This window comes from Zingiber officinale, chromosome 1B (assembly GCF_018446385.1).
Source record: "Zingiber officinale cultivar Zhangliang chromosome 1B, Zo_v1.1, whole genome shotgun sequence".
NCBI classification, from domain to species: domain Eukaryota; kingdom Viridiplantae; phylum Streptophyta; class Magnoliopsida; order Zingiberales; family Zingiberaceae; genus Zingiber; species Zingiber officinale.
The window spans coordinates 164,068,819-164,128,820 of NC_055986.1; the positions used below are offsets into that span (position 1 = coordinate 164,068,819).

The window sequence follows — 60,002 nt, forward strand, 5'->3', positions numbered from 1 at the left end:
AAATCACTTACAAAATGCTAAGTGTTTTTGAAGTTCTCTTTCTATCTTTAGAAATCTATTGGCTATTTAAGTCTCTATCTTTCTAACAAACAATTATTTTTTTGAATATCATTGTCTATTCTACCAAAGCTAAGTATTCCATTACTTATTTTTGATATATGACAAAGGGGGAGAGTAGCCAATTCAAAAGTAGCCAATTAATCGCAAAATATTATTTAAAGGGGGAGTAATACTTAAGGGAGAGCTTTACAAGATCATTTTTGCTCGCCTTAAAATTTTTTTCTTTATGCTTGCTTTACTTGCATATCTGTTTACTTAACTTTGAATTTGAGTTGCCATAATCAAAAGGGGGAGATTGTTGGTGCGGGAAGCATCCAACGATCGAACTCGTATTTTGATAATGGCAAAGGATTCAAAGTTAAGATGTGTAGTGATCTAACAAATCTGTTAAGCGTTTCAGGAAAAGACCTAACTGTGGTTAGGTAAGGTAAAAACCCTAGGGGGTGGTAACCCTAGGTCATAGGGGGTGGTAACCCTATGCGAAAAGTCTTGGCAGGTCGAAGGCTTCAGACAAAAGTCCTAGGGGGTGGTAACCCTATGTGGAAAGTCCTGGTGTCACGAACCAGGTCAAAGACTGGACTAGCCGGGAAGCGGATGTCCAGCAAAAATTCTGGATGCTTCGAGTGCTGAGCAAATGCCCAGTCTATCTGGAGGATCGCACTAGCAGCTGGTAAATCTCCTGAGTGGAGTAGGTGAGGACGCGTTCCCCGCAGAGGGAACAGTAGGCGTCGAGTCGACCTAGGGTTTCCGGTTGGAAACCCGAAGTCAGACTCGGACAGTCCGGAGACTGTCAAACTTTCACTTTTATACTATCACTTATGTGTTATGAGCTAACTTTGTGCTGCTGGGTATTTTGTGTTTAACATTTCTTGCAAGGACCAAAGTGCAAAATTGACCTCGGATGAACAGTACCGAGGTGCCTCCATGGAGCTTGGAGGCGCATCGGGTGCAAAACCTGAGCTGGCTGCGAAGCAAGCTTGGAGGCGCCTTGAAGGAAGCCAAGGCGCCTTGGACAGTTTGATGAAGGCGCCTTGGAGAGGCTGAAGGCGCCTTGGACAGTTTGATGAAGGCGCCTTGGAGAGGCTGAAGGCGCCTTGGAGAGGCTGAAGGCGCCTTGAACCTGATAAGGTTCTGTTGGTTGCTACTCGGAAAACCTAGAGGTTCCACTGTACAAAAATTTTGTACAAAGGTCTGAACCTTTTCCTAGCTACCATGTGTTCTTTTAAATTAAATTTTGGATCGCCTGCGGAACTTAACACGTTTGATCCAAAACTTAATCTATTTGTTCTTTTAGGTTTATACTTGGATCTCCTGCGGAACTTAACACGTTCAACCCAAATCACCTTAAGTTATTAATTCCATTAAATATTAATTTCCATAATTGGTTCCCAGTACTGACGTGGCGAGGCACATGGCCTTCTTGGATATGGGAGCAACCACCACCGACTAGACAAAACCTTTTATGGAAAGCTAATATTTAATTTCCTAAAATAACTTTAGGTTAACCGAAAAGAACAATCAAATCACAAGGAAAAGAAAAACAAAAGAACACTATATCGAAAACAAATTCGAAACTCTAGAATCATATGCCTCTTGTATTTAGTATTATTTCCAAAAATAACTAGTATGATGTAGAAAGAAAAAATACTAGTTATACCTTTTAGAAAAACCTCTTGATCTTCTACCGTATTCCTCTTCTAACCTCGGACGTTGTGTGGGCAACGATCTTCCGAGATGAGAACCACCAAGCACCTTCTTCTTCCTTGTAAGTTTCGGCCATCAAAACTTCTTCTAGGATGAAGAGGTTCGGCCACCACCACCATGCTCCAAGGGATGCTAGAAAAGAGGCTTCTTTTCTCTCCTTCTTCTCCTTCTTAGATCCGGCCACCAAAGCTATCTCCACCATGAGAGAATTTCGGCCACACAAAGGAGAGAAGAGAAAAGAAAGGGCCGGCCATACCCAAAGAAGAAAAGAGGGAGAAAAATAATAGAGACGTTCACCCATGAAGGCACCTCTACCCCCTCTTTTATAATCCTTGGTCTTGGCAAATAAGGAAATTTAAATAAAAACTTCCTTAATTCTTTTGCCATGAAAAGGAAAATTTATTTAATTAAAATAATTTTCTCTTCTCAATTTATATGGCCATTATACAAATCTCCAAGCAAATACAATTTTAAACACAAATTAAAACTTCCTTATTTGCTTCCGGAAATTTATAAAATTTTTCCAATAATTTTTATCCCTTCATGATTGGTTTATAAAAAGGAAATTTAATAAATTAAAATCTTTCTTTTAAACATGTGGATAAAAAGAAAGTTATCTCTATAAATTAAAATCTCTTCTAATCTACAATTAAGGAAAGATATCAAATCTTTTCTTAATCTTTTGTAGAAACTTATAAAAGAGAATATTTAATTTTAAACTCTCTTTTAAATCATGAACATGATTAAAAAGGAAAGTTTTCTTAAAATTTAAAATCCTCCTTTAGTCAACAAATAAGGAAAGATTTCAAATTTTAAACTCTCTTTTAAACATGTAGATGATTTACAAATAAGGAAAGTTTTTACCAAAAATTAAAACCATCCTTTTAAACTACAAATAAGGAAAGAGATTAATCTCTTCTCTTAATCTTTTGTAGAAAGCTATAAAAGGAAATTTTTAATTTTTAAACTCTCTTTTAAAATCATGATATCCACATAAGAAATAATTTTAATAAAAATCCTTTTTAATATTCTAGTGGCCGGCCACCTAAGCTTGGGACCCAAGCTTTGGCCGGCCCCATTGGATGGGTAAGAAGGTGGGTATGTGGTGGGTATAAATCTCTATATACTAGAGGCTACGATAGGGACCGAGAGGAGGAATTAGTTTTGGTCTCCCGATGAAATTAAGCATCCCGTGTTCGCCCCGAACACACAACTTAATTTCATCAATAATAATTCATTCCACTAAAGAACTATTATTGAACTACCGCACCAATCCCAAATTACATTTTGGGCTCCTTCTTATTATGAGTGTGTTAGTCTCCCTGTGTTTAAGATAACAAATGTCCACTAATTAAATAAGTTACTGACAACTCACTTAATTAATATCTAGCTCCAAGAGTAGTACCACTCAACTTCATCGTCATGTCGGACTAAGTCCACCTGCAGGGTTTAACATGACAATCCTTATGAGCTCCTCTTGGGGACATTCTCAACCTAGATCACTAGGACACAGTTTCCTTCTATAATCAACAACACACACTATAAGTGATATCATTTCCCAACTTATCGGGCTTATTGATTCATCGAACTAAATCTCACCCATTGATAAATTAAAGAAATAAATATCAAATATATGTGCTTGTTATTATATTAGGATTAAGAGCACACACTTCCATAATAACTGAGGTCTTTGTTTCTTTATAAAGTCAGTATAAAAGAAACGACCTCTAATGGTCTTACTCAATACACTCTAAGTGTACTAGTGTAATTATATAGTTAAGATAAACTAATACCTAATTACACTACGACTTCCAATGATTTGTTCCTTTCCATTATGGTCGTGAGCTACTGTTTATAATTTATAAGGTACTGATAACATGATCCTCTGTGTGTGACACCACACACCATGTTATCTACAATATAAATTAATTGAACAACTACATTTATCATAAATGTAGACATTTGACCAATGTGATTCTTATTTCTAGATAAATGTTTATACCAAAAGCTAGGCTTTTAGTATACACTCTAACAATCTCCCACTTATACTAAAAGACTAAGCTGCCATATCTGCTGCCATACATCTGATTCTCAACCCTTCAACATGTCCATCAAAAGCTCTCGCCTTAAGGACCTTAGTGAAAAGATCTATAGGTCATCATCTGATGTATTCTAGGCAGCAACAACTTCTCCTCGTTTATACGATTTCTCGTATTGGGTGGTACTTGCACTCTATTGTGTTTACTTGCCTTTATAGACTTATGGTTTCTTCGAGTTTGCTACTGCACCAATATTATTACAATAAATTGTAATAATCTTTGGACAAACCAGAAATCATATCTAAGTCTATCTTGAGGTTATTGAGTCATTCAGCTTTTATGGCTACCTCAGAGGCTTGCCATATACTAAACTTCTATGGTGGAGTCCAGAAAAACACCTAAGCTTATCACTCTTCCATAGTTATGACTTTACCTCACAAAACCCCGAGGTTGACTTATTATTGTCCCTATCCGATTGAAAGTCAAAATCCATGCAACCCACAAGGATCAAATTAACTGCCTTGTAAGCTAGCATATATTCTCTAGTACCTCTAAGGTACTTCAATATATGCTTTACTGCAATCCACTATCCTTGTCCAGGGTTACTTTGATATCTGCTAACTATGCCCTTGGCAAAACAAATTTCTGATCTCGTGCATAGCATACATTAGGCTTCCGACAGCCGAAGCATAAAGAACTGCCTTTATTTCCTTTATCTCCTTTGATGTCTACAGAGACATATCTTTAGATAAAGTTACTCCATCCTGAAAAGTTAAGAAACCTTTCTTGGAGTTTTGCATGCTTAAAACGAGCAAGGATTTTTCTGATATATGAAGCTTAGGATAAGTAAAATATTCTTTTCTTGCGATCACTTATTACTTTGATCTCAAGAATATATACATTCTCCCAAGTCCTTTATATCGAATTATTTGGGCAACCATACCCTTACTTCTGACAACATTTTGATATTGTTTCCAACTACCAAAAATGTTATCTACGTATAGTACAAGAAATACCACCACGCTTCCATCACACCTTTTGTATACACAAGACTTATCCGGTTACTAAATCCATAGACTTTGATAAACCGGATGTTCTAAGACCTTGAAGCTTTGCCTCAGTCCATAGACTGATTGAGCTTGCACACAAGATGCTCTTAGCCCTTTGCAATGAACCCTTCTGGTTGCTTTATATGGATGCTTTCTTCAAGACTTCCATTAAGGAATGTTGTCTTGACATCCACTTGCCAAATAGATAAAAGAATTTGGATAGACTTAGGCATGACTACCAGTGAAAAAGTTTCCTTTTTCTTCAAGCCTTGCTTTGAAAGTTACTACCTTCCTGTCTATCCCTCTTTCCCTATTATAGACCTTTTTACACCCAACGACTTTTACACCATTTGGTGATTCTACAAGCTTCCAGATTTTATTAGAATACATATATTCTAATTCTGTTATTCATTACTCTTTGCCAAGATGCTGCATCTTTATCTTGGAGTGCTTCATTATATGACCGGAGATCAGGTTCATGTCCTCCAGGGATCGAATCCAAAAACTCTCCCAAAACATGAACCTATTTAGGTTGCCTAACAACCCTCCCACTACGACAAGGCACTTTCTGCAATTGTGTATCATTTGTGATACGTGTTGCAGTTTTCTTGTGGTATCTCATTTTGTACAGTTGGTACTAGGTTAGACATGTCATTTATTATTTCTTTAAGAACAAATTTACTTATGAGCACGTGGTTCATTATATAGTCCTTTTCTAAAATCAGTCATTGATGCTAACAATGACCTTCTGATTTTTAAGACTATAAACCTACTTTTGTTTATCTAGGATAACTTACAAACAAGTGAACTCCTATCCAACTTATCATTGTCTCTCTTTAACATATGTGCTGGATTACCCGAATCCGAATATGCTTCAAAATAGGTTTTCACCTATTCAGCAATTCTATATGAGTAGAAAGTTCTAACTTGGAAGGTACTATGTTCACTTTTATTTTCAGAGTTTATCCTTAAAACAAATTTGGTAATTTTCTGAATAACTCATCATCTATCTAATTATTCCATAAGAGTCCTATACCTTCCTTTTTCTACACCATTCTGTTGGGGTGTACCAGGTGCAGTTAGTTGGGATTGAATCCTACTTTTGATAAGTGACTCCTAAATTCTCCCAAGAGGTACTTGCCACTACGATCTTACCATAGTGACTTTTACTTTAACATTTCTCCGCATCAGCCTTGTACTCTTTGAACTAATCAAAGTACTTAGTCTTGCGGTACATTAAGTAAATTTATTTGTATCTTGAATAGTTGTCTATAAAATAGACAAAATATTCAATACTACCTCTTGTCTGGATAGTCATAGGATCACACAAATCAGAATGAACCGATTTCAACATATCTTTGACTCCATACCCCTTGGACTTAAAAGCTTCTTGGTTATTTTCCTTCCAAGTAAGACTCGCAGGTTGGAAAGATTTCCACTACCAATGAACCCAAAAGTTCATCAGCTACCAATGAATCCTACTCAAGTATAACCTAGCTTTAGATGTCAAAGATATATTGGTTCATTTCCAAAGGTTGCTTTCTCTTAAAATTAGAAGATGTGTTACTAATTTCCATTTGTTGCATCGTGGGAGTTATTGGATTATAAATTGTCAACCATCATACCAGAATAGATAACTTCCCTATTTTTCTTGATAACAACTTTGTTATCAAAATAGACACAATATCTATAATAGTTTAGAAACCGAAATCGGGTTCTTTCTAAACTTGGCACGTAAAGACAATTACTTAAAATCCATATTTTATTCTTATCAAAGGATAAACATCTCCCACTGCAACAGCTACCACTTTTACAGTAGTGCCCATGTGGATGGTGATTTACCTTTCATTTAGTTGTCGGGTTTCCTGAAACCCTGCAATGAATTGCAGACATGATTAATGGCATCTTGTATCTACACTCCAGGTTCTGGTAGATAACACCACTAGACATGTTTCAACTAATGAATTAAATACACCTAAATTGTTCTTAGTTCTAAGAAGACAGTCTACCTTAATGTCCAAGTCCTATTTCCAATCATTACAATTGGGACTACTAAGTCTTTTTCTATAGTATGACTACTAGGGATTGACTAACATCCTAAGAATCACAAAAAATTTTGGTCAAGATCAACTCCTTAAAATCTCCATGAATTTTGTGTATACAAAATCGAATAGGAGATTTTATTCATTAATTTTATTATCTCGTCAACTTTACTTTATGACGAATAAAATTAATAGTTGATCTATCTTTGATCAAATATTTGGTCAAAACTCTTTGAATTTAAAATAACATTGATTCCTCAAACAATATTATTTAAATTCACCAACACCTCAAACACCGTGAATTTTGCGTGCCACGTTAGTGTGGACGTATACAAATTCATCATTTGTAAGAGGAGGGTTTTACCCATTGACTATCTTGTCAATATAACTTTTTGACAAATAAAATTACCTCAAACATCATGAATCTTGTATGCCACGTTAGTGTGGACGTATACAAATTCAAACATTTGTAAGAGAGGTTTATTTTATTATGTTGCCAATCTAGTTTTATGACAAATCAATAGTTGGTTTCCCTTTGGTCACACAAGTGATAGTAGTGACTCCGTTGGGGATGATACTATTAAATGTGTATAAGTGTATACCATTACTTGACACTAAGTCCATTAATAAGATTATGCTCCTTCCGTTGGGGAAGATCACACGCTCTTAATTAACTTCCTATAGTCATCCAAAAATGGAAGTCTGTTCTAGTGATCCACAAACAAGCTCATACGTTATGGAGGAAGGCACTCAGAGCCAACGCGCAAGCTTGTTTGCATCACTTACAAACCAGTAATGGAGACTATGGGATTTACTTAAAAATCCCTCTCCCACTTAGTTATTTATAAATGAGGAATTTTAACTATGCTAGCCTACTAAATATGTAAACTGACATGCACACACAGCACAATATAAAAGCAATAAATAGAAAATCTAATTTTCAACTATTATGGCTTTTATCTATGGTTGTCCTCTGTGTGTTGTCATCCCAAGCTGCTGCCATATTTAGCCATCGCCACCGGGTCTAGCTGTCGCATCCATCTTGCTCCTTGTTCCGCTGCGCCTCTGGTCCTCAAAAGGTTCCACGCCTTGCAAGATTCGATCCGCGACATAAATAAAATTTTACATTTTTCGATCCTATATTCCTCGAAGGAATGTACATGTATCTAGATCAAAAATAAAATCCTAATAAAACTAAATACAGCTTCTGCTGTATTTTATAATACAATCATGCACACACAACAAAATGCCCTTGACATGTCCAAGGGTCCAATCACACACATAATAACTATAAGCCATAATAGTTGGATCCTGCAGCCACAAAGTTAGCACATCCTACTATTATCCTGCCTAAATTATGTATGACATGTGCATAATTAAACTAATACTAAATACAGAGAGGCAAAACCCTAGCTCTGATACCAATTGTTGGTTGCTACTCGGAAAACCTAGAGGTTCCACTGTACAAAAATTTTGTACAAAGGTCTGAACCTTTTCCTAGCTACCATGTGTTCTTTTAAATTAAATTTTGAATCGCCTGCGGAACTTAACACGTTTGATCCAAAACTTAATTTATTTGTTCTTTTAGGTTTTGACTTGGATCTCCTGCGGAACTTAACACGTTCGACCCAAATCACCTTAAGTTATTAATTCCATTAAATATTAATTTCCATAATTGGTTCCCAGTACTGACGTGGCGAGGCACATGGCCTTCTTGGATATGGGAGCAACCACCACCGACTAGACAAAACCTTTTATGGAAAGCTAATATTTAATTTCCTAAAATAACTTTAGGTTAACCGAAAAGAACAATCAAATCACAAGGAAAAGAAAAACAAAAGAACACTATATCGAAAACAAATTTGAAACACTAGAATCGTATGCCTCTTGTATTTAGTATTATTTCCAAAAATAACTAGTATGATGCAGAAAGAAAAATACTAGTTATACCTTTAGAAAACCTCTTGATCTTCTACCGTATTCCTCTTCTAACCTCGGACGTTGTGTGGGCAACGATCTTCCGAGATGAGAACCACCAAGCACCTTCTTCTTCCTTGTAAGTTTCGGCCATCAAAACTTCTTCTAGGATGAAGAGGTTCGGCCACCACCACCATGCTCCAAGGGATGCTAGAAAAGAGGCTTCTTTTCTCTCCTTCTTCTCCTTCTTAGATCCGGCCACCAAAGCTATCTCCACCATGAGAGAATTTCGGCCACACAAAGGAGAGAAGAGAAAAGAAAGGGTCGGCCATACCCAAAGAAGAAAAGAGGGAGAAAAATAATAGAGACGTTCACCCATGAAGGCACCTCTACCCCCTCTTTTATAATCCTTGGTCTTGGCAAATAAGGAAATTTAAATAAAAACTTCCTTAATTCTTTTGCCATGAAAAGGAAAATTTATTTAATTAAAAATAATTTTTCTCTTCTCAATTTACAATGGCCGGCCATTATACAAATCTCCAAGCAAATATAATTTTAAACACAAATTAAAACTTCCTTATTTGCTTCCGGAAATTTATAAAATTTTTCCAATAATTTTTATCCCTTCATGATTGGTTTATAAAAAGGAAATTTAATAAATTAAAATCTTTCTTTTAAACATGTGGATAAAAAGAAAGTTATCTCTATAAATTAAAATCTCTTCTAATCTACAATTAAGGAAAGATATCAAATCTTTTGTAGAAACTTATAAAAGAGAATATTTAATTTTAAACTCTCTTTTAAATCATGAACATGATTAAAAAGGAAAGTTTTCTTAAAATTTAAAATCCTCCTTTAGTCAACAAATAAGGAAAGATTTCAAATTTTAAACTCTCTTTTAAACATGTAGATGATTTACAAATAAGGAAAGTTTTTACCAAAAATTAAAACCATCCTTTTAAACTACAAATAAGGAAAGAGATTAATCTCTTCTCTTAATCTTTTGTAGAAAGCTATAAAAGGAAATTTTTAATTTTTAAACTCTCTTTTAAAATCATGATATCCACATAAGAAATAATTTTAATAAAAATCCTTTTTAATATTCTAGTGGTCGGCCACCTAAGCTTGGGACCCAAGCTTTGGCCGGCCACCTACATGGCTCATCCATTTGGTCTTGGCCGGCCCTAGCTTGGGTTCCAAGCTAGCTTGGCCGGCCCCATTGGATGGGTAAGAAGGTGGGTATGTGGTGGGTATAAATCTCTATATACTAGAGGCTACGATAGGGACCGAGAGGAGGAATTGGTTTTGGTCTCCCGATGAAATTAAGCATCCCGTGTTCGCCCCGAACACACAACTTAATTTCATCAATAATAATTCATTCCACTAAAGAACTATTATTGAACTACCGCACCAATCCCAAATTACATTTTGGGCTCCTTCTTATTATAAGTGTGTTAGTCTCCCTGTGTTTAAGATAACAAAATGTCCACTAATTAAGTAAGTTACTGACAACTCACTTAATTAATATCTAGCTCCAAGAGTAGTACCACTCAACTTCATCGTCATGTCGGACTAAGTTCACCTGCAGGATTTAACATGACAATCCTTATGAGCTCCTCTTGGGGGCATTCTCAACCTAAATCACTAGGACATAGTTTCCTTCTATAATCAACAACACACACTATAAGTGATATCATTTCCCAACTTATCGGGCTTATTGATTCATCGAACTAAATCTCACCCATTGATAAATTAAAGAAATAAATATCAAATATATGTGCTTGTTATTATATTAGGATTAAGAGCACACACTTCCATAATAACTGAGGTCTTTGTTTCTTTATAAAGTCAGTATAAAAGAAACGACCTCTAATGGTCCTACTCAATACACTCTAAGTGTACTAGTGTAATTATATAGTTAAGATAAACTAATACCTAATTACACTACGACCTTCCAATGATTTGTTCCTTTCCATTATGGTCGTGAGCTACTGTTTATAATTTATAAGGTACTGATAACATGATCCTCTGTGTGTGACACCACACACCATGTTATCTATAATATAAATTAATTGAACAACTACATTTATCATAAATGTAGACATTTGACCAATGTGATTCTTATTTCTAGATAAATATTTATACCAAAAGCTAGGCTTTTAGTATACACTCTAACAGGTTCGACTAGTTCAGCCCTTATCTCCGCTGCTGACTCGGCTCATTCAAGGCGCCTTGGTGAACAGTGGAAGGCGCCTTGAACACCCTTTATAAGGGATCTCGACCAGCAGCTCATTACAAGATTTCCATGCGATCCCTATACGCGATTAGCTGCTACCGAAAGGTTCCCGAAGTGCTGCGACTACTTTCCGACGATCCTGAGCTCCAGAATTCATATTCTCTAAGTGTTGTCGGTATTTTTAATTACTATTTTAATTTGTACGTAGATTGTAATAATTCTCGTGCTTATAGTTGTTGCCCACGGAAAATGATCAAGGATCGTGGGCCTTCGAGTAGGAGTCGTTACAGGCTCCGAACGAAGTAAATCCACTGTGTTCATCTGCTTGTTCTTTAATTCCGCTGCATTTATTTTTACTCATACGAATTCGAAAATTGTGAAAGTCGCGAGCGATATTCCCCCCCCCCCCCCCCTCCTCTAGTGCTTCTCGATCCAACAGGTATGATTTCAGATGATGATCTCGATGGGTAGAGCGCCGATTGACAGATATTTTGACCAACTATTTAGGATAGAGGATTCGATCTTTTATCGACATTTGTTAAGGGACATATATGGGATGATTATGAGAGTTGTGGAGATACTTTTTGATGGGTAGACTCTTGGTCAGCAGGTTGTGTGCCCCATTTGACTTTGGATTGACATTCTTTTACTGTGGATATTTGATTATCGAAAAGGATGAGATGATGAGATTTGGCATAGATTTTTGGATACATTTAGTATGTTAGTAGTGGGTGTTGAAGATTGAATGCTTTCCTTTTTCTCTATCTTTGTTTAGGAGACTATCTAGTATGATTGATTGATGTTGAGGATGATTGGAGTTTGGTGGATATTGTGAGATCAGGTGTGGTGATATGTTATCTTTTGATGATCTATTAGTGGATATTTGACTTGATGATCTATTATTTGGTGTTTGATGTTGATAGTGACATGGAGTGTAGTAAGTCTGTGATATATATGGATTTGGTGATTTGTAGTTGGTGATCCGATCACAGACTTGTTGTTGGGGATCTTACGGTTGAGTGAGCTTGTTGTACGTACATTATGAGTCCTTGGTGTTACCATTAAGGCATACCGTGCCTTAGATGTTGTTATGGACTCGATGTACTTGGTATTGCTAGGGTGTTTGGATTAGTTTTCATTGTCTTCATCGACGATGTGTTGATCTATTCCCGATCCGGGGTGGGTTACGTACGCTATCTTCGCATAGTTCTAGAGATATTTCGACGAGAACATCTATATGTGAAGTTCAATGGTGCGTATTTTGATTGTCTTGTGTGGGACTTCTAGTACACATTGTCTTTAGTAGAGGGATATTAGTGGATGTACAGAAAATAGAGGTTGTTACCAGTTGGAAGTAGTCGTAGTCTATACTGGTGACTCGCAGCTTCCTTGGTTTGGCTGCAGATTACCGGTGTTTGATTGAGGGTTTCTCTAGCATTGTTATGTCGTGGACTAGACTGTCTAGGAAAGGAATAGAACTTTCTTGGACAGATGCTTGTGAGATTAGTTTCGGGAGTTGAAACAAAAAGTTGATAACTACATTCGTATTAGTTGTACTTTCTAGTGTGGATGGATTTGTATTCTACACAGATGTATCGTACTTGAGGTGAAGAAAGACATCGTAGATTTTATAGCTTGATTTCTAGAATGTTAGCCGGTAGAGGCTGAACATTGGAGATTAGCAGGATTGTATCCGTTGATTCAGATACTAGAGTGGAGTTGGGAGCATGTTATGACGGATTTTATTGTGGGATTATCCAGGACATAGAGAGGATATGATGGTTTGGGTAATCATTGTTGGGCGACGACTTGCTCCCTAGCTATTGATTTGTAGGACAGATTCTTTTGGATTGAGTAGTAGGATTATACTCTAGAGGGATTTCCAGACTGGATGATGTATCTCTGAGTATTGTTTTGGATGGAGATCAGTGATTTCATGTCATGGTTTTGATTATGGTTACAGCAGACTTTGGATTAGGAGTTTCACTTTAGTATAGATTTTCATCTCAGACTGATGGATAGTTTGAGCGATCTATATAGGTGTTAGAGGATCTATTGATAGTGGATTTTGGATTTTAGAGGTGTTTGATTTATCCATAGTTGGGTAGATTGCAGAGTGGGAGTAGCGGGAGTAGGGTGAGTTCATAGCTCACAGAGTTGTCGCTAGTCACTTGGAGGTGGATTGTTATGTTTGGAGATATGTTTATGATACTAGGGTGGATTAGTAGATGAGGATGTTGTTTGGTTATTATACTTGGAGTGAGTGGTATATGAGTATATGATTTGGATGTTACCCTTGGATGAGGATCCCTGAGTTGACCAGTAAATTTGGGGACCAAATTTTTATTAGTGGGGGAGAATGTAACGACCCGGCCCTTTTGGCCTCATGGGCAGTCCTTGTGGTGGCCCAACTGGCGGCTCTTATGTCGTCGGCCCATTTGACGACCTCTCATGTCGTCGACCGACGACCCTTTGGCCGTGCCGTTACTCACTAGCCTTTTTTATTGTAACGACCCGGCCCTCTTGGCCCATTTGGCGGCCCATTTGGTGACCTCTCATGTCGTCGACAGTCGGCCCTTATGTCGTCGGCCCATTTGGCGACCTCTCATGTCGTCGACCGACGACCCTTGGACTTTCCACCCATGGCAGTGGATTTTTGCCTCCCCCAGGATTCAAACTCTAAACCTCCAGGCTTAAGTATTAGAGTTTATGAATCCTGGTAACCAAGTGATTTTGCCTCCCCCAGGATTCAAACTCTAAACCTCCAGGCTTAAGTATTAGAGTTTATGAATCCTGGTAACCAAGTGATCTCACTTGGTTACCAGGATTCATAAACTCTAATACTTAAGCCTGGAGGTTTAGAGTTCGAATCCTGGGGGAGGCAAAAATCCACTGCCAGGGGTGGAAAGTCCTAGTGAGTAACAGCACGTCCAAGGGTCGTCGGTCGACGACATGAGAGGTCGCCAAATGGGCCAAAAGGGTCGGGTCGTTACAATAAAAAGGCGCCTTTTTATTGTAACGACCCAACCCTCTTGGCCCATTTGACGACCTCTCATGTCGTCGACCGTCGGCCCTTATGTCGTCGGCCCATTTGGCGACCCTCGGGTCGTCGACCGTCGACGAACTCTAGACCTCCAGGTTTACGACTGGATTTTTGCCTCCTGGTATCCAACTGACCTCCAGGATTCATAAACTCTAGTACTTAAGCCTGGAGGTCTAGAGTTCGAATCCTGGGGGAGGCAAAAATCCACTGGCCAGGGGTGGAAAGTCTTAGTGAGTAACGGCACGGCTGACGATCGACGACCCGAGGGTCGCCAAATGGGCCGACGACATAAGGACCGGCAGTCGACGACATGAGAGGTCGCCAAATGGGCCGCCAAATAGACCAAGAGGGTCGGGTCGTTACAATAATCTCACTTGGTTACCAGGATTCATAAACTCTAATACTTAAGCCTGGAGGTTTAGAGTTCGAATCCTGGGGGAAGCAAAAATCCACTGACCAGGGGTGGAAAGTCCTAGTGAGTAACGACACGGCCAAGGGTCGTCGGTCGACGACATTAGAGGTCGCCAAATGGGCCGACGACATAAGGGTCGATGGTCGACGACATGAGAGGTCGCCAAATAGGCCGCCAAATGGGCCAAGAGGGCCGGGTCGTTACAATAAAAAGGCGCCTTTTATTGTAACGACCCAGCCCTCTTGGCCCATTTGGCGGCCCATTTGGCGGCCCATTTGGCGACCCTCGGGTCGTCGACCGTCGGCCCTTATGTCGTCGGCCCATTTGGCGACCTCTCATATCGTCGACCGACGATTCACCGATCGATTTGCCAGGATTCGAACTCTAAACCTCCAGGCTTAAGTATTAAAGTTTATGAATCCTGGTAACCAAGTGAGATCATCTCACTTGGTTACCAGGATTCATAAACTCTAATACTTAAACCTGGAGGTTTAGAGTTCGAATCTTGGGGGAGGCAAAAATCCACTACCCAGGGGTGGAAAGTCCTAGTGAGTAACGGCACGGCCAAGGGTCATCGGTCGACGACATTAGAGGTCGCCAAATGGGCCGACGACATAAGGGTCGCCGCAAGGCCCGCTCAAGAGGCCAAAGGGTCGGGTCGTTACAATAAAAAGGCGCCTTTTTATTGTAACGACCCGACCCTCTTGGCCAATTTGGCGACCTCTCATGTCTACTCACTAGGACTTTCCACCCCTGGTCAGTGGATTTTTGCCTCCCCCAGGATTCGAACTCTAGACCTCCAGGCTTAAGTACTAGAGTTTATGAATCATGGTAACCAAGTGAGTTTATGATCTCACTTGGTTACCAAGATTCATAAACTCTAGTACTTAAGCCTGGAGGTCTAGAGTTCGAATCCTGGGGGAGGCAAAATCCACTGGCCAGGGGTGGAAAGTCCTAGTGAGTAACGGCACGGCCGACGGTCGACGGTCGACGACCCGAGGGTCGCCAAATGGGCCGACGACATAAGGGCCGACGGTCGATGACATGAGAGGTCGCCAAATGGGCCAAGAGGGTCGGGTCGTTACAGAGAATGTAAGATATTGGAAAATTAAATTAATAAGGTTATTTGGAAAATAGCTTAATAGAATTTTTTCGGAATTTTTAGAAATTTTCTAGGAATTTTTCGGAGCTCGTACAACGAGTTTTGTGGGGACGAATTTATGGGTTCGGATAAAGCCTGTTTGGGATACCCCGTTTAAGTGAGGAAATGTTGGATTTATTTATATTTCCTTTTCTTTTTCTTTTCCCAAACGCCGATCCCTAACCCTCTTTCCTTCCTCCCCCGACATCGATTCTCTCTTCTCCTTCCCCAAAAATTCACCGACGACCGGCGATTCTCCTCTCCTCCCCTCTCGGCATCGCCGACGCAGGGCATTCGCCAGAGCAGCTTCCTGAGGAGGGAAGCTACAACCCGTTCCTCTCTCTCGATTTCTCTCTTGTGCGCGGGTGACCCGATGCCGAAGGAGAGCTCCCTCTGCTCGTGATTCTGTCCTCGTCGAATTGCCGGAGGAAGAGTCGCTGGATCTCGATGGTACTGTCATCTCCGGCTGAGCGATTGCATCTTCGGATGTTTCTTGCTCGCGATTAGTTGTTGCTCGATTTCTAGGTCACGACGGGGCTAGGGCATACTCTCCCTCTCACTGGCGGATGTGAGCAGAACTGTGACGATTCCACCAGGGAGGTTCATCGCCTCCTCTTTATCAGGATTGTAGTACCCTTTTCATCTCCGGATAGATCCGAATACCTTCGGTTGTAGCTATCTTGTCTTCTTGGAGGTAAGAAATTAGATTTGGTTGTGAATTTTGGGAGTTTGATTTATGTAGAGTTGATTAAGGCAATGGTATTTCTTGTGCACAACAGATGTTTGACGAAATGCCTTTAGTTTCTTGTCTCCTCTGTTTGTGCCGGACCAGTGGTGAATAGGTGGGGAAGCTCCATTTTTCTCCACAGCAACTTCGGATTTCTTAATCAAAGGGTGTGGATCTGTTTTGGGTTAAGGTAAGTCATATAATATTAGTTTTACAGAGGTTGGAGTTCATTTCTGGTTTTTGGAAGATTGTGAGTAGTTACTTGACAGGTTCATGTAGTTTTGATCATCCTTTCTGGTAGCAGGATACTGTTGTGGCAGTGAAGTCCTTCGACCATGTTTCACCAGCTGCCACTTTGGAGTTGGGTAAGTGGTTTGATGTTTAGATGTGATTAGGTGGATGATTTAATTAAATATGGTTGGGTTAATGCATGAGATAAATTATTAACTATGGTGGTAAATAATTGCTCATGTGTTAGGACATTTGTTTGCGGACAGCATCTCTATCTAGCGTTGACCATCATTTCTGGCAGCATGATCTTTAGCCGTGAGTTAGCACGGGAGCAACCGGATCAAGGTAAGCTAAGTATGGAGTTTTGGTTGCATTTATGTGATAGATGGGTGAATGATTTATGTAAATGGATACATGATCGTTATTGGTATGTGTTGGATTGATTGGGGTTTGTATTGGGTTGGAATTTGTGGATATGATGATTGGTTGATTTAGATTGTTATGTGATCATTCTTGAGATCATTGGATTGATTGTTGGTTGGATTATCAGATGTGGTGGTTTGGTTAGTTGTTGAGGATTGAAGTGAAGAATTGTGGATTTAGTTAAACCTAATTGGATTAAAACATTAGGTTAATTATTTCAAGATTGGGGAATTATTTAGCTATTTGCTACTTATGTAATTAGTTAAATATATTATGTGATCGCAGGACTTTCGAGGCGAGCGTATCGACGTGAGATTGGTTTATCTGACACGGTCGACAGATAAAGGCGGGTATTTCTTCCTTGGCCTCTATGTAGATTTTCTTGTACTTAGTGCATGGTTATTATTGGATAAATTAGGCTGCTTTATCTTATATCATGATTGGTTGATGTTTTTCCTGCTTGATACTGATGCTTGACCCTTGTGATGATCTATTTAATTCTTATACAGTCTGCACTTTAGTTATCTATACTCTGTGACATTTTACATGTAGAGTATGTATGATAGGGGATACCTCTTTGGTGGTGTTCATATGATGATTGTCCATTTGTATGTCGTGTATACATTTGTATGGTGAGATGATTGGGGGAGTTGTGTTGATTGTATATTTGTTGTATATACACGTGTCTGATGTGTTTACTGGAGGATACATGTTGATTGTATTTATGTACATGTGTCTTGTGGGATTATTGGAGATTTTTAGTTGATTATACATGTGTAGTTGTGTACATATGTTTGGTGGGATTTGTGGAGGTGTCATGACGATTATATTCTTGTTGTACAGTGCTTATGTGGTTTAGAGGTTGCATGGATGATGACGGTGTTTGTATCATGATTATATATATATATCATGTTCATCATTCATTGCATCTGACGACTAGTCTCCCTTGTGGTTGAGAGGGTCGTCAGTCTTTTATAGCTGTCCACTCTACCACTGATGGAGAGTGGTAGCTAGGAGTGGAGCTATGTCCTGTCGCGCTTACTCAACTGCTCAGTGTTTTTACTCTGTCGGTCTCGACCACTCTAGAGTAGTGGATCTTGAGGGTACAGTATTCAGGGGGCTTGAGTTGTGAGTGGTCAAGGACCCTTAGCTATGTAGTTAGATAACTACATAGTATACTGTCGCCTCAGTCGCTTTATAGTGGTTACGTGCGTGAGGCTTGTACGGTTTGTCACGGACCCAAGCCTCTCGGCCATACATGGGTCGTTGTGTCTGGAGAGGTGGCGGGGGTGACCAAGGAGCATGCATACACATTTGCATATGATGCGCGGTGCATCGGTGGATATATATTTGCATACATGCCTAGTAGATACTAGTTGCATGTGATGTGGTTGTTGCACTTGTTTGAGATATGCTTGTTGCATATGGTTGTCATGCTGCATACATGTCATTTATTTTATATGTATATGCAGTCGTATTTATATTGCACAGGTGTCACGGGTATATCTGTTGCAAATCCAGTGAGTTTACTGATCTTTGTACCTTGCGTCGATTTCAGATTGGGTATGTATTTACCATTATGTCAGTAGTGGTTTGTACAATTTGTATGTCAGTTATGATTTTGTCGGGTTATTACGTCAGGTATGTTCAGATGTATTGATTATGATAGTATGATCATGTTCTTTATTTCCCTACTGAGACTGTATACTTGTAATCTCCATGTTTGTTTATGGACCATGCACTATCTTGTCTATTACCCGATGAGTTACCTATACTCACCACCGCATGTATACATTTATATTTTCAGGTAGCTTGTAGATGGTTGGTGTCGCTCGGAGTATCTTGTCTACCGGGTCCTATGTCACATCCGAAGACGATTTCACCTAGTGTTTGTTTTCTTTTGTATATTCTTTTCTTATTTTTGACATTGTATTTGTGTTTAGCCATGGGGCTATCTTATTCTTTTGGTGTTGTATTTGTGTTTAAGTCGTGCCGGCATGCATTGTATTTATTTGGGTTGTGTGAGCTTTCCTTCATTTTTCCGTTGTGTTTTTAGTACAGTCGTGTGCACTGTTTTATATATAACTGCGTGGTTGTGATTGTTTCATTCCAGCCGAGTGGGCTGTCATTATAACTGTGTGGTTGTGTATATAAATATTCCAGCCGCATGTGGCTGATGTATTTTGTTTGTATTGATGCTTCAGATTGTCACCGGTACAGGGGAGATGCTGCCGGATTTTTGTCTGGCAGAGACTCCTTTGGGGGCGTGACAGAAACTCCTCTCTTATACAAAGTTGTCAACAGTCGTCACATTGTACAATTCACTACAAGAAAATTTGTAATCAACAACAGTTAAAAGACAACGGTTTTAACAAAAACCATTGTCTTTTTGTGTTTTTTTTAACAAAAACAACAGTTTTTGAAAAATCATTGTTTTTTAGCGTTGTTTGGAGGGGCTACGACAACGGATTTTTGAAACATTTGTGTTTAACTTTTGTTACAAGGGCTACGATAATGATTTTTCGGACCATTGTCTTTTTTTGCCTTTTTAGGCTTCAAGACAATAGATATTTTGATTAAAATATTAATTTTCTTAAACTTAAATATTTCACAAAGTCCCCATGCCAAAAAAAAATCCTCCCTTCCTTCATCAAAGACTCGCCTCCTTCATCAAAGACTTGTCTCCATCGCCCCCGACGCTTCTCCGGCAAATCGACGGTGATGCGTTAGACCCTTCACTACGACTCCTCTCACATTCTTCGGCCACTGCTGACGAGACTCCTCTCACGGTGAGACTAATCTGCCTTCCTTGGCTTCGCCCTGATGGCACTCCTCATCGTGGCGTGCTCCGCTCCTCTAACTCTAAGCCCCTCCGCCTCTCCTCTCCCTTGTCGTCACTGCTCGCAGTCTCCGCTGAGGAAGTGATTACTTGCATCCCACGAACTCCGCTGCCAGAAGATGTATGTTCCAGGTACCTCTGCATAAATCGATCTTTCACAAGATTAGGCTTTGAAGAGAAGTATGTTCTAGGTATCACTGCTAGAAGATGTATGCTCCAGATACCGCTGCCAGAAGATGTACTCTAAATTGCTTGCATTTTTTCAACTATGTAAACTTGATCCTCACTAAGGAATTTGTGAATAGGCTTGCAATGGATACAGTTATGTTTGTGTTCCACTCTGTTGGACCACGGCGACTGGCTAGAAGGGGGGTTGAATAGCCTGAAAAAAATAAAAACACGAAACCCTTCTCGACTTTTCAAATAAACACTTGCATAAATAAATGAAGGCAATAAACAGAAAGAAGAGGCAAAGGATGCTTTACTTGGTTACAATCGGGGAGGTTGTTAATCCAAGGAAAGTGTAGCATTAAATACTCCTTCAGGCGGAGAAGCCTCTTACAGCAATAAAGCGCAAAAACAACGAAGCTAATCTAGAAATGAAGCGTACAAGTGTTGGAAATGAATTGCTTGAGTTTATATAAAGCTTTTGGACCAAGGCTGTATTTATAGCCTTGGACGGGGCTCCTCAAAGGGTTCCAGGCGTCCTGAGGGGATAAAATTTTATTTCCTACGCACGGATCACGGTTTGACCATGATCTGGATAAAGTCCAACTCCGGGCGCCCAGAATGGATCCGGGCCCTCTGCTCACGTTCCGCCCGCCTCGGTCCGTGTCTTCTGCTCCAGTTTCGCTCGCTTGGGTGATCTTTGCAATCCGGAATAAAGCTCACCCGAATCCAACTTTCGATTTTCTCGAGCAGGCTTCCGCTCTGGCTTCTCGTCCCTCGGAATCATCGCGTGCTTCCTTCTCATCTGCCAGCATACTCATCCGCAATCTTCGTCCCTCAGTCGCACCTCGTGCCGACCTTCTCGCTAGCTGCGTCTCTTGCTCCCCGAGCAGTCTTCCGCTCTAGCTTCTCGTCCCTCGGAGCCACTGCACGCTTCCTTCTCATCCGTCGGTGTACTCTTCCGCGGCGCCTCGTCCCTCGAACGCACCGCGTGCCGTTCTTCTCACTAGCTGTGTCTTCCACTCGACTACCTATGCTCCTAAACTCCTGCACACTTAGACACGAGGTTAAAAATACACAGGACCTAACTTAACTTGTTGATCACACCAAAACAACCTTGGGGTTCCAACAATCTCCCCTTTTTGATGTGAGCAACCCAAGTTAAGCTAGGGTAAATAGACATAAAAATAAACTAACTAATTTTGCAATAAAGTGCAAAAAAGATAGAAAATTTGGTCTACCTCCCCCTAGACTTATACTTTTCCTTCTTCCCCTTTGATCACATAAAAAAATTGGGATTCTAGGAAAACTCTAAGGGTAAAAATTTTAAAAACTTTGAAAATTTTGTAATAATTTTCACATAAAGAGTCTCTAAGTAAAAATATTTCTAAGTAAACTTTAAGTAAGAAAATTTTTCTAAGAAAACTCTAAGTAAGAAAATTTTCTAAGTAAAACTTTAAGTAAGAAAAAATTTTTTAAAAAAAATCCTGACTTAGGCAACTTTGCAAAAATATTTTTGAAAATTTTCCTAAGTAAAAGAATTAAGCAGAAATTTCTAATTTCAGAAGAAATTTTAACTTATGTAAAAATAATTTAATTTTTTGGAATTAAAAAATGTTTGACAAACTTTCAAAAAAAATGTTAAAAAGACTTTTTAAAGTATTATTAAATTTCAACCTTAATGCTTTATCAGAAAGTTAATTAAATATTTTATTTTAATTATTTTGGCTTCCAAGTTGTGGCGAGGCACTAGGCCTTCTTGGTTATTGGAGCAACAACCACTTCCTTAGACAAAGTCTCATAAAGAAACTCACTGTTTAATTTTCTCGCTGAGAGCGCTAAATCCGATTAAAATTTAGATTAAGCAAGACTTATGAACCTAATATAGGTTCCAGCCAACTGGATTAATTAAAAATTTCCTAGGGACATATCTTTTTGAAATATTCCTAATTTGTCCCTTATGATATCTAAAATACTAATTTACATTGTTAAATTTTCTAACATTGGTATTAGATGAGCATGCATGATTTTCAAGTTATTTACTTGTACTTTTAAATTATCATTTTCTACTTTTAATTTTTCATTTTCTAATTTAATTATGTCGAATTCTTCTATTGGGCAAGATTTAGCTAATATTATTTTTAAATTCTTAATTTCTTTTTCTAATTTATAGCAATCCTTAGTTAACAATTTAATAAACTTAAATAGTTTGTCGGGAGGAAGAGATCGTACCTGACTTACCTTGTCGATCTCGTTGTCTGTTTCTCCTCCTGAACTGCTGCTATCTTCCGATGTGGCTCCCCCTTCATCGATGCTCTCGATGCTCATTTCAGAAGAGCTTGACTCACAGTCGTTGTCTTGATGACTTGTCATTAGTGCAAGTCCGGAGAAGACTTCAAATTCCGATTCAGACGACGTATTGTCCCACGTCGCTTTTAATGCCTTGGGTTTTTTAACAGGCTTCTTACCTTTATCCGTGTCCTTATTCCTCAGCTTGGGGCAGTTATCCTTAACATGCCCTTCTTCATTACAGTGGTAGCAACGGATCATCCTTTTCTTTCTACCCTGTGGATGGTTAGCTTTTCTAGAATTACATAACTTCTTAAATCACCTTACCATCATTATCATTTCCTCGTCGTCGAGAGAGGACTCTGACTCAGGTTCGTCTCTCGATGCTTTAAGAGCGATGTTGTACTTGAGCTCCTTCGTACTTGCACATCTTGATTCATGCACTTCAAATGTGGAAAAGAATTCTTCTAATGTAATTTTTTCTAAATCTTTCGAAATATAAAAGGCATCTACTAATGATGCCCATTTTGTATTTATAGGAAATGAATTGAGGGTGTACCTTAGTGAATCTCGGTTACTTACCTTTTCTCCGAGATTCGAGAGTCCGGTGATGATTTCCTTAATTCTTGAGTGCAGATGCGCAATTGTCTCTTCTTCCCCAAGTCACAGACTGGTGAGCTAGTTGTGGAGTAAATCTCGTTTTACGAGCTTGGCTTCAGGCGTTCCTTCGTGCAGCTCAAGGAACTTCTTCCAAAGTTCTTTCACGGAGTCGTAGTTAACAATTCGGTTGACTTCTTGTGGCGGAAGAACGGTTAGTAGATGGTACTCTACTTTGTCGTTTGCCACGTAGTCGGCCTGCTCCTTTTTTGTCCAGTGGTATTTCTCCTTACCTTCCGGTGCTGTAAAATTGAATTCCATAATTAACATCAAATCAAAATCGGTTTTAAAAAATACCTGCATTCACTTTTTCCAGCTAGCGAATTCCCCTTCAAACTTCGGCGGGTAGATGCTTGGTCCGACCATTATTTCATTACTTCATTCGGCGGTTAGTCCTCCTGAAGCACCTCATCCCTCGGAATCGTCGTGTGCTTCCTTCTCATCCGCCAGCGTATTCATCCACAGTCTTCGTCCCTCGGTCGAACCCTGTGCCGACCTTCTCACTAATTGCGTCTCTTGCTCCCCGAGCAGTTTTTCGCTCCGGCTTCTCATCCCTCGGGACCACCGCACGCTTCCTTCTCGTCCGTCGGTGTACTCTTCCACAGCGCCTCGTCCCTCGGATGCACCACGTGCCGTCCTCGCTAGCTGCTTCTTCCGCTCGACTACCTATGCTCCTAAGCTCCTGCACACTTAGACATAAGGTTAAAAACACACATGACCTAACTTAGCTTGTTGATCATACCAAAACAACCTTGGGGTTCCAACATACTCTACGATACACTATGTATGTAAATGACCTCTGGAGTTTGAAAACTTAATATGCGTGTGATATGCGAGTGATATGATATGTTAATAGGTGAAGCAGTTGTTGGTTACGTCGTAGAGCATGCTAAAATTGTTGTTGCTTTTGTACAGGAGACGAAAATAAATAGAGTGAAGGGCCGTTTAAATGGACTTAATTTAATGGAAGTCGAGTTTAAGTTTAGCATATATAATATGTGTCTGTCATTTTACAGATCTTGTCCTCTAACTGCACATCTACTATGCATCTCAACGGTAGGGATGCTCATCTTTTAAGTGTTCCAATATTTTAACTTTTAGTCATAGTGTTGCTTGATTATGCAGTAATTGTTTCATTGGATTCTACTACTATGGAATAAAATACTATTGCTGCCAACACCGGAATGAAACTGTACTCTTGGGACGAAATCCTTGAGATGGTTAGTTTATTACTAAGTTAATGAAAACATACATGTCAAATTGTTAGCTTAATAATTATATATTGCTTTTTAGGGAAAAGAGAACACATCATATCTATTGCCTCCTAAACCTCTTGATATATGCACGATAATGTACATGAGTAGGGGACGAGAGAAGATTCGAAAGGTGCTGTATTGACTCATGAATGCATCACAACATATGTAATGGGAATTGGCCTATTCCTGAATCAATTTGAAGATAAGGTAATATTCTTGCCTTTATTCATATATGTTGTTTAATTTATTACTAATGGTTCTTAAGTATAAGCTATGATATATGTCTTGATTTGTATGTTATAGAAGACAGCAGATGATGCCTACCTCTCCTTTCATCCCCTTGCTCACATTCTTGACCGAACAATTGAAGTATATTTTTTCCACCATGGGGCTTCTGCTGGCTATTATTAAGGGGTATGGAAACATATTTTTGTACAATCCTTTTGATTGATTATAATGTTGATGGACTTTCAATGCAAGGATATACTGCTTTGAGGGATGACCTTATAGAGCTGAAGCCAACTCTCTTCGTTGGAGTTCCTAGGGTTTTTGAAAAAGTTATGAAGGTATATTTTATATCAAAAGTCTTATCACTGATCTTCTCAACTAATTAAATCTTAAGCTCAAATCTTCCTAAAGGCAAGAATTTGGAATTCAGGTGTGCTAAAGGCATTGTCAGAACTGCTACCACATAGAAGGATGATCTTTAATGCTCTATACAAATAGTAATCATTTTTTCCGTTCAAACTTAATTTCTAAATAAACTATATTCTTTTAGCTAACATTTCATTCTTCTTGGAATTGCTTGTATTTTTATCTCATTATACATTTCTTCAAACAATATGTACTCCACAAGTTTGCATTAATACTTAAGATTATGTTGGACTTGTTTCTTGTTACTCTTTGATTGGTTGAGGTGTGATGTGTATTTTTATTATTAATAATTATTATTTATGGATACAAATGTTTAATTTACATTGCATTTCTTTTGATACTTTTGAATCATAGCTAGTTGACTATAACAATTATCTAGTTCCTTGTTCTAAGACATTTTCTTGTTGAGCTTGTTGGATTATGGATGTCTCATATTCTTCCATCTCTAGTTGGTGCTTCAGTTGTCTTTGTTTCTAGATATACCATTGATGCAAAAAGTCATCCTTGGGTAAGATAACTACTTGAGATAGATCTATGTCATAACTATATTGTGTTAAGAACTAAACTCTCTTTAATTTATAGAGTAAGAAACTTATTGAGTGCACTGGTTATAATGGAGTTAACATGAAGGATTGCATCTAACCTTAAGGGTGTGACTAGCAAGTACTTTGACGATTGCAATGAGGAGGATACGATTAACCATGCCAAGTATAAAGAATTAGCAAGAAAGTTTTGGGATTTAAGCGAGAAGATGGTTAAAGTCAATGAGTAAAAAACATTCAAGGTATGAGGATAAATAGCATCTACCAAGATCCTTTAAGTTTATACAATAAGATAATTAACATTCAAGGTATGAGGTTTCAGTCTGAATAAGGTCAGTCAAGGATTCGGAGTCAGTCACTTCTTTAAGGGTTGTTACCTCCTTTAGAAGTGATTTGATCCGAACGTTGGATTTAGCTAATTTGCGCATAAGATAATTAACTAGATTATACAACCGAGAAGTACTTACAACGGGGTTCGGCCCTTCAGAAACGGATACAGATCCGTGGCTTCTTTCTAATTCGCTCTCGCTTCCAGATTCGTTGATTTGGTCCCGGGCCGTTAGTGCAAGGAAGCTCGTCTGTTCGAGCTCTTCATCAGACTCTTTTGATGAAGACTCGTCTCAAGTTGCCTTCAGGGCTTTCTTCTTTCTTTGCTTCTTAGCATCTTTTTTATTCGGACAGTTGGCTTTGATATGCCCCTTTTGGTTGCAGCCATAGCAGGTTACTTCGAGCTTTACCTTCAAACTTGGTTGGACCTCCTTGGATTGGACTACCTTCTTGATATCCTTCTTGTTGAAGCCCTTCTTCTTTTTGTAGAGCTTTCTTACCAGATTAACGAGTTCGGCGGTGATCTCGTCATCGTCATCATCCGAGTCAGGTTCTTCTTCTGACTCCAGTTCGGTTCTGCATCTTGCTTTTGGTTTACGTGCTCTGCTTGTACCTACAATCAAAGCTATACCCTTCTCAGTCGATCGAGCGTTAATTTGTTCATGCAATTCAAATTCAGCAAACAATTTGTCTAGTGTAATTAAAGATAGATCCTTAGATACCTTGTAAGTATCTACCATGGATGCCTACAAGGTATTCCTCGGAAAGGCATTTAGGGCATACCTTAGGATGTCGTGGTTCTCCGCTTTCTGTCCGATTACGTGGAGTCTGTTGAGCAAATCTTATATACGGGCATGAAGCTGGCTAGCGATCTCACCTTCCTACATTTTAATATTGTATAATTTATTAAGTAGTAAGTAACGCTTACTTACCTTTGTGTCGGGTGTGCCCTCGTGCAACTCGATCAACTTTTGTCATAATTCTTTGGCGCTCAAGAACGAGCCGACGCGGTTCAGCTCCTCCTTGGTTAGGCCGCACTGAAGTGTACAAGTTGCTTTGGCGTTTGCTTCTACTTTCTTTATCAGAGTTGCATCCCAGTTCTCGCACGATATTAGTTTGTCGTTGTCATCATTTGGGAGTTTAAGACCGATTTTAACGATCATCTAGACTTCGAAATGTGTTTGAAAGTAGCAGAAGTCTTCTCCGGTGAAGAGCGGAGGTCGGGCTATATTGTAGCCTTCTTGAAGAGCCATAGAAACTTGCACAAGGAAAACAACAAAAAGAAACTTGTCCCAGGACTTGATCCTGAATTAGTAGTGTGGGTTAAAAGAAAAACCAACACGTAATCTCGAGTGGTGTTGCACCAACTTCGAGAAAAAAATTCGATTACGAAAAGAAATAGATCAGAAAGCAGTAATAATATCGATTCCGATCAACTCCGAAAAACTAAAAATCACCACCAAAAAATGCTTGATTGGTGGTTGCACCAAATCGAAGCAACCCCACTCTGATACCAATTATTGGATCGAGATGCGTTAGAGGGAGGGGGTGAATAGCGCTCGTGGCTTTCACTTTTCGTATTCGGAAAACTTATCGGATAACGCAGCGGAATAATAAATAAAGGAACATAGAAAGACACCAAGATTTACTTGGTTCGGAACCTTGGGCGACTCCTACTCCAAGGCTCACGCTCGTTGAGCGTTTACTTTGGGCAACAACTATAATCGCACAAATATTACAAGAATTATTACAATGATAGTATTGAAAGAGGCTATACCGACAACAAAGAATTGAAATTTCGCAGCTTCAGGTCGTTGGGGTCTTGTTGTAGCTTAGCCGAATCATCTCGTTAGTAATGCGCTGAAGAAAGATTGCTTAGAACTTGATTATCCATGCTGCTGCTCGAGACTGCCTTTTATATGCTGTTGAGGGCGCCTCCAATCATCGGGTCAGCCGCTCGTGGATAAGCCTTGACTTCTTCGTCGCTCATCCACTTGAGGGCACCTCCGATGCCCTTGAGGGCGCCTCCAATGTCGTCTAAGGCGCCTCCAGCTCCTTTGGAGGGTGCCTCCAGCTCGGCTGCAAAGACTCCTCAGCCTTGCACCCGAGGCGCCTCCAAGCTCTATGGAGGGTGCCTCGGGCACTGTTCATCCGAGGCAGAACTTGCTCTTTGGTCCCTGTAAGATACGTTAGTCCATAAAATAATAACATATCCTGCAAAACAAAGTTCGTACACTATAAACATGATAACTGAAGTATTTGACAATCTCCGGACTGTCCGGTTCTGATTTCAGATTTCGACCGGAAATCCTAGGTCGAATCGACGCCTACTGTTCCCTCAGCGGGGAGTGCGTCCTCACCTACTTCACTCAGGAGAGTATACCTATTGCCAATTCGATCCTCCAAATCAACTGGGTTTTTGCTCAGCGTCCGAATCTTCAGGTCTTTCTGCTGGACACCCGCTCCACGATCCGCCCAGACTTTCCACCCGATCCGCGACACCGAGATTTTCACCTAGAGTATCCGACTCTAGGACTTTTGCCCGAAGACTTCGACCCGCCAAGGCTTTCCGCCTAGGGTTATCATCCCCTAGGGTTTTCCTGTATGCCTAACTGCAGCTAGGACTTTTGCCTAAGATACCTTAGAACTTTTCCTGCAAACTCATTCAACACATTACATCACAAATAACCTTAACTTTGAATCCTTTATCATTATCAAAATTCAGATTCGATTGTCGGATGCTTCCCGCACCAACACTCAATCAAAATCGGTTGATAGACCTAGAGAGCTCGGAATAACATGAAATCAGGTCATATGTATTCATTTAATTCTCCTGATTGTATTTATATTCTCAAGTATCAATTTAGCACAATATATTGAGAGCAATAATTTTTTAATACGAATTAGATGTTTCAGACACATTCGTATTTAAAAAAAAACAGTCCTCTTAATATATTGTGTTAAATTGATGTTTGAGGGTGTGAGTATATTCAGGAGACCAAGACGAACACATAGGATTTAGTTTCATGCAAGTCTGGACTCTTTAGGTCTATCAGCCAATTTCGATCAAAATTGCCTTAGAGACCTAGAGAACTTAGAATTGTATAAAATAAGATCATATGTATTTACCTAATTCTCCTGATTATATTCATTCCCTTAAATATTAATTTAACATAATATATTCAGAAAATTAATTTTTTTTAATATGAATATTTCTTTAAAAAATCTATTATTAAAAAAAATATAACAATTGACTGCTATACTATAGAGGTAAAATAGGTTTAGAATACATGGTTGGATCATTTTGAAAGTTAGGTGTGAGTTGGGTATTTAAGAAATTTAATGTTCAGTAAAAAGCTGATGAATAAATGAAAAAAAAAGTTTAAGTTTTTTTTTTGGAAGCTTTTTGAAGAAAAATCTATTACTCTCGAAATACAAGAAATTATCATCATGAAAATTTAATATGGAATCAGGACCAGGGAAGGATGACACGTCAGAAGGAGAGAAAATGGTGAGATGACACGTGGCCCAATCACAGATTCCAGCACCCTATCCGGAGCAACCATAATCTTATCCTTATCGATTGGACTCATCACGGCCCGAAGCACATGGTCTAAAACTAACGCCGCAGCAGCAGCAGCAGAACTGCAGCAGAGCGCAGCGAAGAAGCAGAGAGCGCGACGCAGACATGGCCGCAACCGCGTGCTTCCTCCACCATCTCGTTCCCTCCACCGCCTCCACGGCCGCCTCGCGGACCTCCTCCCCCCGCCTCGTGCCCAAGCCTAACAACATCCTCTGCAGGGCCGCTCAGAAACCGGCCGCCTCCGTCGACGACGACAGCACCGCCGCCATCTCCCGCCGCCTAGCTCTCGCCGTCCTCATCGGCGCCGCCGCGGTCGGCTCCAAGGCCGCCCCTGCCGACGCCGCCTACGGAGAAGCCGGTAATTAGTTCGTGCACCAATTGGCATTATTCCTTGGTCAACGAATCGCTCCAAATATATAATTTCGAAACAATTGATCGCACGCAGCGAACGTGTTCGGGAAGCCGAAGACGAACACGGACTTCATCGCGTACAACGGGCCGGGGTTCAAGATTTCGCTCCCGGCGAAGTGGAACCCGAGCAAGGAGGTGGAGTTCCCGGGGCAGGTGCTACGCTACGAGGACAACTTCGATTCCAACAGCAGCGTCTCCGTCATGGTCACGCCCACCACCAACAAGTCCATCACCGACTACGGCCCCCCGGAGGAATTCCTCGGCAAGGTTTAATACATCGTCGATTGATTACCTTATATCCTTATTATTCCATGCGTTTGTTAATTATTTTGGAGAAGGACAAGAATGACCAGAACGTTTACTTCGATCGATTTTCAGTTTGATTACTTGCTGGGGAAACAGACATACGCCGGCAAGACTGATGCCGAGGTAATTATATATAAACAGTCAGTTACTTGTAATAAGCAGAGAGCGTATTAATTTATATGTACAAATCTATTTTTATTTGAGCAGGGAGGATTCGACCCTGATGCCGTGGCGACCGCGAACATCTTGGAGTCGTCGACGCCGTTGATCAACGGGAAGCAGTACTACTTCATCTCCGTTTTGACGCGCACAGCCGACGGCGACGAGGGCGGGAAGCATCAGCTGATAACGGCGTCCGTGTCCGACGGCAAACTGTACATCTGCAAGGCGCAAGCTGGTGACAAGAGATGGTTCAAGGGAGCCCAGAAATATGTGGAAAAAACTGCCAGTTCCTTCAGCCTCGCATAGGGAAAATTTATATTATGGAATGGCCAGCTTCAAATATAATTTCCTCTCGTTGTGAATGAGTAGAACGCTATCTGATCTGCATGAGAATGTTTATCGATGTCTGATCGTGAGCGAAGATTATGGGATTTCAGTTTGTCGAGCTGGTGCATGTGTACATGCCACATCTCAATCTTAATCTCTGTGACTAATATGTCTACAGGTCGATATATATACATGCTTTTGGAGTGGTAAAATTATTGAATAAGAAAAAAAAAATTAAGACAGATAAACTGATTGATTAACAGAGAATAGATAGTATCAGTATACGCAATAATATTAGAACAATAATAAATCTACAAGAAATGATATGATTGCGCAGACAGAAGTTAATTTTACAAAAAGATGCATCAGATGAGTCGAATGGACTGGAAGTATCAAATGGGTTGGGCAGGATGGTTGAGCCACTGGACAACCTGAGCGAGTGAGCCAAGTGCGACGAGCAAGTTGGGTAGTTGAGTAGATCATGAGCGATTAATATATTAGATTGGAAGAACCAGTCATCCTAATTTATCTAAATTAATCTCAAATTGAATCACTATCATCAATATTGGAGCAAAAAAAAGTAATATCGTTTATCCCAAATAGTCCAATATCACCGGCGCCATGGTAAAATACAGACAAGTAATCATGGGACGCATTTTACACTAGCGCAACAGTCATTTGCATGGGGAAGGTCAGACACCTAATAAGTCATTTTTCACCCTCTGAGAATTGATCCTTGATCCTATCGGGAATCTGAGCAGACGGAATTGTCGAAATAACATAGCTGAAATGCTAACCAAGTTGCCAAAACCCAGAGGGTGTGCTGTCTCCCATGTTGACCAAGTCTGGTCAATGCCACTTGTAACCAGCGATCGGGTTGCCCCGGTCCCTGATGTCCGGATGCTCGAGATGGATCCATGAATATATAAGCAGTCGAATAATAGTAGAACAATGAAATAAATACATGATGAGTACAGTGACGTACCCTAGCCCCGTGGGGGGGCCCTCGGATAAATTGATGAGCTAGTCGCAATGCTGATTGAGTCGTTGCGGCCTTGATGAAGTATTCTGAGATGGTTCCGGATGCGATCCGCCTAAAAAAGCCCCAGATGCTAAGCATGGAGACGAAGAAGGAAACATCCGTATAGCCCATTGTCGTACCAATCTGCCCCATGTTGTTCATCACCGCCAACCTCGCATAGAAACGACAAGAACAAGACCCAGAAGTCCACCGTCTTCACAACCTCCACTATCGTGTCGTCCTCTCCGATCTCCAGTCTCCGCCGCCTCTTCTGCCCTAAGACTATGACAATCCTCTGCCTCCATCGTCTTCACCTCTGCTGTCAATAATAATTCAGTCACTCCTCCGTCCTCCACATCAGCTTTCTCACATATCCTCGATTTGCAAATCAACTTTAGCGATATGTGGATCAGAACCGCCACCAGCACTGCTAGAAGGAGTAGCAGAACTGCTGCGAAGACCCTAGAGACGACCGTTCCATGTTTGCCTGTGAGATCAAAGGCCAGCAAGTACCCTGCGATGACCACCGCCATCGCGTTGATAACTCTGAAATATTGTGAGTCGGTGCCATCGTCCTCCGCCTCCACGACCTCCGGCGATGACTCACGGAGGAAGAGCATCGCCGTGGTGCAAACCTCGGTGGGGGCGACCGCAAGCAGGAAGAGAAATGAGGCGGGGTCGTCGGAGAAAAGGGCAAAGTGTTGGTGAAGATGGTCGTGTTGAGGCCCACGCAGCCCTTCAAAATCCCTGACACCGTCCCTCGGTTCCTGCAAAAATTGTGGATGCACGTTACGAGCACCGCCGTATTCATCCAAGTCGTGTTGTTCCCGCCCATGCACAAGAAGATGCACATCTGCCAGTAGGGGAAGGGGTGAATGGATTGGCGCACGACTAGCCACTGGATGTCGTACCCGACGAGGCCCTTGAGAGACCCAATGAGAAGGATCGTCGGGGTGGGGAGACGGTCGTAGGCGAGGCCGGTGACGATGCCCTAGGCCTTTTTGATGTCCTTAGAGACAGAGAGATTGTTGAGCTGGAGTTGGGTGAGCCCCATGAGCGTCTTGAGGGCGTCAGAGTAGTTAGAGAAGGTGTAGTTGTTGCCGAAGATACACTGCACCCAAACCACCGCGACGAGACCTAGCCACCGCCCCGTCACCACGCCTGAGATCTCCATCATCTCCTCCTGGTGGCGGCACTAGCCCGAACCCAAACCGTCGTGAGAAGGTGTAGTTGTTGCCGAAGATGCACTGCACCCAAACCGCCGCGACGAGACCTAGCCACTGCCCCATCGCCACGCCTGAGATCTCCATCATCTCCTCCTGGTGGCAGCGCTGGCCCGAACCCGAAGGGTCATGAGAAAAATCAAGACCCCTTAAAACCTCCTTTGTCGGAGAGCAAAACCAAAACGAACACCTCCTATGCCATAGAGCAAAACCAAAACGAAAACCTCTTTCTTTTCTATGTGAACAGTGCACCCAAACCCTCAAATTGTGCAAAGACCAAAATGCCCTCCCACTTCTCCATAATTCTCTTTGGGTCCATAGATATATCTGCATCACAAGCCTCCCTTCAAGTCTAGTCGAAGGAGCTGCAAGTCCGATTGACTAGATAATGTCACAAAGGATGAATTGCACACAATAACAAAGTCAAATTGCTGAACCCATCGAATAATGTCACGCGAGTGATCGCTAGAGTAGTGGTGTTGCGCGAGAAATGGTAGCAATGCCGAGTGAAAGAAGAAAAATAGTACCGAGTCGGTAACAGGGTGAATGTCGAGTGGGCTACTGCGCGAATGTCGAACGAGCCACGAAAATAATGCCAAGTAGCAAGTGGGATGCTGAGCTGATCGAGCAACCGAGCAAGCAGGTGATGTTGGGCGGCGAGCGCGAAGATGTGAACCGGGCAATCGGAAGGATGCAAATCAGGTGGAGAGACGTTTAGGAGAGTGGTGCATAGCGCGCGACTGCGAAGATGTCGATCGATGAATCAGGAGAATGTAAATCGAGCCACCGAAAAATATCAATCAGATGGCCATAAAATGTCGATCGGGCGACCACAAGGATGTCGGACGATATAAGCGAGTGGCTAGGCGGACGTTCATGCAATAAGGATCAGGCGGCCACGAAAGTGCCGACCGAGTGATCGGAAGGATACCAGTCAGGTGGAGAGCCGTTTAGGCAAGCGATGCAGAGCGCGCGACTGCGAAGATGTCGATCGATGGATGAAGAGAATGCCAACCAAGCCACCGAAAAATGTCAATCGGATGACCATAAAATGTCGATCAGGCGACCACAAGGATGTCGGACGATATAAGCTAGCGGCTAGGAGGGTGGTTATGCAATAAGGATCAGGCGGCCACGAAAGTGCTGACCAAGCGGCCGCAAGAATATCAGCTAGTCGATTATAAAATGCTGACCAGGCCATTTAGAGCATGTCAAGCGTATGACCGAGTAGTTCAAGCGAACGGCCGAGCGGACAACCGAGCAATACTGGTCGGACGACTCCGAAAGTACTGACCGAGCGGCCCAGAGAATGTCGAACGGGCAATCGTAAAATGCTAACCCGACAATCAAATAGTTCCAAGCAGGATAATGCCGCCCAGGAGAGCATCACAAGAAAAGAACGACATCGGTGTCCCGAATGGGTGCAAGGCTCACGCGACTGAAGGGCATGGAGCTCGCGGGATACCTCAGTTGGAGACCAGTGAAGATTCTATAGCCGAGACCGATGGAGATACTCTGGTCCAAGACCAGTGAAGATACTGCGGTCCAAGACCATTGGGGATAGCTTAACCCCAAACGGGGGAGATGGATGCTCCAAGACGAGGGAGATGGATGTTGGTCCGAGACCAGTGAAAACTGCTCGACCCCGAACAGAGGAGATAAGAGATCCGATACGCTGATTTGAGACTAGTAAAAACTGCTTGACCCTGAATGAGGGAGATAAGAGATCTGATATGCTGGTCCGAGACCAGTGAAGACTGCTCGACCCCGAATGGGAGAGATAAGAGATCCAATATGTTAGTCCGAGATAAGTGAAGACCGGTCGACCCCAAACGGGGGAGATAAGAGATCCGATATGCTGGTATGAGACCAGTGAAGACTACTTAACCCCGAACGAGGGAGATAAAAGATCTGATACTCTGGTCCGAGACCAGTGAAGACTGCTCGACCCCGAATGGGGGAGATAAGAGATCCAATATGCTGGTCCGAGACTAGTGAAGACTGCTCGACCCCGAACGGGGGAGATAAGAGATCCGATACGTTGGTCCGAGACCAGTGAAGATTGATCAACCCCAAACGGGGGAGATAAGAGATCTGATACACTAGTCCGAGACTAGTGAAGGCTACTCGACCCCGAACGGGTCCGAGACCAGTGAAGACTACTTGACTATTGACGTAGACAGGGGTTTATAGTCGTCGCTCGACTATTGGCGTAGATAGGAATTTATAGTCACCACTTGACTTCTAGAGTCCATGGCTCTAATATAACTTAATCCCGGTTGATCGGCACGGGAGTCTTCGATATTGAGCTCGTGATTTTAATATAATTTAAACCTGACTGATTGGTACGGGAGTCTTCGACGTTGAGTATGTGGCTCTAATATAATTTAAACTCGGTCGATCGGTATGAGAGCCTTCGACATTGAGCTCGTGGCTCTAATATAATTTAAACCCGGTCGATCGGCATGGGAGTCTTCGATCGAGGAACAGTGGCAGATCCATGACCGAAGGAGAAAATATAACGGAAAAATTGACTTGCTGACCAGCAAAGGATTTGACTCAGTTCCTCGACTCCCGAATTCCCGTGGAGTGAGGAGAATATGATATGTTTGACGAAACCCCCTGAGGTCATGAGGATGGAAGAATTTTTCGGTGTCGTCCATCTTCACATTCCAGATCAAGCGAAGTTCCCACAGACGACGCCAATATGATCCTGTCGGGAATCTGAGAAGACGGAACTGCCAAAATGACGTGGCTGGAATGCTGACCAAGTTGTCATGACCCAGAGGGTGAGCTGTCTCCCATGTTGACCAAGTCTGATGAATGCTACCTATAACCAGCGACCGGGTTACCCCGGTCCCTGATGTCCCGATGCTCGAGACGGATCCCACGAATATATAAGTAGCCGAATAATAGTAGAACAATGAAATAAATACATGATGAGTACAGTGACGTACCCTAGCCCCGGGAGGGGGGCACCCTCGGATGAATTGATGAGCTAGTTCCGATGTTGATCGAGTCGTTATGGCCTTGATGAAGTATTCCGAGATGGTTCCGGATGCGATCCGCCCAAAAAAGCCCCAGATGCTAAGCATGGAGACGAAGAAGGAAACATCTGTATAGCCCATTGTAGTACCCATCTACCCTATGTTGTTCATCACTACCAACCCCATTCCAACCCCGCATTGAAACGACAAGAACAAGACCCAGAAGTCAACCGTCTTCACCACCTCCACTATCGTGTGGTCCTCTCCGATCTCCAGTCTCCACCGCCTCTTCCGCCCTTGGACTATGACTATCCTCTGCCTCCATCGTCTCCGCCTCTGTTGTCAATAATAATTTAGTCACTCCTCCATCCTCCACATCAGCTTTCTCATGTATCCTCAATCTGTAAATCAACTTTAGTTCTATGTGGATCGGAACCACCATCGACGGCGCTAGCAGGAGTAGCAGAACCGCCGTGAAGACCCTGGAGACGACCGCTCCATGTTTGCCTGTGAGATCAAAGGCCAGCAAGTACCCTGCAATGACCACCGCCATCGCGTTGATGACTCTGAAATACTGTGAGTCGGTGTCATCGTCCTCCGCCTCCATGTCCTCCGGCGGTGACTCACGGAGGAAGAGCATCATCGTGGTGCAAACCGCGGTGGGGGCGACCGCAAGCAGGAAGAGAAACGAGGTGGGGTCATCGGAGAAAAGGGCAGAGAAGATGTTGGTGAAGATGGCGGTGTTGAGGCCCACGCAGCCCTTCAAAATCCCTGATACCGTCCCTCGGTTTCGGCAAAAATTGTGGATGCACGTTACGAACACCGCCATGTTCATCCAAGTTGTGTTGTTCCCGCCCATGCACAAGAAGATGCACATCTGTCGATAGGGGAAGGGGGCGAATAGATTGGCACACGACTAGCCACTGGACGTCGTACCCGACGAGGCCCTCGAGAGAGCCGATGAGAAGGATGATCGGGGTGGGGGGATGGTCGTAGGCGAGGCCAAGGACGATGCCCTAGGCCTTTCCGATGTCGTTGGCGATAGAGAGATTGTTGAGCTGGAGCTAGGTGAGCCCCATGAGCGTCTTGAGGGCCTCAGAGTAGTTAGAGAAGGTGTAGTTGTTGTCGGAGATGCACTGCACCCACATCACCGTGACGAGACCTAGCCACCACCCCGTTGTCGTGCCTGAGATCTCCATCATCTCCTCCTGGTGGCAATGCTGGCCTGAACCCGAAGAGTCATGCCCCCCCTCTCTCTTGAGAGAAAAACCAAGACCCCTTAAAACATCCTTTGTCGAAGAGTAAAACCAAAACAAACACCTCCTCTGGCGGAGAGCAAAACCAAAACGAAACCTCTTTCTTTTCTATGTGAACAGTGCACCCAAACCCTCAACTTGTGTAAATACCAAAATGCCCTCCCACTTCTCCATAATTCCCTTTGGGTCCATAGATATATCTGCATTAATCCCCAAACATATTAAAGTAAATACATATGCATGTACCAACTACACCAACCCGTGAGGGTCTCCCATCAATATTTTTGTAAAAAGGTTATACACATACCCTGAACATCCCACACGCTTGGCTCCACAGCCATTTATAAAGAGGTAAATTAAGAAACTGAGCAAGCCACTGCATGGGAGAGTATTTTTCTACCGACTTCACTGGGAATCGACCCCATTTCTATAAATCTATCACGAAGTGACTAACTCAGCTATGCTTTGGGTCCGGTCTCCCATCAAAATAGATGTTAGTAATACTGATGCATCAGTGTTTAGATGTTGCTCATCATCCTAGTAAACGCAGTTGCTTTCCATCTCGCTTAAATACTGCAATTGGCTATGTTCTTGCCTCAGACCGTTAACAAATGAGTCACCAGATAGTTAGCTGCCAAATTGGAGATTGTAAAGGTTGAGTCAAAGGACTATCAAGATGACGAGGAAGAATGCTGGGTGAACCGAAAGAAGGATTCTCTAGCTTCAGAGGAGTTCTTTGACTTGCTAGGAGCTAGAACAGTGAAGATGCTCTAGCACGACTTCGAGGACACCATTGATAGGTCTACAAGGCATGATTTTTGCCACTTGGTAGTACCTCCCTAGATTTCTTGGATCTAAACAAGGTTTGGGAGGGGTTGTCAAACTCGGAGAACGCTGATTAGTGATATTCGTAGCTCATTTTGTTTTTAAATTCTCTATAATACACTTCATACTACTTTTTGACTTAATGAGATATATCTTCCAAAATTTGTGTATTTGATACCAAATGTTGAACCCTGAGTGAGAGGGTGAGGTTTGATATAAAATCAACATAGGAGGACCCCATTTTTTGAGAAAGTTAAATAGGTTAAGGGAGGACCGGATACTTGACTGGAAAAGTCCTGACTGAAGGATAGGCAGCAAAAAACTCTAACTGAAGGTTCAACAATGGAAAGTCCTAACTGGAGGTTAGACAATGCAATAAAAGTCCTAACGAGACTAGGCAGTGGAAGACCTAGTTGGGAACTATGCAATGGAAGTTCTAGTGGTGCTAGGTAGTGGAAGACTGTAACGCCCGAAAATTCTCAAACTTGCATTAGAATTAGTCTATGATTTTTCTGGAATTTTTAGATATTTTTCCGGAATTTTCCGAGTAGCGGAAGTAGCAAAAATAATTAGAAGAATAAAAAGGCTTAAGCGGGAATCGAACCCGGAACCTCTCGGGTCCGCTAAACCTTTAGTTAGCCTTAGTAACCGATGAACCCAGCAGGGCCGTGCTGAAAGAGAAGGGAAACATTTATATTTATATTTGAGTTGGGCGTAGTTACCCACTTAATATAAATTAAAAACTTAAGTTGGGGTTTGGTTTATTTTATTTCTTTGGTTCGGCAGACCTCTTCTCCTCTCAAACCCTCACGCCGGCGCCCCTCTCTTCCTCCTCTTTCTCTCGGCGCACCAAGGCTAGGCCCCCAAAGACATCTTCCGGCAGTGGCTCCGACACCAGGACGCTCCCCTTCGCGAGAGGAACGTGTTGGCGCAAGAAAACTATCGAAAGGATCGTCTTCTCCGGAAACCTAGCGACTAGAACCGTAAGGAATTTAGCGTACGAGATAAGAAACCCCTCACCTGCAGTATAAGTAGCTTCTGTTTGATTATATGTCATTAGATTAGTTTATTACAGATTTTTATCGACGCATAGGGTGAATTCGACCCTCCTCGCAGATTTAGGGGTTTAGTGAGCACTTCTAGATGGGCCGGACACGTATCCCCTCTTTAGTTGGGGGTTTTAGACGTTGTCGGGTGCCTAGAAGTGGTCTCCCTAATAGAGATGAGAGTTCGGGCACGCTAGGGTGCGATAAAATAGCTAGTTTAGCGAAAATGCACCTTCGGCATTTTTAACGGCTCAGTTAGGTGCGTTAGAAGCATTTCTTCAGTACTTTCAGTTTACTACAGCTTATATGGATTAGATATCCAATGGGTGGGCTCCCACAGTCGCCTCTAGGTTTAGATAACCTAGCTCTAGGTTCAGATAACCTAGAAACAACCAAATAAGCAAGTATTAGCTATTCAGTATTTTATTTTCAGTGGCACTGTACTGGATCAGATATCCATGGGTTGGACTCCCACAGTCGTCCCTAGGTTTAGATAACCTAGTTAACCCTACTAAATTCGAGACTTGCAAACCCAGGTCTAGTTAGGGATGCGCGCACAGCAAGTACAGTTGCCGGGCCCAAACAGCATGATTATGTATTTTCACTTATATCTATTAGCTTTCAAAGTTTATTCAGATATGTGACTATAGCATCAGAACAGCACTAGTTTAACTCAATCATAGTTTCACTTTCAGTTCAGTTTTCAGCATAGTTTATTCTAATTGATGCTATGACATGATTATATGCTTAGTTTATGATGCATGCCATGTTTCAGTGTTTATACCATGTTTCAGTATGCCATGCTTTAATGAGCTCAATGCATGTTTTCAAATAGCATGATTTCCAAAGCATATTTGCATCGCTTGCATGTTTTTGTGAGGTAGATGGTTTCTTACTAAGCTTTAAGCTTACAGATACTATTTTTCCTTATACTGCAGATAAAGGTAAAGGAAAGATGGACTAGCAGAGGGAGCTGGAGGACAATGCAAAGGATGGTGTGTGTGGCAGGAACTGGAATAAAAGATTCTTAGGGGACTTAGCAAGTTTAAACCGTAGAACTCTTTAGTGTTTTATTTACATGCACGTTTAGTTGTGTAATGCTATGAATCAGTGAACTATGCATCATGTTAAGTTTAGAATACTAGTTTTATGTCATTAGAATGTTCCTCATGTAGTGTATAACTCATATGTGAGATTTTGGCACGCCCAAGTGCTGAAATCAGAGTTTCAGGGCTGAAATCAGAGTGTGGAGTGTGCCGCTGGATCGGTCAGCTGACCGATCCGTGCGCGAACAGAGAGTTGGCATCTGTTTAAGGATCGGTCAGCCGACCGATCCATATGCAAACAGTGAGCACCGAAGCTCACTGATCGGTCGGCCGACCGATCAGTGAGCCACTGATCGGTCCTACCGACCGATCCACGTGCTCCTAGATCGGTCGGTAGACCGATCCAGTCGCATACAGAAGCATCTCAGCTCATGGATCGGTCAACCGACCGATCCAGGGTTCTGTTTCCGTGCCAGTATCAGTAGATCGGTCTGTGGATCGATCCGAAGTTTGTTATCAGTGGTAAACACCTCCCCTAGCATGTGTACAACTCCTAGGTACACCCAGAACACTAAGTTAAACTTTACAGCATTTAGTTCAGTAAAATTTTAAATTAGCCAGTTTTCATTCCGCATTAATAGTCCAGCACAGAATAACTGTAGCGATCGGCCTCGCAGCCTAGTCAGTAGGAGGCGGGTCGTTACAAAGACTTAGTTAGGAACTGAGAAATGGAAGTCCTAGTGGGGTTGGCTAAGGAAAAAATCTAAGTGGGTCACGGATGATCGAACACTTGGCACGAGACCGTAAGTCCAAGTGGGTCACAGAGGATCGGACACTTGACACAAGACGATAAGTCCAAGTGGGTCATGAAGAACCAGGCACTTGATACTATAAGTACCCCGTGATAGTTTAGATGTGGTCAATCAAGTTAAGTTAGATCCTGTTGTATTTGATCCTTGTGTCTAAATGTACAGAAGCTTAGGAATACAGGAAGTCGAGCGGAAAATGTAACTAGAGAGAAGGATGGCACAGGAAAGGAGTCGACAAGCTTGGTGTATACGAAAGACGAGATGCTACGGAAGAGTACACCAGTGGATGAGAAGGACATGCGAGACGTTCAAGGGACGAGAAGCCAAGGAGGAAGCATGCTCAAGGAGAAGGTCAGAGTTGGGTTCAGGTGAGCTCAACTCTAGTTAGTCGGAGAACCACCCACGTGAAGAGATCAGCTACTAAGGAGTTAATCTTCCTCTTGGAAGGCGCCTTTCATGGCCTGGAAGACGCCTTCGATGAACAGTGCGAACTCAACTTCCAGCTATAGAAGGCGCCTTCCAATTGTAGTTAGCCATAGATAGAGTTTTTGATGAGACCATTGGCCGGTTAGAAGGGGGTTGAATAGCCCTGTAAAAATAAAACACAACCCTTCTCGATCTTTCAAAATAACACTTACATAAAATAGATTAAATAAACAGAAAGTAATAAACATAAAGAGGCTCACAGACTTTGACTTGGTTACAGCCAAGGAGATTGTTAATCCAATGAATGAAACGCGCACTAGAATATCTCCTTCAGACGGAGAAGTCTCTTACAGCAGTGAAAGCACAAAAACCAGAAGCTAAACTCTAAAGAAAGCATACAAGTGTTGGAAATGCTAATTGCTTGAGTTGATTAAAGCTTCTGGACCAAGGCTATATTTATAGTCTTGGTCGGGGCTCCTGGAAGGGGTCTAGGCGCCTGGGAGAGAATAAAATTTTATCCCCTTCACAACGGATCGCGTTTGACCGCAATCCGGTCAAAATCTAACTCCGGGCGCCCGGAATGGTTTCGGGCACCCGGACCACTAAAGTCAACAAAGTTGACTTTGGGTCCGGGCCCTCTGCTCCGGTGTTGTTCGCCTCAGTCTGGGCCTTCCGCTCTGGCTCCGCTTGCTTGGGTGATTTCAGCCAACCGAAATAAGGCTCACCCGAACCCAATTTCGACCTTCTCGAGCAACCTTCTGCTCCAGCTTCTCGTCCCTCAGAAATGTCGTGTGCCACCTTCTCGTCCGCCCGCGTACTCTTCCGTAGCGCCTCGTACCTCAGACGCACCTAGCCCGTCGTCTCCCTCCCGTGCCGTCCTTCTCGCTAGTTGCATCTTTTGCTCGATTCCCTATGCTCCTAAGCTCCTGCACACTTAGACACAAGGTTAAAATACCACAGGACCTAACTTAACTTATTGATCACATAAAAAAAAAACAACCTTGGGGTTCCAACAATCTCTCCCTTTTATATGTGAGCAACCCAAGTTAAGCTAGGGTAAATAGACATAAAAATGAAATAACTAATATTGCAATAAAATACAAATAGATAGAAAAATGGTAGAAAAAAATTGGTCTACCTCCCCCTAGACTTATATTTTTCCTTCTCCCCCTTTGATCACATAAAAAATGGGATTCAAAGAAAAATCTAAGGGTTAAAAAATTTAGAAAATTTTGAAAATTATTCAATGATTTTTAGAAAACATTTCTAAGTGAAAGAAAATCTCAAAGAAAATTTCTAAGTTAGAAAAACAATCTAAGTTAGACAATTTTGCATGAAAAAGAAATATTTTGAAAAATTTCTAAGTTTTTGCAATCAAAATTATTTTTGAGAATTCTCTAAGTAGAAACCTTATGCAGGAAAAATTTTCTAAGCAAAAATAATAATAATAATAATAATATTTTTTTATTTCCAAAAAAAATATTTGAAAGACTTTCTAAAGTATTATTTAATTTTATCTTTAATGCTTTATCAGAAAGTTAATTAAACATTTCATTTCAATATTTTGGCTTCTGGGCAGTGGTGAGGCACTAGGCCTTCTTGGTTATTGGAGCAACAACCACTTTCTTAGACAAAGTCTCATAAAGAAATTAACTGTTTAATTTTTTCATTGAAAGTGCTAAATCTAATTAATAGTTCAAGTTAAACAAGACTTTGGTACCCAATATAGTTTCCAGCCTACTGGATTAACTAACTATTTCTTAGGAGCATACCTTTTTGAAATATTTCTAATTTATCCCTGGTGATATCTAAAATACTAATTTAAATTATTGTATTTTCTAAAATTTATATTATGGGAACATGCATGATTTTTAAAGAATCTATTTGTCTTTTCAAATTTTCATTTTCTAACTTTAATTTATCTAACTCTTCTAATGGGCAGGACTTAGCTATAATTATTTTTAAATTTTTATTTTCTTTTTCTAATTTACAGCAATCTTTTGTTAACAATTTAACGAACTTAAATAATTTATCGAGAGGAAGAGATCGTACCTAACTTACTTTGTCGATCTCGTTATCCGTGTCTCCTCCTGAACTGTTGCTTTCTTCCGACGTAGCTCCCCCTTCATCGATGCTCTCGATGCTCATTTCGAAAGAGCTTGAATCGCAATCGTCGTCTTGATGACTTGCCATTAATGCAAGTCCGGAGAAGGCCTCGACTTCCGATTCGGACGATGTATCGTCCCACGCCGCCTTTAAGACCTTACGCTTTTGGATAGTCTTCTTACCTTTGTCTTTGTCCTTGTTCCTTAGCTTGGGGTAATTGTCCTTGACGTGCCCTTCTTCGTTGCAATGGTAGCAGCGCATCGTCCTTTTCTTTCTACCTTGCGGATGGTTAGTATTTCTAGACTTACATAGTTTCTTAAAACGTCTTACCATCATAACCATTTCCTCGTCGTCGAGAGAAGACTCTGACTCAGGTTCGTCTCTCGATGCTTTGAGGGTGACGTTGTGCTTGGACTCCTTCGTACCTACACATCTTGATTCATGCACTTCAAATGTCGAGAATAATTCTTCCAAAGTAATTTTTTTTAAGTCTTTAGAAATATAAAAGGAATCTACTAGTGATGCCCATTTCGTATTTCTAGGAAAATAATTTAGTGCGTACCTTAGCGAATCTCTGTTACTTACCTTTTCTCCGAGATTCGAAAGTTTGGTGATAAGCTCTTTAACTCTCGAGTGCAGATGCGCAGTTGTTTCGTCTTCTCTAAGTCGCAGGTTGGTGAGCTGGTTGTGAAGTAGATCCCGTCTTGCGAGCTTGGCTTTGGGCGTCCCTTCATGTAGCTCAAGAAACTTCTCCCAAAGTTCATTCGCGGAGTTGTAGTTGCCGATTTGGTTGACTTCTTGTGGCGGAAGAACGCTTAGTAGATGGTACTCTGCTTTACCGTTTGCCACGTAGTCGACCTGCTCTTTTTTTGTCCACTGATATTTCTCTTTACCTTCTGGTGCTGTAAAACCGAATTTCATAATTAACAATAACTCAAAATCCATTTTAAAAAATACCTGTATTTGCTTTTTTCCAGGTAGCGAATTCCCCTTCGAATTTCGGCGGGTATATGCTCGGTTCGGCTATTATCTTTGCTTCGATTGGCGGTTAGTCCTCCTGAAGCGTCCTGGCTCTGATACCACTTGATGGGGTCATTGGCCGGCTAGAAGGGGGGTTGAATAGCCCTGTAAAAACAAAACACAATCCTTCTCGATCATTCAAAATAACACTTGCATAAAATAGATTAAATAAAAAAAAGTAATAAACAGAAAGAGGCTCACAGACTTTGACTTAGTTACAACCAAGGAGGTTGTTAATCCAAGGAATGAAACGTGCACTAGAATATCTCTTTCAGGCGGAGAAGCCTCTTACAACAATGAAAGCACAAAAACCAGAATCTAAACTCCAAAGAAAGCGTACAAGTGTTGGAAATGCTAATTGCTTGAGTTGATTAAAGCTTCTAGATCAAGGCTGCATTTATAGCCTTGGTCGGGGCGTCTGGAAGGGGTCCAGGCAACTGGGAGGGGATAAAATTTTATCCCCTTCACAACGGATCGCGTTTGACCGCGATCTGATCAAAATCCAACTCCGGGCGCCCGGACCACTAAAGTCAACAAAGTTGACTTTTGGTCCGGACCATCTTCTCCAGTGCTACTCACCTCGATCTGGGTCTTCCGCTCCGGCTCCGCTTGCTTGGGTGATTTTAGCCAACCGAAATAAGGCTCACCCGAACTCAATTTCGACCTTCTCGAGTAACCTTCCGCTCCGGCTTCTCGTCCCTCGGAAACGTCGCGTGCCTCTTTCTCATCAGCCCGCGTACTCTTCCGCAGCGCCTCGTACCTCAGACGCACCAAGCCCGTTGGCTCCCTCCCGTGTCGTCCTTCTCGCTAGCTGCGTCTTTTGCTTGACTCTTTATGCTCCTAAGCTCTTGCACACTTAGACATAAGGTTAAAATACCACAGAACCTAACTTAACTTGTTGATCACATCAAAATAATCTTGGGTTCCAACAGTTTTATCCTCAACGGATAAAACTTATCTAATAGAAGGCACCTTGGACCATCTTGAAGGCGCCTTCAGGCTGCGGATAGCTAGACTTTTCCAAGGGCTATAAAAAAAACCCTATGGAGCTAGGAAATATTCAACAACTCTAGTATTCATTTTCTAGCTTATTTCTGAGCGTTGAAAGAGTGTAAGAGGCTTCTCCGCCTTTAACGAATGAGATTTTGTTAGTTCTTTCATTTGTCTTGGATTAACAACCACCTAAGTTGTAACCAAGTAATTCTTCCGTCTCTTTTATTTTTTTAGTTGTTCAATTTCGTTAATTTAATTGTGCTACTAATTTGGATTGAAAGATTGAGAAAGGTTATAATTTTCTTACAGACAATTCACTCCCTCTTGCCGGTCTTGTTGCACCAACAGGCACGAAATGAAAATCCAAGTGGGTCAAAGGTTGACCGGACACTTGGTAAAGAAGTCATGGCAAGTTAAGATTGTCGGATGTTAGACAATGAAAAGTCTCAATAGGTCACGAATGATTGAATGTTGGGAAAAAGAAGTCCTAGTAGGTTGAGGCCAACCAGATATCAGGCAAGATATAAATTTAGCTTTCAAAGATTGAATTCAGGGTTATCAATCAATTGATAAGAGGTACCAATCAATTGGTAAACCCTAAACCCAAAATTTCAGGTTTAGGGTTAAGTAATAGATTAACCCAAAGTAATTGATTAAATCAATCGATTGAGAGCCTTTTTGTGAGAGAACAGAAAATTTTGAATCGATTGAGGCAATCGATTTGGGTTTCGCCAATCGATTGAGCTAATCGATTGGAGGCTTTTTGTGAGAAAATAGAAAGTCTTTGAATCAATTGAGACAATCAATTCAGATTTCACTAATTGATTGGGCTCCCAAGAGAACAGAAAACCTTAGAATTGATTGGAGTAATAGATTAGAGGCTAACCAATCGATTGGTATGGTTCACCAATTGATTGATCGGGTGAAAAGAGTTATTCTATAGATTTGAACGATCTAATCTGATGTAACAATTAATTGGGGGTAAGGTTAATGGATTGAGAGATATTTGTTGGGACCTTGAAGTCCGCTAGAGGGGGTGAATAGCGTCTCACCCAAATTGTCGCTTCCTACGCTTGTTAGTGCACAGCGGAAACAAAAATACTAACAAACAAAAGGAAAGTTAACCCTAGAAAATAATAAACAAGAAGCAAACCCAATGACACGTTGTGTAACGTGGTTCGGAGATGAAGCTCTTATTCCACGGCTGTCCGTAAGGTGGACGATCCCGATCCGTCGGTGGATGACTTCCCGAAAAACCTCCGGCTAACTCGAGTAGCTCCTTGTGGGTGGAGAAACCTTGCCACAACTCTTACCAAGGACTCTTGAGAAGCTAGGGCACTAGTAGACTATTAATAGGGGTTAACCACCTCTATTTCGTCAACTTTAACCAAGCTTCCAATGCTTGGTTATATAGGCCACGGGTTGGAAAACCCCGCCTACCAGACGACTGCCAAAACATACAGTCGACTGCCCTTCGTGGAAATTCGACCGTTGCAGCCTAACGGCTCGATACCAACCCTCTGTTCGCTCCTAATCGACTGCACCAGTTGATTGCACCAGTCGACTGATGAAACCACCAGTCGACTGCTACAGTACTGCTACAGTAACACTGCAGTACTGCTGCAGTAATGCTACAGTACTGCTGCATTAAACCCTAATTCTAGGATTTTACCCCGAGTACATTCACTCATCACTCATTCTCGCGCGACCAACCTAGACCTAGCCTTCTAGCCTCCTCTATCAGCCTTGCGTCCCTCGGATGCCTCCCCATCCTTCACGTCTTACCTTCTGGAGCTTCCATCGGCCTTGTCATTATTGTCGGGTCTTCCTTTGCTAAGAGGTTGCGCCTCCAGGACTTCATCCATTGCCAAGTCACACTTGGACTTACGTTGCCAAGACTACATGCTTGGACTTACACCGCCAAGACTCATCCTTGGACTTTCCTCCTTTGTCAAGATCACACTTGGACTTTCCTTGTTGCACCTGTATCCTGCACACTCACAATGCATATCAAATACAACAATAAACCTAACTTAAACCTTTATCCAAACATCAAAACCTAGGGTACCCAGATTGCTCCAACAATCTTCCCCTTTTTGATGTTTGGCAACCTGTTTAAGTTAGGAAAACATTATATCAATAATAATGCAATTAAATATGCAATCTACACATGCATAAATCATGGAACCTAATCCTAGGCTCCCCCTTCACCTAAGCTCCCCTTGAGCTAGGATTTCTTGCAAAGGTAAACTTCTCCCCCTTTGCTAATAAATGAGCAATCACTCCCCTTTCACCTAAGCTCCCCCTTGAGCTAGGATTTCTTGCAAAGGTATGTAGGTTTCTCACTTAAACCTAAATTTCTCCTCCTTTCCCATACATCAAAAAGAGCTCCAACAATATCTTAATTATTGGATTGTTTGACCTCTAATGACCATAAACATCATGTATTAATCACTCATAAGATTACATACATGTTCCCCACTCTTTTGATCATTTTCTAATGCCGAAAAACATTTTCAGGCCGTATCAGTCGACTGTTATAAGTCCTAGTCGACTGTCATCGTCAAAATGAGCTTACAGAGACATTCTGTGCTCATGAACAGTGTTACCAGTCGCCTGGTATAAACCTCAGTCGACTGTCATCGTCAAAATGAGCTTATAGAGGTCCTCTATGCTGAAAATTAATGTTACCAGTCGACTAGTACTCTTTTTGGCAAAAATCAGCCTTTTTCTCACTTTCAGAAATGCGCCAAAAATTCCACAGACCTCCAAAAAAATCTTAAATTTTGTGGAGAGGTCTATTTTATCCATGTCTACTTGGAAAAAATATATATAAAAATATATTTATCACAGATCCCAAGATTGACATAAAATTCAAAACTAGCTAAATGGTTCAATTGAACCTTGACCTAAAGTCTTAATTTTGGCTTCCTCTAGATGTATCTACCCATACTAAACTATAATGCATTCCTAGCATTAGTTTATATGACATCTATACATCAAAAACTAATTTTCACGTAATATGAACCCAATTCACATTTCAATGCATGAAATACATCCCAATTGTGCCAACCCACTATGTTAGAGACTTAAGTCTGTCTCCTAACCACTTGGCACATTTGATAACCCATCTACCATGGGTCCTAAAGCCTCTTCCTAACCTTAGGAATCTTAACCTTAGTCACCTCCCTTGGTGACTCATCCACTATGGCTAGGCCACTTCGGTGCACCTCGGGTGACACTTTGCCTACAAAACTTACCTTCTTAACCTTAGACACATTGTCTTTGGTTAATTTCTTCTTGTCCTTAACCTTGGACATCCCATCCTTACCATAATTATATGTCACCCTAGCATATTCCTTCTTATTGGCCTTGGATGACTCTCCCTCGTCCTTGGTCACACCTCCCTTACCAATGTCATGTGCTACTTTAGCACTTGACCTTCTTTTGGTCTTGGAGGGACCTAATTTGACATTTTTGGGTCTTTGACTACCCAAATACATGTCAAGTTCTTTATGTCCAATAATGAACCTCTCTAGGACTTTCTCCATTTCCTCAAGCTTTACCTTCAAGGCTTGATTTTCCAATTCTAGGGCTCTAACCCTAGAATCAACATGTCCATCATGGACATTCCTAGACCTACCCTTCCTTGGCATGTGTCTCCCCTTCTTGGGATTAATGCCTAGGTTTTCAACCACCTCCTTCTCCTTAGGCAAGATAGGTTGTTTCCTTTTAAGTCTATTATTTGAAAATGATTTCCTAGGGTTATCACCTACATTAACCCTATTCCTATCATTATATCTAAAACCATAAATATGCATGGGCAAATAATTCATATTATTTCTAACATGCATGGAGGAATTTGAATTTGGACTTGAATTTAAGTTAGGGTTTACCTCTCTTACCCTTGAAGCTCTTTTCTTCTCCCACTTCTTCAAGTGCGCCAATTTCTTGAGCTCTCCTCTCCTTGGGCACTTTGTGTGATAGTGTCCCCACTCACCACACGCGAAACACCTAATGTGCTTCTTCACCTTCCTACAACTCACATTAGTTAAATCAACCTTGTTGAGTTTAGGCTTTACCTCCCTTACCTTTTGAAACATTGGACACCTACTCTTGTAGTGTCTCATCTTACCACACTCAAAGCATTTGATGTGGTCCTTTGTGCTCTTCTTGGTAGTTGAGGTGGAGGGTTGAGCTTCCAAGATCTCCTCTTCCTTGGATTGCTCTTCTTCCTCTTCACTTGAAGATGTGGACGGTTCCACTTCTTCCTCCCTTGATGATGTGGATGATACCTCCTCATCTTCCTTCTCCTCCTTAGATGTTGAGCTCGTGTCAACATTTGATTGGTCCTTCTCTTCTTGGACCAATGAGCCCTTCTCCTTGGGCTCCTCCACTCCTTGGATTTGTGTAGAACTCTCATGAAGCGCAATTACCTTTTTCCAAAGGTCGCTTGCGTTCTTGTATTCACCTACATTCAATATCACATTAGAAGGTAATAAATTAATTAAAATTCTAGTTACCTCCTTGTCAGTCTCCGATTGCTCCCTTTGCTCCTTGGTCCAATATCGACGTCGAAGACGCTTTCCCTTCTTGTTCGTTGGAGCTTTAAACGGTTCCTCCAACACAATCCATTGGTTCCAATTCATTTGGAACCACATCTCCATGCGCTTCCTCCAATAGTTGAAGTCCTCGCGCTCGTATGGAGGTGAGATTCGGATGTCCCATCTGAGAGGTCCCTCCGACTCCATCTTCTTCCTCTAGCCGCTCTCTTGGTGATTAGTCCAACAAGAGCTAACATCGCTCTGATACCACTTGTTGGGACCTTGACGTCCGCTAAAGGGGGGGTGAATAGCTGTAGGATCGAAAAGAATTTTGATCTAAAATTAATTTCAAAATTTTAATTTCAAACTTAAAAATTAATTTCAAAATTTCAATTTCAAACTTAAAAATTAATTTCAAAATTTTAATTTCAAACTTAAAAATTAATTTCAAAATTTCAATCTTAAACTTAAAAATTAATTTCAAAATTTCAATTTCAAACTTAAAAATTAATTTCAAAATTTTAATTTCAAACTTAAAAATTAATTTCAAAATTTTAATTTCAAAATTTTAATTTCAAACTTAAAAATTAATTTCAAAATTTTAATTTCAAACTTAAAAACTAATTTCAAAATTTTAATTTCAAACTTAAAAATTAATTTCAAAATTTTAATTTCAAACTTAAAAATTAATTTCAAAATTTTAATTTCAAACTTAAAAATTAATTTTAATTTCAAACTTAAAAATTAACTTCAAAATTTTAATTTCAAACTTAAAATTAATTTCAAAATTTTAATTTTAAACTTAAAAATTAGTCTCAAAATTTTAAATTTAAAAAAAAAACTTAAAAATTAATTTCAAGACTTTAATTTTAAACTTAAAATTAACTTAAATAATGCCTGCTCAAAAATAAAAAGACTAACTTTAAATCCTACTTACTGTAGGAAACCAAGTGGATTTTGGACAGTGGTTGCTCCAAACATATGACTGGAGATCACACCAAGTTCACTCAACTCACTTACAAAAGCTTAGGAACAGTTGCCTTCGGAAATAATGGCAAACTCAAGGTAATTGGCATAGGTAATATTGAATTAAAAATAGATTTTATAATTACAAATATTCTACTTGTCGAAAATTTTAAATATAATCTCCTAAGTATAAGTCAATTGTGTGATACTAGATATAAGGTTAAATTTCTATCCACAGAGTGTTTAATCAAACATCTAGATAATCCTACCATAAGCCTAAAAGGTTTTAGAAAAGACAACATCTATGCCATCAACTTAACCACTTCTTCCATTAAGTGTTATTTAACACAAAAAGAAGAAACATGGTTATGGCATAGAAGAATGTCTCACACCAACTTTAGAAATATAAGCAAATTAAATGGACTAGTGAGAGACTTACCAAAATTACCTAATATAGATTCAACCATATGTAATGCTTGTCAACAAGGTAAACAAACTAAATCCACTCACAAACCAATAAATCAGCCACAAACCAACTCAATATTAGAACTTCTACACTTAGATCTTTTTGACTCCCATGGAGTCAAATCCATAAATGGAAACTTATACTGTTTAGTCATAATAGATGATTATTCTAGGTTTACTTGGGTTAAATTCTTAAAACATAAAGACGAAACTTTTGAAATCTTTACAAACTTTTGCAAACAAATTGAAAATGAAAAAGATCTTAAAATTAAAAGAATTAGGAGTGACAATGGGGGAGAATTTAAAAATCATAATTTTAACAAATTCTGTCTTGAAAATGGCTACCATCACGAATTTTCATGTCCTAAAACTCCCCAACAAAATGGAATTGTAGAAAGAAAAAATAGAACCTTACTAGAAGCCTCTAGAACTATGTTAAATGAATATAACCTACCTAAATATTTCTGGGCAGAAGCTGCCTGCTATGTGCAAAATAGAACAACATTAAATAAAAGACATAATAAAACCTTCTTTGAAATATTTTATAACAAACAACCTAACATAAAATATTTTAAAGTATTTGGGTGTCCAGCCTTCATCCTAAATACTAGAGAACATTTAGGAAAATTCTCCTCTAAAATTGAAAATGGAATTTTTGTAGGATATTCCCTAAATAGCAGAGGCTATAGAATCTATAATAAGGTTACCTTAAAAATTGAAGAAACTACTAATGTAAAATTTGAAGAAACTAAACAAACCTTAGAACTTACACAACCACTTGAATTTGTTCCAGAAACCAACCAAACTCTAAGTCATGAAGAAGAGGAACAACATCAAGAGAGTCAACCCTCTAGAACAATAAGGGTTAACCCAAATCACCCAACTGATCAAATAATTGGTGACCCAGACTTGAGAGTTCAAACCAGATCATCCTTTAGAAACCTAAGTCAAATTTCTCTAAATTCAAAAATTGAACCCAAAACTGTGGATGAATCCCTACTAGACCCAGACTGGATTATAGCTATGCAAGAAGAACTAGCCCAATTTGAGCGTAATGAAGTTTGGGACCTAGTACCACCACCTAAGAATAAGAAAATAATAGAAACAAAATGGGTATTCAGAAACAAATTAAGTGAAACCGGGGAAATTACTAGAAATAAGGCTAGGCTAGTTGCCAAAGGGTTTAGTCAGGTTGAAGGACTTGACTATGATGAGACCTATGCCCCAGTAGCCAGATTAGAATCCATTAGAATGTTACTAATGTTGGTGCAACATCCCTCAGGTCAAGGTTGACCTGGTTAACCAAGCTGAGTCTTGGTTTGGGTTTAGATGTTTGACAATAAGATAGTGATTGAAGAAGAGTCAAGTAGGTCAAGGTTGACCGGATACTTGACTGGGATGTCAGGCAGATGAAAGTCCTAGTGAGTGAAGCTAGGCAGAAGGAAATCCTGGTGAGTGAAGCCAGGTGAAAGTCCTAGTGAGTGAAGCTAGGCAGAAGGAAATCCTGGTGAGTGAAGCCAGGTGAAAGTCCTAGTGAGTGAAGCTAGGCAGAAGGAAATCCTGGTGAGTGAAGCCAGGTGAAAGTCCTAGTGAGTGAAGCTAGGCAGAAGGAAATCCTGGTGAGTGAAGCCAGGTGAAAGTCCTAGTGAGTGAAGCTAGGCAGATGGAAATCCTGGTGAGTGAAGCCAGGTGAAAGTCCTGGTGAGTGAAGCCAGGCAAGGGAAAATCCAGATGGATCAAGGATGATCGGACATCTGGTGTTGGGAAGTCCAAGTAGGTCAAAGGATTGACTGGATACTTGGCAAGGAAGGAAATCCAGATGGATCAAGGATGATCGGACATCTGGTGTTGGGAAGTCCAAGTAGGTCAAAGGATTGACTGGATACTTGGCATGAAGGAAATCCAGATGGGTCGATGTTGACCAGACATCTGGTGAAAGTCCAAGTAGGTCAAGGGAGTGACCGGATACTTGGCACGACGAGAAAGTCCAAGTGGGTCAAAGGATTGACCGGACACTTGGTGGGGAGTCTGAGTCAAAGGGTGACGGATGCTAGGCATGATGTACCAACAGTCAAGGTTGACCGGATGTTGGTTAGGGAGGTTTGGGACTTGGTTTTGGGCAAAACCAAGTCTGGATCGATCAGTTCGGATCGATCCGTGGATCGATCCGCCGATCGATTCAGAAACCTCGATCGATCGGTGGATCGATCAGGAGCGATCTCCCGATCGATCGGACGATCGATTAAGCGCCGGATCGATCCGTGGATCGATCCAGCGCTTTCAACTAGCAGAGCTCGGATCGATCCATGGATCGATCCAAAGCCTCCCCGATCGATTCAGAACTTTTGAATCGATCGGGATCCGACCGTTGCGTCGGGTTTATAGCCGCAGGCGGACGTTGTCTTCAAAAAGAACTTCAACGACAACTTCTCAGATTCTCGCCAGCTCCTCCACAGCACTCACAAAGCTCAGATCGTCAGTTCTTGAAGGATCTTGGAAGCTCTCCAAGTCAAGAGGCGGATCAAAGCCAAGAAGAGAAGCTAGGGTTAGGGTTTGTACTCATTGTAAAGCTTGTAAGCTTGTATTTCTTGTATCCTTTCCCTCTCTTCTTGTATTGAGTCTTGTAGGGCTTCTCCGCCCTTGGTAGTTACCATAAAGGAAGTTTTTATTTAGTGGAGGGTGTGTGCGTTGGTGTGGATCCTTGGATTAGTCACCTCCTTTGGAGGTGGATACCAAGTAAACCAAACGTGTTAGCGTCTTATAGTTTGTTTCTTTATTTTCCGCTGCGCATCTCTTTGAAGAAACAAGAAACGACAAGCGACGAGCACGCGACGAGCTATTCACCCCCCCCCCCTCTAGCTACTTTTGGTCCTAACAAGTGGTATCAGAGCAAGGCCGCTCTTCACCGGAATCATCGCCGGAAGGGTCAATCATATCAAGAAAAGCTAGAGGGTGAAGAAGTTGGAGCAAATTCATCAAAGTCAAAGAATTCATCAAGCTCAACTTCAAGATGCAATTCCAAGATGGACTTGGATTTGACACAAGGGTGGCTCCACCATACACATCTACAAGCTTCGATTCTTGGAAATCAAGAATCGAAACCTTTCTTATGATGGAGATAGAGCAATGGTTTGCTCTTACGGAAGGCTTCGAAGCTCCAACAAACTCCAAGGGCAAAGTTCTAAAGAAAAGCAAATGGAGCCCGGAGCAAGTCCAAAGGTGCGAGGCCAATGACAAAGTGACCAAGCTTTTGGTCAATCTATTGCCAAGCACCATCCTTTGCAAAATTGGGGAATTTGAAGATGCAAAGGATCTTTGGAGCAAATTGGCCAAGCTTCATGAAGAGATCCCCTCCACTGTACAAGATCAAGAAGAATCCAGAGAGGGTGACTCTTTGGAGCAAGACCAAGAGGAGGATTCCGAGGTTGAGAGATGCTCAACCTCCGAAGAAGAGGAAATCCAAGAAGCTTCATCCTCAAGGGAATGCAACGAAGGGAACAAGGAGGGAGCATACTCCTTGTTTCATATTCAAGATGATGAAGCCTCCACCTCTAGGATTGAGGGGGAGCAATCCTTGGTGACACCGGATCAAGAAGAAGGAGAAGCTTCTACCTCCACAAGTCAAGAAAAATCAAATGGAGGAGAATCAAGGTCCGATCAAGAGGAAGCTTCTACCTCCGGATCCAAGGGAAAAGATGCCACCCCTACACAAGAAGGTATAAATATTTCAATTAAAAATAAAAATCATATAATATGTTTTGAGTGTAGGGAAAGCGGGCACTACAAGAGCAAGTGCCCTAAATTGGCCAAGAAGAAGGGCCAAGTGGCACAAAAGGGCAAGGTGAAACCCAAGGAGACCATCCCCGGAACAAAGAAGAGCAAGGAGCACATTGTGTGCTTTTTGTGCCAACAAAAGGGACATTACCGTAGTCAATGCCCCAAGGGGAAGAAGATGGTCAAGGCTCAAGGAGGCACTAGTCAAGGGGGAGCCTCCAAGGTAAAGAAGAAGGTATCTTTTATTGAGCCTACGCCTTTACATTATGGTAAAAAGCATGCTAGGTCAAATTTATATCATTTCAATGCTATTTACCATGAACATAGGAAGCATGATAGCATTAAGGAAAAACATGTAGCTCTTCATGCTAAGACTACCACACCTAAGGTTAGGGAGGTAGATAGAAATCTAGGCAAAAACTCTAAGGATTTTAGATACAAGCCTAGAAACCAAAATGCTCATGGACTTAATGAAAAATCAAAATCTAAGGATTTAATGATAGAAAATCAAGTCTTGAGGTCAAGACTTGATAAAATGGAAAAGACCCTAAAAAGGATGGAAAATATCCTAAAAGGGCAAAATGAGCATAACTTAGGGTTAGGAAAATCAAAGCCATCAAATAGCCATAGAGGTTTGGGATACAAACCAAAGGCTAGGAAGGATGTGCCTAGTTATCATAGGGTTCCATATAGTTATGGAACGAACCCTAGGTCTAGTGGTCAAGTCAAGAATACTAGGGAAGTCATCCCTAAGAGTATTTTTGCAACCAAAGTGACTAAGACTTCTAAGAAGTCTAAGAAAATCACTAACAAGGTCACAAGGGAGGCTATCCCTAGGGTTGACCTAGAAAATGTGACCAAGGCTTCTAAGAAGCCCAACAAGGTCACTAGGAAGGTATCTAGGGAAGTAATCCCTAGTGAGTACCTAGAGCATCCAAGGAGCACCAATAGGTGTTGGGTTCCTAGGAGCATCTTCTCTACCCCATAGAGGGGTTAGAGAGTGTCAACTCCGATTAGAAGGGTAGTTAACCCAACTTTGAGGAAATTGACACTCAAGGAGCATTTTCAAGGTTTTTGTTAACCTTTGAAAATGAAATGGAACTATTATTTACTCCTTGAAAGAGTAAAATGTGCCTAGAGGTGAAAAATTCATTTAATCGTAAATGGCACATAATGGGAAATTCATAAGAACTACCAAGTTGGGATTTTGGTATGTTCTTAGGAAATTTAAGGCAATCCGAGCCTTAATTTAAAAAGTGTCATCCTTGTGGAAAAATGAAATATGCCAACATTTGAGGAGTATACGTAATTTCAATTGGCATAAATTAATCAAGGGAATTAGAAATGCCAATTTAGACTTTGGCATTTTCTTGAAGCACTTTAGGGCAATCTAGGTTTAAGTTGTAAGTTTAGCTAAGGTTTTAAGGATACTTAGATAGTTAATCTAGGTATATTTTTTTTGCTAAATCTTGCCATGATTGTTTGCCCATCATATGCCATGACATCATGTCTATTTTTGCATTCATGACTTATTATGAAAAATACAAAAATACTATATCATGACACTCATACATCATGTAGCTATAGGATATCTTTCTTTTGAAAGTTATTTTATTTTGATGTATGCCATAACATTATCATGCATTAAGTTTAATTCCTTGTAATTATGGACAAATGGCATTTAACAACACTTATTAACAAGTGACATCCTTGGTGGATGTCAAATATATATCTAAAATGCATAGATAGATATGCATGATCCCTAGATTAGGGCAAAACCAAAATCTACATCTCACAAGACCTATAAGATGACTTGTATGTGTTTTAGTGCACATTAGATACAAGTGAGATGTTAGGATGATGAACAAAACTCAAGATGTTGATTTAGTGCATTCTTTTGAGTTTTAGGTTCATCAAAACACATAGTTATGTGTGTTCCCATCATTGGGAAAGCTAATGTACAAGTCATGTGCATTAAGCCCAAGGAATATGGTGGGATATTGGTTTTGAAAATGTTTTCAAAATGATTTTGGAAAACCTTGGTGAAGGCTATCTTTTGATAGTAATCACCATTAAATAGTTAGACACAAACTTGAAGAAAACACTAAAGTTTTTGCAAGTTTTCAAGTTTGTGTCAATCTTTGAAAATATGATGTATTTTCATAGAAAACTATTTTTCCTTGATAGTATATGCCCTAACTAATGTCTACACGAAATTTCATAATTTTTGGATTTTTGTAGAATTTTCTAGGGGTTTCAAGTTGACTGAAATGGAATTTCAGCAACTATCGAGTCTCGATCGATCCATGGATCGATTGGAGTGCTGAATCGATCCATGGATCGATTAAGGGCTGATTTCGCGATCGACCGATCGATCCGGAAATCTGAATCGATCGGTGGATCAATTAGGTATTTGCTGAGAAAGTCTCTGGATCGATCACCGATCGATCCACGCCCCGAATCGATCGCTGGATCGATTGAGTTCAATCGATTGGAACCCAACTCCAATCGATCCAAGTTGCTGATTTTGGCTGGGAAAGCCTGAATTCAGCACTTTGAACCTATTTTAGTCTAAGAAACCATTCCAAACCCCTAAATATACATTTGTATACATAAGAAGGGTGTTTTCATGTGAAAACAAGGATGGATTGGTTAAGGAAGGCTAAGTTGAAGTTTAGGTTGAGGTTTGTTTCAAATTTTGAATATTTGAACCTCAAAACTTCTACAATTGGGTTTCCTAAAGTTTTAGGGATTCCAAGTCATTGTTGGTGCAATGACAGAAGTTACCACCATGTCTTTAGGGGGAGGTACTCTTTAAAGACATGAAAACTATTTTTTCATGAACCTTGGAAGGTGGTTAACCTTCTGTTAAGAATATGCTCAAGGTTGAGCATGGGTTGAAAATGGGGAGTGTATATCCTCATTGTTCAGTGATTTCATTGGATAATGCTCAAGGATGGGCATTTGCCTACATTGGGGGAGAATGTAGGGGTAAGGATGTTGAAGGGTATGGGACCTTCAGTATCGTGTTGATCACAACAAGTGATGTTGTGAACAACGATGAGCAACTCTTCAGGGGGAGAGTCTTCAACAAATGGAGTTGTTGAAGTGTGCCCACATTTGGAGCATAGGTTGATGTGTGTCCAAAGATGGGTTGATGTGTTTTATCAATAGGGGGTTGATGTATGCCAATAGGGGGAGAATGAAAGGGCTTGTGAAAGGGAGTAAGTTAGGCTTTCATTACCTAGAGGGAGTTTGCCCTCTTAGGAGGAGAATGAAGAGCTTAACTTATGCTTTCATTACCTAGTGGCATGAAGAATGAGGCTATGGGATTAGCCTAACTTACATGTGGTATTGTAAGGGTTATTGTGGTATTGTCAAACATCAAAAAGGGGAAGATTGTTGGTGCAACATCCCTCAGGTCAAGGTTGACCTGGTTAACCAAGCTGAGTCTTGGTTTGGGTTTAGATGTTTGACAATAAGATAGTGATTGAAGAAGAGTCAAGTAGGTCAAGGTTGACCGGATACTTGACTGGGATGTCAGGCAGATGAAAGTCCTAGTGAGTGAAGCTAGGCAGAAGGAAATCCTGGTGAGTGAAGCCAGGTGAAAGTCCTAGTGAGTGAAGCTAGGCAGAAGGAAATCCTGGTGAGTGAAGCCAGGTGAAAGTCCTAGTGAGTGAAGCTAGGCAGAAGGAAATCCTGGTGAGTGAAGCCAGGTGAAAGTCCTAGTGAGTGAAGCTAGGCAGATGGAAATCCTGGTGAGTGAAGCCAGGTGAAAGTCCTGGTGAGTGAAGCCAGGCAAGGGAAAATCCAGATGGATCAAGGATGATCGGACATCTGGTGTTGGGAAGTCCAAGTAGGTCAAAGGATTGACTGGATACTTGGCAAGGAAGGAAATCCAGATGGATCAAGGATGATCGGACATCTGGTGTTGGGAAGTCCAAGTAGGTCAAAGGATTGACTGGATACTTGGCATGAAGGAAATCCAGATGGGTCGAGGTTGACCAGACATCTGGTGAAAGTCCAAGTAGGTCAAGGGAGTGACCGGATACTTGGCACGACGAGAGAAAGTCCAAGTGGGTCAAAGGGATTGACCGGACACTTGGTGGGGAGTCCTGACAGGTCAAGGGAGTGACCAGATGCTAGGCATGATGTACCAACAGGTCAAGGTTGACCGGATGTTGGTTAGGGAGGTTTGGGACTTGGTTTTGGGCAAAAACCAAGTGCTGGATCGATCCAGGCTCTGGATCGATCCGTGGATCGATCCAGATTCTTCCCAGCGAACAGAGAGCTTCTGGATCGATCGGTGGATCGATCCAGAGGTCCCGATCGATCAGCCGATCGATCGGGACGATGCTGTTTCGCGCGATAAGCGCTGGATCGATCCGTGGATCGATCCAGGCGCTGTTTCCAGAGCACAGAGGCGCTCTGGATCGATCCATGGATCGATCCAAAGCCTCCCCGATCGATTCAGAACTTTTGAATCGATCGGGATCCGACCGTTGCGTCGGGTTTATAGCCGCAGGCGGACGTTGTCTTCAAAAAAAACTTCAACGACAACTTCTCAGATTCTCGCCAGCTCCTCCACAGCACTCACAAAGCTCAGATCGCCAGTTCTTGAAGGATCTTGGAAGCTCTCCAAGTCAAGAGGCGGATCAAAGCCAAGAAGAGAAGCTAGGGTTAGGGTTTGTACTCATTGTAAAGCTTGTAAGCTTGTATTTCTTGTATCCTTTCCCTCTCTTCTTGTATTGAGTCTTGTAGGGCTTCTCCGCCCTTGGTAGTTACCATAAAGGAGGTTTTTATTTAGTGGAGGGTGTGTGCGTTGGTGTGGATCCTTGGATTAGTCACCTCCTTTGGAGGTGGATACCAAGTAAACCAAACGTGTTAGCGTCTTGTAGTTTGTTTCTTTATTTTCCGCTGCGCATCTCTTTGAAGAAACAAGAAACGACA

The 60,002-nt window shown here is 41.2% G+C and overlaps 1 protein-coding gene and 2 pseudogenes across 1 annotated transcript; 1 reads left to right on the plus strand and 2 right to left on the minus strand.

Moving 5' to 3' along the window:
• The first annotated feature begins 29,378 nt into the window (after positions 1-29,378).
• LOC121988587 (oxygen-evolving enhancer protein 2, chloroplastic-like) lies at positions 29,379-30,732 on the plus strand. The gene is made up of 4 exons (XM_042542087.1): positions 29,379-29,697; positions 29,785-30,017; positions 30,129-30,179; positions 30,264-30,732. The coding sequence occupies exons 1-4, from the start codon at positions 29,445-29,447 to the stop codon at positions 30,522-30,524; spliced, it is 798 nt and encodes a 265-aa protein (XP_042398021.1). The 5' UTR covers positions 29,379-29,444; the 3' UTR covers positions 30,525-30,732.
• A 521-nt stretch (positions 30,733-31,253) lies between these two features.
• Positions 31,254-32,740, minus strand: LOC122044256 (annotated as a pseudogene).
• Positions 32,741-32,928: 188 nt separating this feature from the next.
• Positions 32,929-36,975, minus strand: LOC122044267 (annotated as a pseudogene).
• Between the last annotated feature and the right edge of the window lie 23,027 nt (positions 36,976-60,002).

Excerpts from the sequence above, each read along its gene's own strand:
- LOC121988587 (XM_042542087.1), top strand. The coding sequence starts at position 29,445 with ATGGCCGCAACCGCGTGCTTCCTCCACCATCTCGTTCCCTCCACCGCC. Across the intron at positions 30,018-30,128 it reads CGGAGGAATTCCTCGGCAAG|TTTGATTACTTGCTGGGGAA; the intron begins GTTTAATACATC and ends ATCGATTTTCAG. Across the intron at positions 30,180-30,263 it reads CCGGCAAGACTGATGCCGAG|GGAGGATTCGACCCTGATGC; the intron begins GTAATTATATAT and ends TTATTTGAGCAG.